Genomic DNA, 72,089 nt, shown 5'->3' on the forward strand with positions numbered 1-72,089 from the left:
TTCCCTTCCTGAGATGAGAAGAATGCTGCTGGACCTCGGTATCCTGAGCTTCGTCTGCCTCTTTTTCTTCCCCCATACGCTCTGTGGGGGTATTAGAGTTGGCCACCTGATCTTGATCATTCCGGCCTCGCTCTCCCTGGCGGCCCGTTCCCAATGAACGAAGCTTTCTCACTGGGTTATGGGCTCTCCCCAGAGGTCGCTTGACGGGCGAACCGGTTGGTGGGGTATGGCTTGCCATGGCCTGGAAGACTTATGCAACACTCTGAAGTTGTTCTGGGGTGAACATATGCTGCAGAGTATGAAAAATGTTCTCTTGAGGAGTCTCAGGAGTTTTCCTCCCTTTGTCGGTAGGCGGCTGACCTTGTCTTGCGGCCGGCAGCGGAGTTGAGAATCCTGGGGGAGTTTTCTCAACAGGTACATTTTTTTCATCAGTTTCCGGCAACCCAAATTGTTGATTAGGATCCATGAGGGTTACTTTATTTGCAAGAAATGGCTTAGACTACAAGGTATTGTTCGCCCCTCCTTTTAGCGCCAATTGTTCCGGTATGGGACAAGTTTTGGGGTACGAACCGGTATGTCTTCAGTCAATTAAGCCGGTTCCAATTCCTGCAAGAGAGAACACGTAAACTAGCCTCGGGGGTTGATCCGAGAAACGCCCCTCCGATGCCTAAGTCAGTACTGGGTAAACCGGTAGCTCTCAAGTATGGTATCTTGGGATTTTTGAACGTACCTTATGACTCAGATCACCGGGGTATTTATAGGGAACCGGGATAGGCCCGTATACAGGTTGGGCACGTATGCACAGGGGATATTCTATGTATATTCCCTTAGGATATACTTTTATCTCGTAAGCAGTATTTATTTTTAGGCCCGTAGGCGCTGGTGAATGAAACTGGATCAGGCCCAAGCCCTTGGCAGAGAGCCCGAAAATAGATGTCGGCTAAGCATCATAATGGAACCGGTATGACAAATTAAAGTCAACAGTTCTGTAGTAAGCTTGTGTGACCACAGCAATGTGCATCGGTCTAGTTAGACCGGTATGGAACTTAGTCAGTCCCCATACACATAGAATTAATAACTTAAGAAAAAGAAACAATATGTCGCCAGATCATGAGCCCGGGATTTCAAAAATAATTTCTTCCTTCCAACTAGCATTGGTGGAGTGTTGATCCGGATTGTTGGACCAAGTAGAGGAATCATAGTTGCGGTTCTTTATCCGAATTATAACAAGCTTTGTGGAATTCACGCTTCAAAGGTCAATCTAATTATTATGTGATACTTGATTGTATATGTATGTGATCCTGTTTTAAGTGCTTATGAATTTTATTCATGAAATTCCGCTTATAGTACTTAAAATCCTCTTACACAATAAGGTTTGGTAAGTTCAAATAAGTTCAGATTATGTGTAATAAGGATTAATAAGCTCTAATAAGTTTAGATAAGTTTATATATAAGTAAAGATATGTTAAAAAATGGGGCTTAGTTTGTACAATTTGATAGAGGTGGTACCAAGACTTGAGGTCAAATCACATCTATATCAATACGCGTACTCGCTCTATAACTCCAAAATAAAAATTAATAGCAGTACAATTAACAATTGGTGATTATTTAATGGACGAGAACAATTAGCTGCCCATGATGATTCAAAAATTTAAAACTGTTGAGATAAAAAGTTAAGTCCACCGACATGGATTTCCACTTGACATGCATTTAATAAATGTTGGAAAATTTTCTCCCATCCGCCTCATTTGTTAAACTTATGCAAATGTATACGATAAACATTTTTCCTATAAATACCGTCATTCTAAGAAGTGATTTTGCGCATTCAAGTATAACACATGCTACTGATGTATTTCTATCAATATCTTATCTCTATTATATATTTCTCATAACACGTTATCAACACGAGCTTGATACAAAAAAAAATAAAGGTATCTTTAAAATTATTGTATCCATTATGTCTCAAGTTCTAATTTTTTTCAACCCCGACCCTTTACCGTCTGCACATGGATCAACAAAGTAACGTAATCAACATTGTTTTACACAATATTTTTGTCTCGGGTATCTATTTTTGGATAGAGCGAAATAATAATGTACCTTTTACTACCAAACGAGTGAGTTGTAAATCAGTGCCTACACAATAACCTACATGATGGTACAAATGCCCGTAGTGGCGAAAATCCACAAATCCTTGTTCTTAACTCCAACAACAATGCTCTAGTCCACGCAACTAAAAATCAACCCTTGCCAAATAAAAGAAATAGGGATGAGCAAGAAGGACCTAGTAGCAAATGACATCATGCCACTAGCCCATAATTTTTTCTTTTTATAATAACGCGACCTTCTTGTAGGATAAGGATATTTATTTTATGTTATTTTTTCTTTGCTTTTGAACCACCTATATGGACAGGTAAACTTTTGAACTTGTTGCCTAAATGAACGGCCTAGTAAATTGGTAAAAGTATTATATTTTACGGTTTTTTCACCATATACTGTGACAATTTTTTTTTTGCACCGTATACCCTTTCAACTTTTCAAATTCACCATATACCCTTCACTTTTCAAAAAATACATCAACTTGCCCTTTTGACTAACGGTGTGAAATTTCCATTAGTCATCAACCCCTAATCTCCCCTTAAATCGTAATTAATTATCCTAAACCTAACTAATCAAAAAACTTAACCCTAAAATCCCACTAGCCCCTACCTACCCCCAGCCCACTACCCCATCCCCAACCCACATCCCACCACCCATCACCCTCCTAACCCACAGTCCACCACCCTCTTAACACACCCTAACCCTAACCAGCACCACCACCTGACCCCCACCCCCACCACCGAATCTTCGCACCCACCCACCCCTCCCCGGATTTTCGCACCTGTGACCCCCCCCCACCGGATTTTTAGACCTCCACCCTTCTGCCATCCCCCACCACGCAGCCCCTCTCCCCCATTCCGCCATCCCCCACCATGCAGCCCCTCTCCCCCCTTCCGCCATCCCCCACCACGCAGCACCCCTCCTCTTCCCAGTCCTCGCAGCTCCCCCTCTCCTTCTCCCGATTTCAGTCGGCACTCCGGCAGCCATCGACTGCGATGTTGCGGGAGTTCGCGATGTTGCGCGATTCTACAGTGTTGTGCGAAGGGGGAGGTTGGTTGCGGCGCTGCGGGTGGCGGAAGGGGGAAGGGGTCCGGGGGTGGTGGGGAGGGGAACTGTAGTAGTGGGGGTAGGAGTTGGGGTGGGGGGAGGTGGGGGTTAGGGCTAGGGCTAGGGTATAGGGTTAAGGTATTAAGGTTAGGGTATTAGGGTTAGAGATAGGGTTAGCTTTAGGTTACTTAATATGGGTTAGAGGGTGATTAGGGGTTAATGACTAACGGAGTTTATCGTCGTTAATCATTAAGGGTAACTTGATGTATTTTTTGAAAATTGAAGGGTATATGGTGAATTTGAAAAGTTGAAAAGGTATACGGTGCAAAAAAAATTTATCAGGGGTATATGAAAAAACCCTATATTTTATATGTTCAATAATACTATATATATGCATGAAACAAGCATTCAGAGCACTATCATATACTACCTCTGTTTGAAATTAATCTACATGCTTTGCTTTTTGGTTTATTTCTTTTTAATCTATACATTGTTGCTTTTTCTATTTTGGTAACATGTTACATCTACTTTCTCCTCTTTTTTCACCCACGTCATCTACTTTTTAATATTTTACGCGAGTTTGGCTAATACGACACGGTGTTTACGCGAGTGGAGCTCGAAAACATTTAGGGAGTTTGCAAAGGAGGTGAGACAATGCCAGGTACAAATGACGAGGCTAATGGAGGAGGATCAAACCACGGAGGTGATTGAGCAAATGAAAGCAATTGATAGGCGCATGGATGAGCTTGAATCGAGAGGAGATTTACTGGAAACAACGAAGCCGACAAGAGTGGCTCCAACATGGGGACCAAAATACAAAATTTTTCCATGAAAAAACGAAGCAACGGAGGGTGCAAAACTCTATCTCGACAATAAAGGACGCAAGTGGCCAGGAATATTTCGAGGAGACTGAGATATCAGAAGTTTTTGTGCAACACTTTAATGAGCTCTTTAGTGCAAATGGAGATGTTGATATGGAGCCGGTCATTGGGAAAGTTCAAGAAAAGCTACCTCCTACATTGCAACAAATGTTAGCTGAGCCGTATAAAAGGGATGAAATCACCGCTGCTCTTAAACAAATGCACCCAACCAAAGCCCCGGGCCCTGACGGTATGTGTGCACTTTTTTACCAGAAATATTGGAACATTGTTGGGGGTGATGTGGAAGGAAAAATTATAGACATTTTGAATAATGGAGATGATATAGGGTCTTTAAATCAGACTTACATTGCGTTGATTCCGAAAAAGAAAATTTGTGAGTCCCCTATTGATTTTAGACCTATAAGTCTGTGCAATGTTTTGAATGAAATTGTGTCAAAGGTGCTTGCTAATAGATTGAAACAAGTCCTCCCTATTATCATTGATGAATCTCAGAGTGGCTTTATTCCGAGGCGTTTAATTACTAGATAACATTTTGGTGGCATATGAATGTTTTCATTATTTGAGAAAGAAGAAACGGGGGAAAGAAAGGTATATATGTCTCAAATTGGATATGAGTAAAGCTTATGATAGGGTAGAGTGGAGCTTTCTGGAACAAATGATGATCAAGTTAGGTTTTCCGAGGGTGTATGTGGAGTTAATTCTCAAATGTGTTAAATCTACGTCGTTTTCCATCATGATTAATGGTCAACCATCCAGACAGTTCATTCCTTCTCGAGGTTTGTGGCAAGGGGATCCCCTATCCCCTTTCCTATTTATTATGTGTGCGGAAGGCTTATCGTCCCTGTTGCGTGATGCTGAAGCTAAAAAAGAAATCCATGGCTTGAAAATTGGGAAGAAAGTTGATGCCATATCCCGCTTGTGGTTTTGCAGATGATAGCTTATTGTTTACCAGAGCAAATGAGATGGAAGTCGAAAAAGTGCTGGAAATTCTATCAACCTATGAAGCTGCTTCGGGTCAGATGTTGAATATGGAGAAATCGGAGGTGTCCTTTAGCCGAAACATTGAGCAAGAAAAGCAAAATATCCTTCAGATGAAGTTAAATTTTAAGGCTGTAAATGAACACGATAAATATCTTGGACTCCCAACTTTTGTGGGGGGTTCGAAAAAGCGTGTTTTTCAAAGTATTCAAGGTCGGATCCTGAAAAAGTTAAAAGGGTGGAAAGAAGGTTTTTTGTCTCAAGCAGGGCGAGAAGTTTTACTCAAAGCTATTGCCCAAGCTATCCCAACCTATGCGATGCAGTGTTTCAACATCCCTGTGAGTATTTTAAATGATATTGAAAAAATGTGTAGAGCTTTTTTTTGGGGGCAAAAAAAGGATGAGAGAAAGATGGTGTGGGTAGCATGGGAAAAAATGTATGCGTCAAAGAAGGCAGGGGGATTAGGGATGCGAAATTTGGTGGTGTTTAACAAGGCAATGCTTGCAAAACAAGCCTGGCGAATATTGAAATACCCGAATTCTCTAATGGCAAAAGTGCTCAAAAACAAATATTTCCCGAAGAAATCTTTCATGAAGGTTCAAGTTAGCCCCTTGGCAAGCTATACGGGGAAATCTATTCTCTCATCAAGACCTCTATCTTCTAGAAAAAGGTTTGAAGAAAGTGGTTGGCAACGGGAATGACACATTAATATGGGAAGACCCATGGATTCCATCTTTGCCACGGTTTCGAGCACTACAAGATGAGCGTGGTTCTAATGCGTTGAAGATGGTCCATGAGCTGCTGCGGGATGGAGGGTGGAATAAGGAGAAGATTGTGAAGTGGTTATCACCGTGGGAGAGCAAGGCAGTTTTACGATACCCATTCCCATGAGACCATGTGAAGATAAATGGGCATGGCACTTCACAAAGAATGGCCACTTTTCAGTACGAAGTGCGTATTACATGGAGTTAAATGGAAAGAAGGGGGCGATGGCTTCGACCTCAGTGGATAGGACTCAAAGGGTATGGAAATCTCTGTCGAAGGCGAGGGTGCCAACTAAAATTCGGAATTTTGGGTGGCGAGCTCTCCATCAAGGCCTGCCTATGAGGGAGAATTTATTTCGAAGAGGTTGTGCGGTTGAACGGGTGTGTCCGATGTGTGGTGAAGCACCAGAGACGAGCCTCCACTCGCTAGCTTTGTGTCATGAAGTAAGGCAGATATGGCGAGCCTCCCCATTGAGACTTGAAGTTCGGGCAAGGGAAGATGAGACAGTGATGGACTGGGTGCTGAAGATACGACTCGACAATGATAACGAGGAATGGTGGGACATTTTTTGGAGTATATTGTGGGGTGTATGGCTGCGTAGAAATTCATGGATTTTTGAGTTCAAAAAGGTGGGCATCATGGAATTCATCCAGCGGGCAGTGGGATTAGTCGGGGAATTTGCAAAAGCCCAGGAAGCTCGTACCATAGAGAATATGACAAATCAAGGAGGAAGCAAGGTGTGGAAACCACCAGTGGAAGGGCTCTATAAAGTCAACTCGGATGCGGCCATGTATAAAGATCGCACGGTGGGGCTAGGAGGCGTCATGAGGGACGCGAAGGGGGATATTATGGGGGCAACGTGTATGCATCTGAAGCTGGACTTGGAGGTGCATGAAGCTGAAGCGTGTGCTGCTCGTCACGCATTGAGGATTGCTATGGAGGCGGGTTTCCGCGACATTGTCTTGGAGTGTGACTGCCTAAAATTGATCGTTCATCTAAAGCAGAAAAAGCGAGATGATACAAGCTTTGGCAATATAGTAGATGATATTTTATGGTTAGGAGGATTTTGTTCTAGTATCTCTTTCAACCATGTTCGGAGAGAAGGAAATAAAGTAGCTCACATTCTTGCTAAACATAGTAAGGAGTGTGATTGTATGCGTGTATGGCTCGAAGAAGTGCCACCTAAGGCTGCTGCCTATGTACTCTCGGATTTGGAATTAATGAATGCTTAAGATCGTTTTTCTCGTCAAAAAAAGAAGTGATTTTGTGCATTCAAATATAGCATATTCTACCGATGTATTTTTATCAGTATCTTCTCTCTATGCCTCTATTATACTACCTCTGCTTTTATTTAGTTGCAATATTTTCTACTTTTAGGTGTTTTTTATTAGTTGCAACATTTCCCTTTTTAGGAAAGCTTTTGGGATAATTTGACTATATTACCCTTACTTCACCTACTTTCCCCATTTAATTATAATACTAGTAGCAAGGATAAGTGGGTCAATTATACTCTCTTTTCTCATTTCTTAAAGTTTGTGCAAAAAGGTGAATGTTGGAACTAAATAGAAACAAAGGTAGTATATTTTGCACAACAAAAACAAATAATAGGGATCTAATTGTTTTGTTTAGATTTGACTTAACTTGACTTTTGCAAGTCTTCTACTGCTGATCTGCTACAGGAAACTCTTATTTTCATCCACCAAGTACTTATTGCTGATCCCATATCCATCTCTATAAATTATCCCAGCCATTATCAAGTTTCCTACCAAAACCATATATTCTCTTCTTTCAAAATGGCTGCCACAAATAGTCAGAGATCAAATAGTTTCCTTCTGTAGCGGGCGCCACCAATCATTATGATGCGGTGTTGGTGCGTAATTGCGCTGCTACTAACAGTGGCGTGCTCATGTGCTCGAGCTCAAAACACCACCCGCGCCAATGTCACCACTGATCCTGCTGAAGGTTAGCTCTCCTTCACTTCTCTATTATTTCATTTCTCTTCATACTAAATAAGATACTTGTCATTTTATATTACATAATCCCTCTTGTTATTTCTCTGATTTATATTATATTTTCGACTAGGGTACTGATTATTATTTTTAGATTAAGAAAGGAGTATGAGCTACTGAGTTTAGAAAAGGGTCATTATTTGTGAATTTTCTTACATTTATGATACCTGCCTCGCTTTTAACCACACGCGTACTTCTGGAGTTTTCGGGGTGGCGCGATAAGCCAAAAAAAATTGAGGTTACTTTGCAGTTTGCACCCATAAAAAAAAAATTGAGGTTACTAAAGCTAAAAGGAATGAGATTCTACAACAAGTATTGTGCCATTTTCTTCTTTAACTATCAATAAATAACCACCTGTACTATAGATTAGGTTTCACTGTAACGTACATCTAGAGTATTGTAATTGTATGAAAAAATAGATTATACAATTGGTTTTAAAAAAAAGTTCATTGAAATGGTGATTTTTCCTATCTCCTCTAACAATGTCTAGAGTTCGGTTCTTATTACTTGCTATGAATCATGTGCAATAGTAGTACTTGTTTAATTAACCAAAAAAAAATCTATGTAATACTCAAATAATGCTCGCTTTCCAATATGTTCATTTATTGAAAATTTGATATAACTATATATGTATATAGTTGTGCCTATGCAAAACTTTCAAAATAAAGTCTTTAAACTCTCTAATTGAAAGTATAGAGATTTCATGGTTGCATTCCAAAAAAAATACAATTTGTAAACTATCATAGTTGCTAAATTATCTACACTTTGCTTCTTATTATAATCAAGGCAAAGTGAAAAAGTAGGAGAGGAGAGGAAATATAAATAGTAGGGACTGGGGAGTAAGAAGTACAAAGTAAATAAAAATAGAGGAGAGAGAAAAGTGGATAGGTAGGGGTTTTAAATGGATTAATTTATTTGGTGAGTAACCACATGGGATGGGGGACAAAGTGGCGAATAATGATTGAGTATTTTACCTTACGTAGATGAAGTTAATCTTAAAAAATAAACGGGCCGAAAAGAAAAGTTTGTAAATTAAAAAGGAATGAAGGTAGTAATTAAGAGCATGACCTTGACACTAGTTGTTTTTTCTATTCTTTATTTTTAGGAAAAATTGACAATAGAGGTATGAACTTTGGGTGATGATTTTTAAAAGGTCTGAACTATTGATTAACCTGTATAGGTCCCAACTTTAGGGGGTCTTAACTTTTAGCAGGCCTTAGTGACTTAAAACTGGCTTAATAGGTCATCACTTGTAAAACTTGGGTCACATCAGAAGGGTTAATTGAGGGAGGGATGTAGGAACTAGGTGAGTTTTAAAAAATCTTCAGTTTTAAGTCGTTGAGGCCCGCTAAAAGTTAAGACCCTCTAAAGTTGGGACCTACACAGGTTAATCAATAGTTCAGACCTTTTAAAAATTATCACCCAAAGTTCAGACCTCTATTGTCAAATTTTCCTTATTTTTATTATATTGATTTCACTAGTAAGGGTACTACCTAGATACAATAACACATATAGATTCAGTTCAGGCGTTCAGCCTAATGGTGATACATGTGATTAATGAAAAAAAAATGATCGCTATGTTAAAAACTATTAGATATAAAATATGAGCAACTATAAGTTGTAAAGGGTGGCCAAATGAGGAAGAGGGTTACTATGTTTTAAGGGGTAATTTAATTATGTTAAATTTATGTAAGAATGAGTAACTGTATGAAAAATAATTCACTATGTTAATAAATAACACTCCCTCCATCTTATAATGTAGTGCACACTTCTCATTTTTTATTGGAATTAAGGAAAATGAAAGAAGTAGTCAGATTTACTTAAAAAGTGTATTTAAGAAAGTGCTTTTTTGGTATTTCTATTTTGGAACTTATTTTTCATATTTTTTTCCTTTTAAAAATATTTAAAAAAGAATGTATATGTGTTTCTTGCAATGGCATAATTAAAACAATAAATAGGGACGTATATTTTGAAAAAAAATGTAGGTTATTTTGAAAATTTTATAAAGAAATTAAGAGTAATTTAGTCCAAGCAAATTAATAAAAAGTAAAAAGACATAACATTTTGAAAAATTCCAAAAGGAATTCGGATACTATCTTATGGGACAAAAAAGGTAATATATAAGAATAGCTATTCATTGTAATAGGTAATTATATAGAAAAAGGTCCTTATGACATATATTTGATATTAATGTGGACCAAGTCCACACGAAACTTACCGGCCTAGATAGATGTATATAACGATGCATGACCTTGTCAAACAAAAAAAAAACGATGCATGAAGATGAGACGCCATTATCAGTACTACACTGTCATTATGACCCTTACATGTCACGAAGTAAACGATGAGTAGCCTGGAATTATAAAATATGTGGACCTAATTGATAGTTTTAATTCACACATTTTCCTATTTGGTCCATCTCTATTTGATATACACCAAGTCGCTTTTTCTATTCTTTGTAATATACTCCATCTACTTTGTCCTCCTTTCCACCTATATCATCCAATTTTTTATATTTTAACCCATTTTTTATTTCTTATACTTTTGTATTTAATCTGTAAGGCTTCATTTGATAGGATGTAAAACATTTCCTGTAAAACTGTTTTCCTCTATTTTCAATTTTACATTGCTTGGTTTGTGAAGGAGTGTAAAACTATTTTCGCTTGGAGTAAAATTGATTTCTCAATAATGGAAAACCATATTCCTTTCAAAATGAAGAGAAAATTATTCTCCTTCTCTTTTTTATACACTCCTTTTACTATCTCCTTACTTTTCCATTTATTTTCCTCTCATTTTATCATTTTTCTTACATGAAACCAAACAATAGAAAACTAATTTTAAAATTGTGTTTTCCATTATAAATTGTTTTCCATGAAAAATCCTTTAAACTGAAAATATTTTACGTCCAACTAAATGAAGCCCAAATCACTCCAAAGTACAATGAATAATTAAAAAGAAACGAATGGAGATGGAGTGCTTCATTTAAGAGAGGAACTTGAGTGGCTCTTAATATTAATTGGGTCCATTGGGACAAGTTGATTAATGTACATCTCTACTCTCGTATATTAAGTTTTTCAAAATAAGCTAAAAAACAAGTTAAGACTCGACTTGAAGGTCACCCTACAGTAATCCGGGCATAATGCTTAGCTGGTAGAGCAGTATTTAGCTAATAAATATCTATATGGAGTATGTCAGTATCATGTATCATTCCAATTTATAGTTAGGTCCCAGATACGACCACTTGCAAAATAATTTAGCAAGTAGCCAAGTACTTTCTCCAATTTTTATTAATTTACTTTTTTTTTCACAGAATTTTAGGAGAAATACTGTTGTGGATCAGAATGAAAGAGAAACTATTATTTTATATTAAAGTTGAATTCATATGTGATTTCATTCCAAAAATAGAAACAAAACAAAGGAGTAAACTAATAAGGGATATCTCCAAAAAAAAAAAAAATACGGGTAAACTAATAAAGAGTGGATGAAGTAATAATTAGTCCAATTTTTTTTTTAAGAATCTTGACGTCTTTGGTTTGAATTTTGATAATTGTAACAATAGAGATCTCTTATCCTTCCATTTACTTTCAAACACCCGACTCGCAAATACCAAACTGAAAAAATGTGGGATGGAAGTTTTGAACAGATCCTTTCACTTTAGTCTTTAGCACGTCCTTACTCCTTACCAATAAAAGAAAAGGATTTTTTTTATTTTTATTTTTGCAAAACAACTTGAGTATAATTCTGTCATCTTCCTTTAACCTTTCCTACTACTCAGTACTCAGTGCTCGGACAGTCAACTCATGCGCGCAAATATACCGACGCCTTCCGTCCTTCTAGTCTTCTCCTAGCTCCACATTCTTGCGCTGATGGATATCGTACGGTACTGCATCTTCATCGATCACTTCATGTTACTGCTTTGCTCATTTGTTAGAGCTCAACCACTCAACACAACGCTTCCCAGGTCACCCCGCGCACCACCATCGGCCGTACCGACAGCCCTGGCCTCTCCCCTTTATCTCTTCTTACCTTCTTGGCAAGTTTAAGGTGTCTTGCAATTTCATATTCCCTCTCTTTGTGTTTGTAAATAACTGACTGAAAATATTGGCCTTTTCCCATATAGGGTTGTCAATTAGGGTTAGGGTGTGTGCAAACTTATAAAGTTATTTATGAGTTGGGCAAAAAACGACTCAACCTACCAACTCAACCAACTCCCAAACCCAACAATAATGGATTGGGTTATGATATTCAACTCGTCTAATTTTATGCGTCAACGCAATCCAACTAATTTAATGGAGTGAATCTAGATGAAAATTATAACCTGAATTCAACCATCTAACCTATTCACTTAGATGTATTAGGTTTGGATCGAGGTGACCCATTAACACGTTTATTATTCCATTCAAAAAAGATATACAATTTAAATGAACAATAAAAGGGTTGAATTGCATTTGGACTTGTCTTCGTGTTATGTATAGACTATTTGTACTTCGAAGTTCATAGAATATGAGGTACTTAAGTAATTACTAATTAGGTTGTCGTAAATGAAAATGAAAAAATGCTTTAAATTGGGTTAGTGGGTCGATTTCAAGTCGACCCATTTGTTATCAAATTGGGCTGGGTTGAGAATCACAACCCGTTTAACTAGACAGGTTAGGTTGCATTGAGAATCTCAACCTATTTAAATAAACGAGTCAACATGAACCCAATTACCTAGGTCGATCTTCAGCTAATACTTAGACCAAACCCAATTTATTAGGATTTGAACAACAGTTTTCAACTTAAAACTTAAAATGACCTGAATCCAATGGACCAGAAAAGTTTGGGGTTAAAGTTAAGGTTGAACTTGACTTGCCCAACAGACTTGAAATTCTAATTAAATTTTCAAAGAAAAGCATATTTTAAATATAAATTATAATATTACCAATTATATAACTAATAAATAAACAAACATATTATGTATTTATCTGATATATAAATGCTTACTTTCATATCTATTTCAAAATCTTTGATTTGTAATGATATAGAACATCGTGTATAATACCGTGTTGATCTAAATTTTACCAATTTTGTTGGTTTATATTATATATATATACTTTAATATGATACTAATTAATACAATATATGTATCATAATCGAAAAATACTCATTTTATATGCAATATATAGAAAAGTACAAAAACGTTGACGATAAGGTGTCATTGACAGTATAACTCGACACATATTCGAACCAGTCCAAGAATATACTAGGGATGGCAATAATGTGTCGGACTTGGACCGCATTATGCATAATTCGACTCCGACCCTACAAGAAGTCGTATTTTAAATCTGAGTCTGACTCCGACATCTGACTCCGGACATCCGACTCCGACCCGACTTAAAATGCGGACATCCGAGTCCGAATAAGATTCGACTTAAAATTTGAATCCGGCTTAAAATCCGAACATTCGACCCCGAATCCGATCCGACTTATTTTTTGCCATTTTTTATAATAAGATAGTCTTCTATAATACAATAATCTAATTATTACAATTAATTCTAATAATCATATGGAAATCTTATATAGTACAAATAATCTAAATATTACTATTATTTTTAACAACCATTTCTTTAATGGGAAACTCATATATAATATAATTGGCTGAAAGTCGAAGTCAGTTTACGCATAAATAATATATTAACATAAATAAGAAAAAAGGATTGATTGACTCAAAGTCGAAGTCGGATTCGGATGTCAGATTATTTTATGAGATCCGACTCCGGCCCTCCTCCGACTTGGAGTCGACTTTTCAAATGGAGTCGGAGTCGGATTACTTTTTTGTCGAAATCGACTCGAATTTTTCTTTCGGTTCGGAACGGACTAGGGTCAGATGCGGATTGGGTTGTCATCCTCGAATATAGCCGACAGTACACTACACCTAAGTCGTAGTTGACTCAACCATAATTACCAAACTCTAGACCCGTTCACTCCACCTGTGAACTAGAGGTGATCATGCGTCGGGCCGCGACCAAAAAAAATTACCCATTGGTCGGGCCGGGCCGGGCCATGCCTAAATTCGGGCCGAATTTTTGTGTCCAAAGCCCGTTATTTCGGGCCTAAATTAGCGGGTTTTGCGGGCCAAAACGGGTCAAACCAAAAAATAGACTAAAAAGTCGTTTTTGGCCGCGAGTCGAAAAATTCTGCCCAAAACCCGGCCCAAAAACGTGCTGTGCCGGGCCAAATGTGGACATGTCTAGTTGGGTGGATTCACATCAAGCCAATTTTTGATAGGTCTACCTACTTCCAATACTATGAGATTAAATTTTTATCAATACGCGATTAAGAATATAAGTAAGAAAGAGAGTCGTCTTTTAAACAATTCAAACAACCCTATAGTAATTAATCAAATCTTGATCCCTGCATTTACGGAAGTATATACAAATTTACCTATATATATTAAGATAAAAGTTTATCAAATAAAGCACCTAAATTGTAAAAAAGATAAACAATGTGTCAAATAAAATAATAATTTTTCAAATTTTTGGGCTTTATGAAATCTAGGTTATGTGTTGTGGTCCAATTATTTGAACAATTTAATATGATTTCATATACACTAGGGAAAAATACACTTAAATTTGTTATATTTAAGGGAAATTTCAAATGATAAGGTACCTTTGAAGTTTGACGTAATTTTCAAATTATCTTTTATATTTGGGGAATTCCTCAGATTCCCCTGAACTTTGGGTCTGTTCTTTTCGGCATAAAACAACTGAAAAGAACTGATTGGAGTTGAACTGAACTGAACTAAACTGATTGGACCTGAACTGAACTGAATCGAACTGAAGTGAACTGAATTGAATTAAATTGAATGTAATAAATATATAAATAATATTTAAACAATAATAATATGAATATTAAATAATAATTATAATGATAAGTAATAATAATGAATAATAATAATAATAGTATTTTGGATATTTTTAAATGATAGTTATTAATATATAATATTAATAATCATAAATTAATAATAATAATTAATGATAATAATGATAATTAATAATTATTATTTTATATTATTTTTATTAATATATTAATACTTGATGATGATATATAATAACAATAATATCTAAGAAGTAAATTAATATTACTATTTTAATAATTAAATTTAATAATATAATAATATTTAGTAATAAAAATAATGGTTGGGTTGGACCGCGAAAATTACATCATAAACCGTTTTGACGCGATTTGATTGGTTTATGGGCTAAAAAACGTGGGTTTATTTGTGCTTTAACCTAAACCATGTTCCTCCTAATAATGACTAAAGCTATAATAAACAACAATAATATATAAAAACAACAACAACAACAACAATAATAATAATAATAATAATAATGATGATATAAAAATAAATAAATAAATAATAATAATAATAATAATAATACTAATAATAAGAGGAATTAGTAAAATAAATTATACCAACATAATAATAATATTTAACAAAATGGTTATAAAAGAATGGAGCTGAACTGAACTGAACTAAACTGAATTGATTGGAGTTGAACTGAACTGAACTGATTGGAGCTGAACTGAACTGAAAATAAGCTGGGGAGAATAGGCCTTTTGTGTTTCGGCTCAAAATACTCTTATCATACACCGAAATTCAAGTGCATTAATTTCCTAAATTACCCTTGAAACTTAAACTTTGAACTTCAAAATTCAATAAAGGTATTTTGAGAATTAAGCAAAATTTCAAAGATATACTTCAGAAAATTTCCCTATATTTAATCTTAATAAACAATCCTACAAGTACTTATTTTATTTATTTGCAAAACGAGATGTAGTATGGTGTGTCAAGTATTGAGTTATGGACCTCTTCGAATGTTTCGTTTGCAATACATTTTTTTTTTTGAATAGTAAAATTAATTCATTAATAAAAAGTCATACGACATCTACATAAGCAATCGAATCAAACAAATACATAAGTTGAATCAAACAAAAATTTCCTTCATAAAAACTACGATCGTCAAACAAATCTTGCAATGTGGAACATCTCCCGCTTATATCGCTGGAAAATACAGCCTTGTTGGAGAGACAATCTAACGATCCCTTGTAGTCGTGAGGATGATTTCCGTCGGAGTCATCTGACCGTATTCGAAAAATTGATAACCTTTGTGATCCCGCATAATTCTTCACCAACAAAATAATTTCACGGCAATCCATTAGATCTAGTATCCCGGATTGTAACCTGTAGAAGTTTCCCCTCTAAAAGAGGAGAAAAACCCTGTATTTCGAAGGAGGTCGAAAAACCTTGTCTTTCGAAGGAGATCGAAAAACCTTTTCTTACGAAGGAGATCGAAAACCCTTTCTTTCGAGGGAGAAATCGTTATTGGAAACCTAAAAAACAAATAAAAAAACAAAGGTGGGGGCTTTCCAACGGTAAAAACCGATGGAAGCCCCTCTAAAAATCAACAATGGAGGCTAGGGTTTTTGAAAGTAGAGAGGAGAGAGGGGAGAGAGAAAAAAAAAAAAGGGATGAATCAGGTTGACTTAACGAACTTAATTTTCGTTTGCAATACATCGGCTAACTTATATGGCAATGTATCCTCATAACCCCTAAAAAAGTATAGAATCAAATCTTTATCATATATTTGATTGATTTGTGAGTAACTGATAGGTCCAAATAGAATTTACAACATTTCTGTATGATGTTTTCAGTTACTTTATAATGATCATTATCTATCTAAATATGTTTCAATAAATTAAGCAAGTATCCTTTTAACAAAAAGTCTTGGGTGTAAGTGTTACACTATAAGTAATGGTGTAACCGGTAACGACCCATTTACAGCCCAAACCTCCCTCCTTTTTTCTCTCTCCTCGACCACTTTCTCCGGCCACAACAAGTTGGCGACAAAGCTTTCGACTTCGATATCGGCGAGTTTTTGCCCTAGATTTCCGATCTTTATTGTTGGAGATTTAGAGTATTAGATGTATTAGTTTCATGTCACATTGTTTTGAGTCGCAATGGTTATGGTGTCATGACTCGAATCAACATCAGTTCTAGAGATTATTAATGTATTTATTACATCGATGAAGGAGCGTTCGAGGTTAGAGTGAGCGATCATAATTGGCAGGGATTTTACGGAATGCGAAAACTAACAGAAGTGCTGAAGGAGCGCTCGCTCTTGCGTGGAGCCCTCGCCCCCCCCCCCCCTTTTGCACTGTGTTATTTTCGCATCTCTTCGGTTGGTTTGTGACGGTTATTTGTCATATAATACCGGATGTTCTTGTGTTTAAACTTATTCCTACATTATTTTGTAGATGTTTATGAAAGCAACAAGAGAAAACTCTCTCTTGAAAAGCACAAAGTCATTGTTCATCACATCAAAATCATTCACAAACTTATTCTCATTTGACGATTATCTAGTGAGCGTGATCATTGTTATTTTTTCTTTGTATCTCGAGAGTGAATTTCATGTAACTCGTACTCGAAGTAAGAGTCGGAACATTGCTTTTGGGAAAGTGAATCGCGCCTAAAAGATTGTTCATTGAATTCATGATCCTTATAACTTGTTTGTAACATTTATAACAATCCGAAAGCAATATCAATCGAAGATGACTACGGTTCGCGAGATGACAGCGAATTTCACAAACTAGACAAGTTTGAAAGCGCGAGTTTTCGTAGATGGCAAAAGAAGATGCATTTCCTCCTTACTTCTCTAAGTGTAGCATATATCCTAAGCACTCCCAAACCCGATGAAGTGGAAAATGAAACTATTGAAGCAATTAAGAAGAGAAACAAATGGTATAACTTAGATATGTCGTGATCACATCCTTAACGGTATGCATGTCTGATACTTTGTTTGATGTTTATCAATTTGTTGAATCTGCCAAGATTCTTTGGGATGATCTAGAAAGTAAGTATATGGCCGAGGATACTTCTAGCAAGAAATTTCTTATTAATAATTTCAATAACTTTAAAATAATTGGTTCAAGGCCTAATATGGAACAATTTCATGAAATTTGAATAATCTTAGGGAGTTTTAAGCAACACAACATTGTAATGGATGAGACTTCTGTTATTTCTTCTGATCTATAATTGACAAATTGCCACCTAGTTGGAAGGATGTTAGAAATTCCTTAAAGCATAAGAAAGATGATATGAATGTTGAACAATTGGGTGCTCATCTTCGGATTGAAGAGGGCATTCGGGTCCAAAATAGATAAAAGGATGTCAACCGATTTCTTCCACCGTTAACATGGTGGAGGATGGTAAATCCATAGAGTCTTCTAATCCTAATTAGAAGAGGGCTAAAAATTTCACCAAGGGCAACAATGGGAAGAAACTTAAGTTTGGTGGAGGTGCTCAACTAAGTTGTTGGAAATGTGGAAAGCCCATTCACTTCGAAAAGGATTGCACCATTTGGAAGAAGAAAATGAACAAAAAGAATGGTGGGAATGGCGAGTCTAGCCAAACCCACGCCAAACAAAGTATGTGTACACAGGTTTCACTTAATTCAAATCTAAATTTTGTGTGTATTTCAGAAAGCTTTTGTGTATAGGATGATTGTTCATGGTTGTAACACCCCCAAATTTTTTTCTCTTTTGGAAAACATATTTTGATATAAAACTCCTTGAGAAACTTTAGAGTATTACTACCATGTGATAACGTTAAATGCTTTAATACTAACTGCTAACTGAACTTTACTTAATGCAGCGGAATAACTGAACTAACTTCTCTTTATTGAAATAAATTTATTGTACAACTATATAACAATGGAAATAAAGAGAATAAAATAACGACTCATTGACTAATTATGATTCCTCACTAGCTCCCCATATGAAGTATGCATAATATCAACCTATACATTCTGCTCGCCAAAGTAGGGTCATTACAGGGACAAAATTAAACCCTAAAACAAAATAAAAAGCGTGTCACTAAAAATACTGAGTGCATGTATATGGGAAATATTAAACACTTTATTAAATTAAACATTTGAAATATTTAATTTCAAAAAACCGTTTTGGCCGGATACTTGATAATACTTGTATAATATAAAGTATATAACCTTGATAAAAATTTATTTTTCTTGCCTAGGTATATTTCCTAAAGTGTGTATACCCCCAAGTTTATTAGTATTCCTTACTGAATTTATTACAAGGGGTTACTACCTTGTCCACATGACTTATACAAAAAGTATATGGGTAAATAATATAATAGCTACCATTCTTACTAATTAATAGCAAGTCGTTGCTTCTTTAATAATTGCGATCATAAAAGATCATGCATCTAATAAAAATCCTTCGAAAATAATCCTCCTTTAAAAAGAATAATAATTCTTATAAACTAAGCCATATAAAGGCATAAATAAAATAACTCGCTCCAGGAATAACCTTTGAAAAATAATAATAGTTCAAAAACGACACTCCTTTTTATATATTTAAACATGCATTTAAATATCAAACTCCTTGTAAATTATATGAATATAGATTCAATAATCAAACTTATAATAATGTTGAACTAAAGGCATGATTCAATTCCATAATAAAATTAATAAGATTCAATCATGTTCATACAAAACACATGTAGTTTATAATAAAACTTATAAAAACATGGAGCTCAATACAACATATTTTTCAGAAAACATGATACTATGGTTGCAAAATAATTATTAAAGATCTACATATACACGCACCTTGAAAATTAATAACTATTAAGGGAAAAGAGATCGGGTAGGCTAAGGGTCTGTTCTCTTCGGCATAAAACAGCTGAACTGATCTGAACTGAACTGAACTGAATTGAATTGAATTAAATTAAATTAAATTGAATGTAATAAATATATAAATAATATTTAAATAATAATAATAATATGAATATTAAATAATAATTATAATGATAAGTAATAATAATAATGAATAATAATAATAATAATAATAATAGTATTTTGGATATTTTTAAATGATAGTTATAAATAAATAATATTAATAATCATAAATTAACAATAATAATAATTAATGATAATAATGATAATTAATAATAATTATTTTATATTATTTGTATTAATATATTAATACTTCATGATGATATATAATAACAATAATATCTAACAAGTAAATTAATATTACTATTTTAATAATTAGATTTAATAATATAATAATATTTAGTAATAAAAATAATGATTGGGTTGGACTGCGAAAATTATATCATAAACCGTTTTGACGCGATTTGATTGGTTTATGGGCTAAAAAACGTGGTTTTATTTGTGCTTTGACCTAAACCATGCTCCTCCTAATAATAATAGTAATAATAATGAGTAAAGCTATAATAAACAAAATAATATATAGAAACAACAACAACAACAACAACAACAACAACAACAACAACAACAACAACAACAATAATAATAATAATAATAATAATAATAATAATACTTAATAGTACTGATATAAAAATAAATAATAACAACAACAACAACAACAACAATAATAATAATAATAATAAGAGTAATTAGTAAAATAAATTATACCAACATAATAATAATATTTAACAAAATGGTTATAAAAGAATGGAGCTGAACTGAACTGAATTGATTGGAGCTGAATTGAACTGAACTGTACTAAACTGAATTGATTGGAGTTGAACTGAACTGAACTCAAAATAAGCTGGGGAAAACAGGCCCTAAGAAAGAGATAGTTTAAACTTGAGAAAAGATATTTATTTCTCAAATTTGGTGTGAAGAATATGATGGGTGGAGACCCCTATTTATACTAGTCGGATAGGTAGAATCGAAATAGGATTAGGAAACTAAAAGATGAATGTAGAAAAAAAGATAAACTAATATAGCTAATATTTCCGATTATCCAACTAATATAAGATTAGGAAAAGATATAAATTATCCCATAAAACATAATTATAGAAGGTAAAATAACTAAAAGAAAAGCAAAAAGGAAAAGGAACAACCTTATCAAACACTGTGCGCCGAATTTTTTTTTCTGTTTTTTTTTCTTTTTCTTTTTATAGATCTTTTATTAAAATTTCTTTAAATCTTTTTCCTTTTTTTGTAAATCTTTTCTGATCTTCTTTTAAGAAATGTCTTCAACTACTAAACTAACTACTTGGATTATAATTTGTAAACTTAGGCCCAATATTTAGTTTAGGCTAGAGTCTATTTGAAAAACCCATAATATATTATAAAAGCCTATTTAAAACTTTTATAATTAATAATAAACTTTTTGAATAAATAAAACTCTTTTATAAATTATAATTAATAACTTACTAAAAATACCGAGTATTACATACCGCCCCTCTTAAAAGAAGTTTCGTCCTCGAAACTTAAAGCAACTAAGAAAAAATAAAGCATGTAATTCACATATACCACAAACTTTCTATAAAAATAAGTTGGGTCACATAATAACTCATAAACATGTCAAGAATAGGTTAAAAATAAGGTTCTAAGTCAAAGCGTGAAACTCTATCGCATTCAACCCCCCTTAAAAGGAGTTACGCCTCGGAACTAGCTAAGGTCTAAAACTTGACTTAAAATTATTTACCAACTTTGTAATACAACAATATAAGATTCACTGTTGGAAATGTAATAATATAAAATCACTAGAGTGATGATAACAATTTCAAAAATAACTTTTAAGCTTTAAAGAAAAAGTAACCTCTATTTCAAGGTAATAATAATAGAAATAATTGCCTTCAATTATAGATCAACATAATAAAGAAAGTATTTGACTAAGTACAAAAGGGTATAGTTTATGACAAATTAAATTTTTTCTAAACCTTGAGTTAGAAAATTTTCCAAATTCTAGAATAATAAAGAGTTACAAATTGATACTAAATGCAGGAGTAGCAGGAAAAAAAGAGGCAAATTTAAATATATTATGAAAATGCTATAATATAGTGAGAACAAAAGAATTTTATAAAACCTTTCGTAAGCTTTACTCGAAAATACAATATTCAAACAACTTTTTCCTTTTGTTTGTAACATAAGTTTGCTTTCTCCTTAAAATTTAATCAGCTTCACAGAACTCATAAAGGTCTCACAATGAATATCATAAAAAAATTACCCTCGATCATTTTTTATTACAAATCAGAATCAAATCAATTCATCATCATTCACAAGCAAAACTTGTTAGTATATATATACTTGAAGAAACATAGACTTCCTTACTTAGGTCCTTAAAACTAAAACTCCTCGAAATTCATCTTCAAATTTTTTTTTAAAGTACCATAATTAATATTCTCGCAAAAATAGACAATAGTCAACTAGGACTAGAGATAGTAAATAAACAATCTTTTGCTGAAAATTCATACAATCTTCATTTCAATAAAATTAACTCTTTCACATAATATAAACTCAATGCTTAAATTCATAATATAAAAATACGACTATTCTTTCCAAAATTAATTACCTTAATTAACTAGTTTCTTCCCTTTTTTTTCTCTCTTATTAAGCTCCACATTTCTCCCAAAATAATATATTTCTTCTATTATTATAGTCACTTATTTATTTTCATAAGTGTTATACCCAATCCTTATAATCGCTATATCTTTCATATTGCCAAAACAACAATTAGACATTATCATCCAAGCAAAAGTTTAAGACTACTCCCAAAAATAATACTCTTCTTGACACTTACTAATCCCCAAAACCAACTTAGAATACATTTAGAGAATTTTAGTATCTTACTCCCTCCGTTTCCTAAAGATCTTCCCTCTTTTCGTTTAAGTGCGTTTCCAAAAGATATTCCCTCTTTTACTTCATTCCTTATTTGGAATTTGTTTTCCCCTTTTTACCCTCTCATGTCCCTATCATATGGTCCACCATTACATTATTAATTCAATTTTACTCCCTTTCTCTCTCCTACTTTAACCCCTTTTTATTTGTTTATTATCTTAACCCCTCCCTCTCTCCTACTTTACCCACCCCACATCCCACACAAATAGATCCTCTTTGGTATCTGCAGGAACAGTAACAAGGAAGATCTTTAGGAAACGGATGGAGTACTTCACCTTTTAAAACAAATATGATCTAAAAGAACCTACTAAAATTTTAAATATGGTCTTACTTCGTACTTATTTTACTTTTTTTTAAGGGGTCGTACTTTCTTTACTTAAATATAACAACGATAACTCCTTTTAAAATATTTGTCATTCAGCATGGGGAAAAAATTCCTTAACTAAATCCAGCTTCGTATATGCTATCTCATATATCTATAAAGTTCTCATAATATTCCTTATTTTGTCACCTTTTAAAGGTTATAACTTATATCTATATCATTACTAAGATGGTGTTGGCTATATCTATAAATATAATATATAACTCATCTAGATCTTGATAATTTATCCAAGCTGGTATAAATCATTGACCACCTACTTGTTTCCACAAATTATGAAATTTCTCTTTCTTACTCATGTCATTAAACATTAAAGATCATCCAACTACATAAAACTTCAAATGACTAATTTCAGAATTCTTAACACATAATATAATGTATTATCTTCTTCATTCCTACTAAAAAAATAACTACTAAACTTCTTTCCTTCAGAGAAATAAACTAGAACAATCTTCATCTTTAATGAATTTAATAATAGTCAATTAGGCTTATTTTGAAGTCATAGGTTCTCCTAACACTTATAGGTCAACAAAATAAACATATCGATACTTTACACAATGTATATAAATCACTTTGCATGAATTGGATTATATGCATATATGTCATATAGGACAATAAATAACCAAGTTCATTTCATAGAAAATATACATGCCAAAAAAAATATGTCTTAAGAGATAGTTTGTCACAACTTGCAAGTAGCTTCTTAATAACATGTCATGACAGACCGAATAATAACTCAATTCTTATAATAAACAATAAACTCTTTCTTTTTCTTATGAAAAATGCAAATATTTTCTTATTGACTTGACAATAAGTCACACTTCCTTAAAATATATTCAAAATAATCATATTACAAATAGAAAAATAAACAGTTAAACACTAAACAATTCTTTAAAAAATCAATACTTTATAATTTCAATAAATGTATATAGATTTATGAGTAAAATAAGGATTGCATGTTGACATAATAGTCAAAATAAAAATAACATTTGAACTATAATTTGAAATGAATCGAAGAAATATTTGAATTTTCTAAAAAGAAAAATTGTTTGATATTTTTGAAAAATACATACATACATATATATATATATATATATATATATATATATATATATATATATATATATATATATATATATATATATATATATATATATATATTATATATATATATATATATATATATATATCTGACAAAAGAGTTATTTATCTGAGTACTAGGTTCATAGTGTAGGAATAATTAGTCAAGTGAGTTCCCAGAATAGAGAGGTGCGGCACAAACGGCCAACTTAAGTATCAAGTCTTTCCTTAGCCAGAACTTTCCTCTGAAAAATAGATCTACATACTTATTTCGTTCTTCAAAATATAAATCAGGAAATATTTATACTTGAAAATATAAGTATTTGCTTCAAAAGAAGAAGTATTTTTTCACATAACATCAAATGTAAAAAAAAATATGCAAATAGAATACGGAACTCTAGCTTATATGTTCTTCCTAGATCTACACATACTCTTATTGACTGTTTATTTTACTTTCAAACTCTGGAAAATTGATACCACTTTGTAACACCCCCAAATTTCTCTCTTTTGGAAAATTTATTTTAATATAAAACTCCTTGAGAAACTTGAGAGTATTAGCACCACGTGATAACATTAAAGGCTTTATTACTCACTCAGGGGGTAACCTTTGAAAAATAATAATAGTTCAAAAACACTCGTTTTTTAAATATTTAAACATGCATCTAAATATCAAACTCTTTGTAAATTATATGAATATAGATTCAATAATCAAACTTTATAATAATATTGAACTAAAGGCATGATTCAAGTGCATGATAAAATTAATAAATATTCAAGCATGTTCATACAGAACACATATAATCCATGATAAAACTTATAAAAATATGGACTTCAATCCAAAATATTTTCCTAAAAACATGATACTATGGTTGCAAAATAATTGTTAAAGATCTACTTATACACGCACCTTGAGAATTAATAGCTACTAAGGGAGAAGAGAAAGCGTAGGCTAAGAAAGAGAGAGTTTAAACTTGAGAAAAGAGATTCATTTCTCGAATTTGGTGTGAAGAATATGATGGATGGAGACCCCTATTTATACTAGTCGGATAGGTAGAATCGGAATAGTAATAGGAAACTAAATATGAATTTAGGGGAAAAGATAAAACTAATATAGCTAAGATATAGCTAATATTTCCTATTATTCAACTATAATTAAGAAAAAATATAAATTATCCCATAATACATAATTATAGAAGGTAAAATAACTAAAAGATAAACAAAAAGGAAAAGTAACTAACCTTGTCAAACACACTTAAACTCTTAGACGTGCTCGAATTTTTTTTCCTTTTTCTTTTTATAAATCTTTTTTTTAAAATTTCTTTTATCTTTTTCCTTTTTTTTGTAAGGGCCTGTTGAACTGAACTGAACTGAATTGAACTGATCTGAACTGAACTGAATTGAACTGAACTGAAATGAATAGTGATATGTGAGAGTAAAAGTATTGTCAAGAGCTGAACTGAACTGAACTGATCTGAACTGAATTGAACTGAACTGAACTGAAAATAAGCTGGGGAGAACAGGCCCTAAATCTTTTCTGATATTCTTTTAAAAAATATCTTTAAATACTAAACTAACTATTTGGATTATAATTTGTAAATTTAGGCCCAATATTTAGTTTGGGCTAGAGTCTATTTGAAAAATCCATAATATATTATAAAAGCCTATTTTAAACCTTCATAATTAATAATAAACCTTTTGAATAAATAAAAACCTTTTAAAAATTATAATTAATAACTTACTAAAAATACGGAGTATTACAAGGGTGGATCGATTCGGGAGCATCAAGACATGTATGCAAGGAGCGGTCTCTATTCAAGACCTTCAAAGAGGTTGACAATGGAGAAATTCTTTACATGGGAAATGATTCTACGACTAAGGTTCTAGGCATAGGACAAGTAGAATTAGTTTTTAGTTCCGAAAAGTCTCTTATTCTAAGAGATGTATTATATGCTCCGGAACTTAGAAGAAATTTAGTCTCCAGTGCTATCCTGAATCAATTAGGTTTTAAAATGGTGTTTGAAGCTGATAAATTTATATTATCTAAGGAAGGTACATTTGCAGGACTTGGTTATCTTTGTAATAGTATGTTGAAACTAAGTATTTCGAATGCTTTGAAAGATACTTGCTTTGTTGTTAATGACGATTCTTCTCTACGGCATAATAGACTTGGTCATGTTAACTATAAAAAGTTATATTCCATGTCTAACCATGATTAAGTATAGAGAAGTGTAGAACATGCATATTAAAAAAGATAACTAGAAAATCTTTTCCAAATAATTTAAAAAAGGATACTTCATTGCTTGATTTGGTGCATAATGATTTATGTGATTTCTATAGCACTCCTTCCTTAAGGAACAAGAAATACATGATAACTTTTATTGATGATTATTCTCGGTTTTGTAATATATACTTGTTGTTTACTAAAGATGAAGCCCTTGATAAAGTTAAGATCTATAAAAATGAAGTTGAATTGCAACTAAATGACAAAGTTAGGTTTATAACCGATAAAGGTGGTGAATTCTACGACCCAAGTTAATTATCTCAATCTACGAGAATTATACATGAAAAGATCGCAGCTTATACACCACAATAAAGTGGTATAGTGGAAAGAAAGAATATAACTTTGCAAGAAATGGTAAATTCTATGTTATCCTATTCGGGTTTAAATGATGGTTTTTAGGGAGAAGTTATTTTAACAGCTTGTCATTTTTTAAACCGAGTTCAAATGAAAAAGAACGAGGCTACCCATATGAATTTTGGTATAAAAGAAAACCAAACTTCAGTTATCTCAAAGTTTGGGGATGTAGGCAATTGTAAAAATGCCGAAACCTAAATGTAAAAAGTTGGGTGAAAGGGGAGTTGAGTGCATATTTATAGGGTATGCTCTTCATAGAAAATCCTATAGATTCTATGTAATAGAACAAAATGACAATTGGTCAATTCACAATATTGTGGAGTCAAGAGATGCAATTTTTTTTTATGAAAATAGATATTCATCAATTCCTAGACCAAAAGATATTACTCCTAATACCAACGTTCAAGAAATTTACCAAACCAACATTGATCAAGAAGTTGATGAGCAAACTCTTGATAAGAATGTTGCTAAACCATCATCACAACCTAGGAGAAGTAAAAGAGTGAGAAAAGAGAAATCTTTCGGTCTGGATTTCATGTATATTTGGTTGAAGGATCAAGGAGTTTTTTATAACTAAGTTTTCATATATATTTAATGTGGAAGAGGATCATTTAACATTAATGAGGCCATGAGGTCTCAAGATGTCGCGTTTTGGAAAGAGGCAATTGATGATGAGAAGGATTCCATCATCAGAAATCACACTTGGGTTCTAGCTGATTTACATCCTAAGTGTAAACCAATTGGGTGTAAGTTGATTTTCAAAAATAAAATGAAAGTAGATGGAACTATTGATAAGTTCAAAGCCTGTCTAGTGGCAAAAAAGTTTCTCACAAATACCGGGTATTGATTATTTCGATACATATGCAGCCCTTGCCAGGATCTCCATCATAAGGTTATTGATAGCTCTTGCAGCTATTCATAAGCTTGTAATTCATCAAATGGACGTCAAGACGATGTTCTTGAATGGAGAACTAGAGGAAGAGGTTTACATGCGACAACCGGAAGGATTTGTCGTGAAAGGTCAAGAGGATACAATAGGCAAGTTGATTAGATCTTTGTATGGGCTAAAACAAGCACCAAAACAATGACATATAAATTTTCATGAGGTTGTGTTGTCTAATGGTTTCAAATTGAACGATTCCGACAAGTGTGTATACAACAAATTTGATGACAACGATAATTGTGTCATGATTTGTCTGTATGTAAATGGCATGTTGATTTTTCTCCGTTTTTCGTACTTGAAATGTTTCCTATTTCACTAAGTATTACTAGCCACATTTACATTTTTTGGCAATATATTATCTTTTTATCTAACCTCGCAGTCTAGCACATGGGTTTGTTTTTTTAGTCTTTTATCTCTCTCCTCTAATATAATATTGTGTTATATCTCATTATTGCACGTTAAAAATATTATCTCAGATAACCCTGACACATAACTTTTTTTCCCCCAAATAGCCTCCACATTATCCCCTCTATCGCGAATAATCCTAAATTTGTAATTTGCCTTTAGATATGATGTAATTACAAACGACCTTAACGTGGTTTGGCTTTGGATGTGTTTTGCGCCATTTAAGAAGGTGGTTGAGGGCTATTCAAAAGGATGTTTATTAGTTTTGATGCGTAATTTAAGGGTTTTATTGCTGGCAGCAGACAATTAATAGGGCGCCAAACCAACTTCTTCACATTTAATGCCATTAATCATCTTTTTAAATGACGTCAAACCCGTCAAAGTCAAACCAAGTTAACGTTGTTTGTAATTCCGTCAAATTTAATAACAAATTACAAATTTAGAATTACCCTCCACAAAGGTGATAATGCAATATTATTTAGAAAAATTGTTATAAAATCGAGAGGATTATAGGGTATTGAGAAGAAAGATGATGGAGAGAGTTATATTATTCACCTCATGGGGTACACATATATATATACACAATAATGGGAGAAGTTACGTAATGCGAAAAGTCACGAGGGGATGTCAAAGGTTAGGTAATGCAAAAGGTTGGACATCCACCTATAATTATTCCATACATAATTATTACATAACACTCCCCCTTGGATGTCCAACATATAAATATGTCTTACAATGCGCATAAGATGATGCTGCCTCATTAAAAACCTTACCAGGAAAAACCCAGTGGGAAAAAAACCATGGTTAAGGAAAAAAGAGTACAGCGCGCATTAACTCCCCCTCATAAAAATATCAGTGAAGTTCTTTGAGAGAACGCATTCCAATTTGTCGAACCAGCCTCTTAAAAGTAGCGGTTGGAAGTGCCTTAGTAAATAGATCTGCCAAATTTTCACTTGAACGAACTTGTTGAACATCAATATCGCACTTTTCTGTAGTTCATGAGTGAAGAAGAATTTTGGTAGATATGTTTTGTCCTATCGCCCTTGATGTATCCTTCCGAGAGCTGTGCAATACATGCTGCATTGTCCTCATACAAAACTGTTGGAGTCAACCTCTCAGATGATAGACCACAATCTTCTTGTATATGCTGGATTAGAGATCTTAACCACACACTTCACGACTAGCCTCATGAATTGCTAGAATTTCTGCATGGTTGGAAGAAGTAGCTACAATGGTTTGCTTCATTGAGCGCCAGGAGATGGCAGTACCACCATGTGTAAACACATATCCAGTTTGTGATCGAGCATTGTGAGGATCAGATAAATACCCTGCATCTGCAAAACCAATCATTGCTTCTTTCGATAGGTTAGAAAAGAATAAGCCCTTATCCTTTGTACCTTGGAGGTAACGAAATATGTGCTTAATTCCATTCCAATGCCTTCGGGTAGGGCATGAGCTAAACCTTGCTAATAAATTAACAGAAAATGATATGTCAGGCCGTGTATGACTAGCAAGGTACATCAATGCTCCTATTGCACTTAGATATGGTATTTCAGGACCAAGGATGTCCTCATTACTTTCCCAGGACGAAATGGATCATTATTTACATCAAGTGATCTAACTACCATCGACTGGTCAACGGATGTGCTTTTTCCATATAAAATCTCTCAAGCACCTTGTCTGTGTATGATGTTTGGCACAAGGATTCCATCTTTCAGGTGCTCAATTTGCAGTCCTAGACAAAATTTTGTTTTTCCAAGGTCTTTCATCTCAAATTCCCTCTTCAAGTATTCTATTGTCACCAAAATCTCTTCAGGAGTTCCGATGATATTTAGATCGTCAACATATACAGCAACAATGACAAAACCTGACCCAAATCTCTTTATAAAAATCATGGGCTAATAGGGTCATTCTTATAATTTTCTTTCAACAAATATTCACTAAGGCGATTGTACCACATGCGCCCAGATTGTTTCAATCCATACAGGGATCTATTCAATTTAATAGAATATTGTCCTCGAGATCCTGAACTTGCTGCTTCTGGCAGCCTAAATCCTTCCGGAAGTCTCATATATATCTCATTATCCAGTGGGCCATACAAATAAGCTGTGACTACATCTAATAAGCGTAAATCAAGTCCTTCTCTTACTGCCAGACTGATCAAGAATCTAAAAGTAGTCGCATCCACCACAGGGGAGTAGGTCTCCTCATAATCAATCCCAGGTCTTTGTGAAAATCCTTGTGCAACTAAACGTGCTTTATATCTTACAATTTCGCCCTTTTCATTTCTCTTGCGCACAAAGACCCATTTATATCCCACTGGTTTAAACCTTGCAGGTGTGCGGACTACTGGTCCAAACACTTCTCTCTTTGCCAGAGATTTTAATTCTGCATCAATTGCTTCTTTCCATTTTGGCCAATCATCTCTTTGTCTACACTGATCCATGGATCTTGGTTCTTGATCCTCTTTATTCATGACATCAAGTGCTATATTATATGCAAAAATATTATCGACGTCGACTCTATTTCGGTTCCATGTTATTCCAGACATGACATAATTTGTTGAGATCTCTTCATTTTCAGGTACCTGAATTTCTTCTGGAATAATATTCTTTGTCATGTCCACGATCTCTTCTGGAGATCCACCAGAATGTGTCAGATCCTCAAATTGGCCATTGTCAATTGTTGCTCCTTTTCTTTTTCGAGGATTCTTATCTTTGGAACCAACTGGTCTACCACGTTTTAAGCGTGGTTTTGAATCATTAGCAACTTGATGTTGTCCTTCTGGGACATCAATTTTTATAGGAGCATTCACAGCTGGTATATGTGACTTAGTCACTCATTTGGGTCAGAAAATGCATCTGGCAGTTTGCAATTTTGCTAAGTTCTGTAAATGAATTATCTTTTGAACTTCTATTTCACATTGTCTAGTACGAGGATCAAGATGAGATAATGATAATTCATTCCAACTGATTTCCTTTACCAGCTGTTTGTTTTCTCCCCCTAATATTGGGAAAACCGACTCGTTAAAGTGACAATCTGCAAAACGACCGTGAACAATCCCCTGTTGTCGGCTCTAAATATTTGATTATTGATGGGGATTTATACCCAACATATATTCCTAACCTCCTTTGAGGACCCATCTTAGTAGCTGTGGTGGAGCAATTGGAACATATACAGCACATCCAAAAATTCGTAGATGGGAGATATTTGGTTCCTGACCCAAAACCAATTGTGATGGGGAGAACTTATGATGACTTGTTGGCCTCATGCGAATGAGTGCTGCTGCATGTAATATGGCATGTCCCCAAGCAGAAATGGGAAGTTTAGATTTCATGAGCAATGGTCTAGCAATGAACTGAAGTCGCTTAATAATGACTCTGCAAGACCATTTTGTGTGTGAACATGCGCTACAGGATGTTCAACACTTATTCCAATTGACATGCAATAATTATAAAAGGCCTCAGAAGTAAATTCACCAGCATTGTCAAGACGAATAGTCTTGATGGGATAATCTGGAAAATGTGCCCGTAATCTGATCAATTGGGCAAGTAGTCTCGCAAACGCCAGGTTACGAGTTGATAACAATGATACATGTGACCATCTAGTGATGCATCAATTAAAACCATAAAATATCTAAATGGTCCACATGGTGGGTGTATTGGCCCACAAATATCTCCTTGTATACGCTCTAAGAAATTAATAGATTCATAATTTATCTTGGCTGGTGATGGCCGAATAATTAACTTGCCTTGTGAGCAAGCAGCACAAGAATGACTTTGAAGAATCTGTGGTCTTCAAAGAATGTCCACATGAATTTTCAATGATTTTTCGCATCATCACAGAACCGGGATGGCCTAACCGGTCATGCCAAATTGTAAAGTCATCAGTAAACTTCTGGTTTAGTATAGAATGTGCTTCAATTGCACTTATCTTTGTGTAGTACAAACCAGTAGAGAATGCAGGCAATTTCTCTAAAACATTTTTGGTGCCTTGGGATATGCTTGTGATTTGAAGATATTCATCATTCCCTTCATTTATTGTCTCAATATGATATCCGTTATGACGGATGTCTTTAAAGCTCAATAAATTCCTTTGAGACTTAGGGGAGTATAAGCATCAACAATTTCAAATTTTGTTCCCATAGGCATTAATATATTTGCTCTTCCGGAGCCTTCAATAATTTTTGTACTACCAGATATAGTACTCACACTTATGCTTTTCATTATCAATTGAGAAAAATATCTCTTGCTTTTAAGTATAGTATGAGTAGTGGCACTGTCTGCTAAGCACACATCTTCACCTCTTAATGCTAATTGAGCTTGAGTACTCATGATCTTCAAAGAAATTAAAATAAGATAAAATCACAAACTAATAATAATAATGAAAAAAAAACTTATTGAGAAGTTTAAACCAAACAAAGTCCATAAAGTCATAAATTGATGTCAAAAGATGATAGTAAAGTCCATAATGCAAATAGATTAATAAACGTAAACTATTAGAGTTCTATTCATAAAAGATCAAAGTTCATGTCTCTCAAATCTCAATTATTCCCTTCGGGGTGGTGAAGAAATCAGCAACTTCCAAGGTGTGCATTGTCATGAGCAAAATCACCTTCACCGTCCTCGAACACAAGATTTGTCTCTACCTTCTTTCCTTTTTGCTTCAATGATTGCTGGTAGAGATCAATAAGATGCTTTGGGGTACGACATACACGAGACCAGTGACCATTTCCTCCACAACGGTAGCACACACTGGTCGCATTATCCTTCTCGTGTTTGGTACCATTGTTATTGTCCCACTTCTGGTGAGAATAGGAGTTCTTGGAGTAACCACCTCGACCTCTACTAGGTCCATAACCACCTCGACCTCCACTAGGTCCATAACCACCTCGACCTCTAGTAGGTTTATATCCTCTTCCACGGCCACGACCTCTACCACGGCCTCGACCCCTGCTACTGGCATGGTCTTTATTATTTATTGTCTTTCCATCATGGGATGCAGCATTCGCTTCAGGGAATGGTCAAACCAGTAGGTCGTAACTCGTGGTTTTTTAATAATAGCTCGTCATTTTGTTCAGCCACAAGTAAACAAGATATGAGTTCAGAGTATTTCTTGAAACCCTTTTCACGATATTATTTCACGATATTTTTTGTGAAAGGTGGTGTAAGTCTTTTCCAACATCTCATCATCAGTTATTTTTTCCCCACATAGTTTCAGTTTAGGTTATTCTGAACATGGCTGAGTTGTATCACTGATAGATTTATAATCTTGCAGTCTTAAATTTAGCCATTCATAACGAGCTGAGGGAAGTATCACAGTTTTCTGGTGGTCATATCTTTCCTTTAAATTACTCCAAAGCACCTCTGGGTCTTTAACAGTTAAATATTCATTCTTTAGAGCCTCATGAAGGTGATGGCGAAGGAATATCATAGCTTTGGCCTTATCTTGATCCGATTCATTATTTCCAGGCTTGATAGTATTACCAAGACCCTTTGCAGCCAGATGAATTTCAGCATCAAGTATCCAAGATAAATAATTCTTCCCGGTAATATCAAGGGCCACAAACTCAAGTTTTGTAATATTAGACATTTTTCACTAAAAAAAACATTGCAAGATAAGATTAAAGTGTATCCAATAAACTAATAATTTTTTTTTTATCATGTACGAGTCTGTGATAATACATATAAAAGTATAAAACTAAATAACACATGGACATAAGCAGATTAAGGTATCCCAATAAGCTATATAGTATTTTGATGTTCGGACAGATTAACAATTCGACAACAAATAAAGATATAATCCTAATTAGAGTCAAAGGATAATCACATGATATGATAGTCAGACACGAAAAACAGTAAACTAATGTTGGTACAATAAGAATGCAAGGGTGAGTGAATTCTTGTGTAAAAAAAAAATTGTATAAAAGAAATGTAAACAAACTACTGTATTAGTTTACGAAAATCAGTAAGCAAATGTTGGCCTAACTTTATATGACAATATGTCTAAAGCAATCTGTAGTCATTTCATGCAAAACCAAAAGGGAGAAATTATAGACTTTCACTTTATGACATGAAATGAACCTACCGTTTTAAAAGTCTAGGATTCTAAAATTAAAGATAATTTTGTAACTTCCGAAGAAATATATCAATATCATCAAACACTAATAAGAGAATACTCAAACACTAGTCATATCATGAATGGCATATAGCAGATCCATAATTTTCATAATTTTGATAACTCCATGTTTTTAAAGTAAGTAGTGGAATAAAATTGGTCGCATAAAACACAGAAAATGAACAAAACTTTAGTGGAATAGTATGTATCGTTGCGTACCTCGGTAGATCTCGATCGAATGAAACTAATAGATATAGTTAGAGAATCGTGCTGATAACGTGTTATAAAATTGAGAGGATTATAGGGTATTGAGAAGAAAGATGATGGAGAGAGTTATATTATTCACCTCATGGGGTACACATATATATATACACAATAATGAGAGAAGTTACGTAATGTGAAAAGTCACGAGGGGATGTCAAAGGTTAGGTAATGCAAAAGGTTGGACATCACCTATAATTATTCCATACATAATTATTACGTAACAAAAATAACTATATGTCATGGTTATATGATATAAAATCCCTTAAAAAAAAAAAGAAAAAGGGAGTACGTACTACCTCTAACAGTCTAACTACTTAAACTCTAACCAGTGTGTACTTACCCCATAAAACTTTCACTTTCCATTAGTTTCCAGTAATGCAAAAAGAGAAGAGAGAGAAATTTTAGAAATGAATTCTTTGCAATATAATCGTATTTGTATTTGTAGCAAGGGCATTGAATTCAATTCTACAACAATGGGAGAGGCCTGCAAACACGGAACAGTGGAATACAACTGGAGATCCATGCTCTGGGGCGGCCATTGATACTTCTATTACAATCGATGCTGATGCTTATAACCCCTTCATCAAATGCGATTGTACTTCCATCTGTCATATTACTGCTTTGTAAGCTGCTTGCTGCTTCTAATTTTTGTTCCTAACCTGCTTCTTGCCGTATTTATACACCTATATTAATTGTTCTCTCTCTTTATTTTCATTTTTTTAATGAAATTCTATTGTTTCTGACCCTTTTTATATATCTAAATCATTTTTTTTTATATTTCAGTATCATACATACATGATATACTAATATATCTGATTCAAAATTTGACAGGAAGGTCTATGCACTCGATGTAGTAGGCGTAATACCAGATGAACTCTGGGAATTGGTTCACCTTACTAATCTGTACGTTTTCCTATATACTCTCACAATTTCATTTCTGTTTTGGTTCAATTCTAAAGATGTGCAGCAACTCATTGTATTAACAAAGATAGGACTAAGAGAATTCTGATTTCATTAAAGTTTGTGTGTAATCTCAAATGTGAAATCTTCTTGCTGTGTAGGAGGTTGGGGATAAATTACTTGACTGGCCCTATTTCTTCAGGCATCGGAAACCTAACTCGCTTGCAGTATCTGTATGTATTATCAAATTATTTTCATATTGTGCGTTTTACAAGTACCCTTTCGTTTTCTTAAGTTTTACACACTTACTAAGTTGCTATAGCTCCAATAACCAAAAAAGCAGGAAAAAGGGAGCTGTGAGTTACTTTTAAAGCAATAACATAGGAGTGGATCACATATTGCAGGGTGTTAGAGGATAAAGGAGGAAAAAAGTTTGCCAAATAAGAAATAAAGCAAAAATGAATAGAAATTGAAAAAATGGATGTGAACGGAAAGTGAGTAAAATTTAGAAAACGGAGGGAATGATAGTTTAGATAGTGTTCCGTTGAATTGTTCTTTCTTTAATCTTTTCTAATTCCATTTTGAATTAATTCAAGGGATATTGGTATCAATGCATTTTCTGGACGCCTTCCGGGAGAACTTGGTCTACTAACTGATTTGCGATCACTGTGAGTTTTCTTCATTTGTCAAATGTCTTTTTATTTGTTAGTTCTTTAATCATATTCTGAAGACTTGCCTATAAAAGATTTTTCCATGTTTGGTTAGAAAGATCTAGATGAAAAAGAAAGAAAAACATTTAAGTAACTGTCTCATGTTTGATTCTAAACTTCTAATATGCATATGGGTTTCCATAGGATTAAGAGGTAAGGGATGGAAAAGATTCGAATAAAATCTTCAATTTCATTTCCTCACAAAGTTGGTAGAATATGGGGGAAAAAGATATTCAAAAACTGTCAATATTGTTTTTACTTTCCTTTTATCTTTTTTGTGTTAATTAAAGCTCAAACACTAAGTTCCATTCAGATCCTTTCTTCAAAGTTCAAACCAACCAATGAAAATAAAAACTTTATTTTCTCTTCCCTTCCCATTTCTCTCTTTCCTTTATTAAGAAAATACCAAACAATGATTTAGTCCCTTTTGAGTGTTCTTAGTTTCTTTCTCCAAAGAGATTATTGCCTTTCTCACGTCTCTTGTCCCGTGGAGCATATTGATGGGGAATGTCTCAAATCTTTTGATTTCAACTTATTCCTTGCTTCGAGAAAACTAACATAGCAAATAGGGGGTATTAGCCTTGAAAATGTGGAGAGTAAGGATTAAGGAAACGATCCAATTGCTTAATAAAACTTCCAAATTCATCTCTTAGTCACCTGATCTTAATGTACTACTCCATCTTTTAAGATTATTTCTAGCCTGAAAAAGTAACCCTAAAATAAACTTCAGAGAGGAAATATTCCAAATAATATACTCCAAAACAAGTAACGTCAAATAAAGTATATCTGATATTGTCTTGCGTCTCCTTGCCATCCACATAGAGACTTCATGTATCAGTGTCTATAGATTTCACAAACATTTAAGTATTACGGGATTACCTTATACTCCTTCCATCCATAAATAATGGCCACGTTTGATTATGAGTCATTGTAAAGAACCTTTACTTTGAGCACCTCAATTATTCCTAACTATCTTGATATTCAGATCTCTACCATACAAATGTAATGATTCTCTTAAATTATTATAGTTTTGAATTCATTATTTTGGCACAAGAGGTAGTTACATGTACAGCAAATGAGCAAAGTACATAAAGTAAATTGGATCTTGACACAAGGTGTGCTACTTCTGCAGGGGTTTTGGTGCAAACAATTTCTTTGGTCCCCTGCCATCAGAGATAGGAAACCTAAGAAGATTGGAGCAACTGTGAGTTCTTATTTGCCCAATAATTTTGCAATTTTGTCTATAAAGTGATGCACAAATGAGGCTCTTTGTGGTGGAGTAGCTGTGGATTGCTTCTTTACTGCATAATCTTCCAATATCTTTAAGACATTGAATCTAAAGAACTTGATGTCTCCAACCAATCCTTGCACATATCTTTAAGACAATTTTTCCACGTGTCTTTTTTATTATTAGCTTGACTTTGTAATTATGAAACAGAGTAGTGACCCTTTGTCCCTTTCCTTTGTGCTCCCCCCCCCCCTTTTTTTCCCCCTATTTCTAGTCTTTACTTCTCATTCAAAACAGCCCTAGGTAAGTAGGTAATATTGTAGTTTTCTGAACATATACACAGTGTTGGAATCGGGATTTTCAAATCTGAGGTACTATGACTAAGCAAATAAGATCGGGCTATTTCGCCTTTGATCTTTTTGATCTAGGTGTTATTTGTTGTTGAAGTATGATTATCAGTTAATTTTGTTAGTTAACTATTAGAATATTATAAATAGTTTAGGATGCCTTCTACTTTCATTTTGTAACAGACATTAGAATGTAAATCTAACAGACATTAGAATGTAAATCTAATCATCAATAAACTCCTCTCTCTCCCTCTCTTTGTACTGCCTTCTTCACTAAACTCCATTAATGGAGTTGAACCACATATTCTAACAATTTCTATGTCCACTACACAAATAAACTAACTACAATCTACTAAATACTCCATATAAAATCAAATCAATAACCAACAATCAATTCATCATACAAATTAACCAATTCAAACAAGTTCAATTTTTCATTCATAATTATTATTAAATTGTTATTAGTGTGTATATTATAAATTTGACAACTAAACATTGAATAGAGTCATAATTATTATTAATTTGTTATTAGGGTGACAACTAATTATTGTTCAATCTACTGCACGGAAGTTTGCCATTTTGAGCTCTTGGGAATTGGGACTCCAAACTAATATTTGACATCTAATGTCTTTTACTTTACTTTTAGTGGTTTAGTTTTTAAAAATTGAGAGAGAAAAGTTGGGAAGCAAAGAGAGTAAGAAAAAGAAAAAAGTTTGACAATGACAACTCATTGGTGCTTTTCCTTCTTTTATTTTGCAACTAACCACTCTCACTAATCACTAAGAAAAAGCAAGGAGGGAAAAAATAAGTGAGCGCAGGAAAGCCATGCCCCTTCCTGGTCATGAAATCCGCAGCCCGATTTGCATCCGTCCGGATATGCCGCATTTGGTACTTAGACAACTCCACTTCAACATCTGCGATGATGGAAACGATGGTCTAATGAACATGAGACAAATCCTTAAATAGGTTGAATGTTATCCCCTTCAATAATGATATTAGGCACACTATGACTCAGCGCACATCGAACTCCATCTCTAGCAGCCAAAGATTCAGCTTGCAAAACACTAGAGTTAAGGTTCAGAGTATGCACACCAGCACATAAGACAACGCCCGCATGATCATGGATAACAAACCCAATAACACCATCCCTATTAGGAAGTTTCGACCATCAATAATCTTAACAAACAGGGAAGGGAGGGGGACCAGGGATGGGGAGCAGTAATAGGCTTACTAGAGAAGGAAGAAGGGAGGGGAGGGACAGGGAGACACCTCAAGACACCGATCGAGCTCAGAGGCTCGGGACCAATCCTGAAAATAATTTAAAATAAGCTTACGTACCGCCCTTGCTGATAGAGAGGCGTCTTGAAATACTACCTCATTCCGAACATACCAACTAATAAGATTCAGACTCTCACACGAACAACTTTATTCCAAAAGAACTGTCGGTAAGCTCTATGGCGGGAGTTAATGACGGGAGAAGAAAGCTTTTCATTTGAAAATTTGCTTTGGTGGCCAAATTAGACTTGATGAGGACACTATGGCCAGCTTGAGAAAAAGTATTGGCTCTCTATCTAGCAAATTGGTTACTTACAGCTATTGAGACCTTAGCAAAAGTCTCGTGGTTGACCCAATCAATAATGGGACAACCAAGATAGTCAACCAAATAATCTTTCTCCTCCATTTGGAAAAATGGACGGGAAAAGTTACATAGAACAACATTTATCAAGGATCTCTTAATAATGGTGCAATTAGAGGCCGTGGCTTTGGCAAATATCATTGTATCATCCGCAAAGGGAATTAGCTATATAAATATAGGAGATTAGTGAGTGAAAGAGGTACAAAAGAAAATATCGGAGAATTTATTAGTTGTTAGCTTTGGGATTGTGTAAAGTCACTCCAAAACTTGATATCTATCTTTACCTTTCTGTAATTTCCATAGTTATCTATCAAAATTATATTTATCTCCCTTGAATTAACTGCCTAAATTTCCAGTTCATTACAAATTTACGACTAGTGTAATGCATTGGGGTATAAGGGAGGCGTAATGTGCAATAAAATTTCTGAATGTCATTTTGCATATGCAACTGATATATACATCAGGCAAGCACATTAGTAACCCATAATCACTCAGGCAGGAATGTTTTCATCTACATGATACATGCTTGTCCATAGTAAATGAAGTACAGTGATTCACTATCTTGTAAGGCCAAAAATGGATGCACATGACATCACCTTTGAAGAATTTTTACTTTGAACATGCACTAATGTTCATATACATCAACTCTGTGACATGCAAGGAGAAGATAATGACTTTTAGGTACCAAGCAGCTATACTGGCTGCTTTCAGGATTTGGTCCTAAAGTAGAGGAGTTGGAAAATTTAGCCTGTCTATATTGTTTGGATAAGGTAAATTGATAGTTGAAGTTTCTTGGCATGCACATCATAGAGAACCTTTCATTGTCACAATAAACAGGCCCCCACACGCGTTTTATTTGGACCATGATTCTAGAAAACTTTAACGGCAACAATCTGGAAAGAAATGATTTCGTCAGTTCTTTTACATACTTGAATTATCTACAAATAATACTTTGTAGTAATAGAAATTGGAAGCAATGTGCTTAATTGCAGAGTGACCCATGGCCAAAATGCTTTTACAATAATATTGATAAAATGTTAATGTTAGGAATTTCTATAACAAGTTTTGCAATATTAACTTACAACCTTAGTAGTTAGCAAAGTGCATTAGCTGGATAGCATCAAGGTTTTCTATTATGTTTTGTTTCTTGTCAGAAGATTATAAATGTGGTTTACCTTGACAGGTACATTGACAGTTCTGGAGTTAGTGGTACAATCCCTTCAACATTTGCTAATTTGCGAAACCTATTGACAGTGTAAGAGCTTAACATAACTACCACATCATACACTGTTTTGTGAAAAAAAAATCCTAAGAACGTTCAGAGTCTAACTATTTACAGAAGTATATGGTTTAAGCTCCTCGTCTTGTCATTTTCAATCATTTAGGTGGGCATCAGATACGGAACTTACAGGTGTAATACCCGAATTCATAGGGAACTGGAGCCAACTTCAAGACCTGTGAGAAATTCATTTCTTAAATTGTTGTTCATTCTGTATCTTCCCGAGTTCCTCCTTGTCTCCTTTGTTATTTTAATTGTTTACTAATGGATGCTTTGGTAAAAGAGCCAGTGTAATCTAACAGATGAGCCATGCTCTTATAATATAATTTAATTAACATCCTACACTTTGCAATCCAAACTGTCCCATGTAGGAGGCTTGAAGGAAATTCATTTATCGGACCAATACCATTGTCCTTTTCCAATTTAAATTCCTTACAGAATTTGTGAGTTGCTTCAGTAGCTACTTCTCCATCTGTCTTTTTCTCTATGTTTGTGTATATGACCCATGATTATGAGGGTGCATTTCACGGACCTTCTCACTTGTATGTGAAATGCAGGAGGATAAGTGGTTTGTCAAATAGCAGCTCTTCTTTGGAATTCATAACTGGTCTTACATCCTTACATATCTTGTAAGGCCACCTGATTCTAGACTACAAATGAGCTTCTTTACTATGCCTCATAATTCTGTATTGACCTCATGGAAACTTTTGTGATTACTTGTAGAATTCTGAAGAACAACAACATTACTGGTTCCATACCCCGTCGTATCGGAGAACTGCAAAATTTGACTCAAATGTAAGTCGTTTGCTAATGATCAGTGTGGAATATATGCCCTTGCTAGATAAGGCTAATTCGTGAATATTGTGTTACTATATTACTTCATATGGTCTTGATGAAGGAGATATCTTTCTATAAATTGTGTCATGGGCAGATGGTTTAGAATACCTCTTGAACAAGCTGAAGTTTAATTTAATCTAAAAGGAAATCTTGTCAAAAAAGACCTTATTTGTTACAGGGTTGGGATCCGGTGAGAATAGGTCCCTATGTGAGAACACTTTTTTATGTGAGAATGAATCTCATCCGTAGGTTACCAAGAGAATCAAGAAAATGACATTGAGCAAATAAGCCTCCAAAACTATGAGAAAATATCATAATGACCATGTGTTGTATCATAATAACCCATCTATCACATGTTTAAAGAAATTAGTCAAGAAAAAAAATAATATTTACTATTTCCATATCATGGTGACCCTCTGCTATATCATAGTGACCCTCTGCTGTATCAAGCAACTTTTTCCCTCTCTCACGCGTTGACCTTGTTCTTTGAAAATCACAACATTCTAGGATTACATGAAAAACTATATTTGAAGGGCGACTATATATGTATAACGGTCACTATATGTCATGTCGAGCTGTTTTTTTTGTCCATTAAAGCTAAAATTGAGAAAATTAACAAGAGAATCAAGAAAATGACATTGATTAACTAAGCTTGCAAAACTATGAGAAAATATCATAGTTACCATGTGTTATATCATAATAACCCATCTATCACATGTTTAAAGAAATTAGTCAAGAAAAAATAATATTTACTATTTTCATATCATGGTGACCCTCTGGGCCTATGCTATATCATAGTGACCCTCTGCTGTATCATAGATAGTAACCAACACAACCCTCTGCTATATCATAGTGACCTTCTGTTGTATCATAGTAACCAACACAACTCTCTGCTATATATCATATTGATCTTCTGCTGTATCATAGTAACCAACACAACCCTCTGTTATATATCATAGTGACCCTGTGTTGTATCATAGTAACCAACACAATTTCTAGAAAAAATAGTGTGGAATCCGCAAATAATCGAACTAAAACTTTGAAGAACTAAAACTCCATGAACGACGATACAGAGGAGAGAGAAAGAGAAGATAGAGAGAGAAAAAAGGTAGCGTGAAAGGGGTGGGGGAAGAAGTGGGTAAGGGTTAAACTAAATTACGAAAATGCCATTACTCATAAGTGTATTTAGGATGGTTAGATTAGATTAGATCCAAAGGTCCAGATTTGTTCTCACATAAAAAAGTGTTCTCACATAGAGGAGGTGTTCTCACAAGAGCCTCCTCTATATATATATATATATATATATATATATATATATATATATATATTATAGACGACACCTTTTATCAAAATGTCTATCTTCTCGTTAGATTCTTGACAATAAGTCAAACTTCCTTGGTTCTCCCTTTTCTCCTCCCTTTGTATGTGGAAGTCACTTAAATCTACATAAATGTTTTTAGCTTAATTTTGATGCCTAAAGAGGGAGGAAAAAAAAAGGAGAGTCAAAGACCAGAAGTTCTTTTCATCGGGATATGAAGACAAGGTGGGTATATCCATAATAAGCGTCATATAAGGTTTGTACTAAAAAAAGGTGGTTTTTCATGAAATTATAACTTATAAGGTTTGTTTTGATAAAATTTCAAAGTAACAATAATAAACAAGTAAAGAAGGTTCTTGCTGGAGTTTAGAGTTTGGTTTGTATGGTTTGCTGCAAGGAGGCACTTTATAATTGGTTTGCTGTACAAATTTGCAATCAGTATTAGGTTTTCATATGCTATCTAGTATCTACACGGCCGGATAAAGATATATCTTCTCAAAACTATGTTTGAATGATATACGCTCTCATGTAAGGCTGCTTGATTTAGCGAACAAATGGGGGCTATGCTTTATTGTCAGGTTCATTATCATTATAGTTATATTTGTAGAGGAACTCTATTTGATCAAGTTAGATTCTGTTTTGTTTTACTTTAATATCGATTGCAGATGCCGCATGGCTTTCTATTGATGAAGTGTACCTTTTCCCTTAAAAAATAAAATAGCAAAGAAGGTTCTTGTTAGGGGCAGAGCTACCTTTATGATAGTGGGGTTGATTGACTTCATTTGAATTTGAAATTTTTTATGAGAATTTCCTAATAAAAATTGGGATTTTTGAAAATTCTTTTGCAAAAATGTATATAAATATATTAAAAGGCGTGCCTAAGGAAGTGTATGTGCCACATGGTACTCTCTCATTCATCTATACTCCCCAATTATAAGGATATAAATACTGTGTAGGTATCAAACACGTGACCTTTGAAATGAAAAGTAAGTGTTTAACCATCAATACACTATGACATTATTGTCTAATGTTTCAAATAAAATATGATAAAGTCTTGTAATAATTATACTTTACTAAAAAGACTTAAACAAGTACATACATCTCTAAAACTCTTATATGTAATTAACAAGAGATTGTTAATGTCATATTCTCTTACTACAATTACTTTTAAGCTACTATTTTCAAACTCAAACCTTTCAGATTTTTTTACTTATAACGTCATGATGTTAATTTTTCAATTTCTTAATGGACAAAAAATAGGAAAAGTTGCAAAAAGATTATGAAATTTAATAATAATAATAATAATAATAATATAGTTGATTATTGTAACTAACCCGAGGCATCCCCGAGGCCAAAATACTAGTTAATAACTTAAATTCTGTAAAATCTGAAGCATTTTATTTTGAGCCCACTAGATATTTTTATCCGGATACACCACTTCTTGTTATATAGAGTTTAGAAGCAGATCATTTGAAGCTGGTCCAAAAGCTAAACTTTAACTTCTCATCGGATATGATCATAAGAACTGAAATTAGTATTGCTATTTAGTGGTATGCTGACATAGAGATGAGATGCATCATCATAAGCTAGTATCAGAATACGTATTGGTTTTCTGCTGTTAACTGCAATCACTAATTTTGCAACCCAAGGAAATGACAGGGACGTCATAAATCAACCCATTTATTTTTGTGCACAAGCCTTTTACAGCTTTCACTTTTTGTTTGGTCTGTCATTCTGATATAGTAACAGTAAATAGCTGTTGAGAATGTTCTTCAGCTAGTGTGTGCTGTCCTAGCCTCCTAGGTGATATACTCCTAGGTCTGGTGATTTGATGTAAGGGTTTACGCTGGTAGTCGCACTATATAAAGTGCAAAGAGAATAGGTTGTAATCAGATTGATGAATGAATGAAACGATGGCAACCTTTCTCTATCTCTAAGCTGAAAAAATTCCTCAAGATCATTGCTTTACTTCTGCTTTTGTAAAGTAATAAGCTTAAAAATGATCAAAGTGTTTGCAACACTGTACGCCAACAATTTGGATCAGAGACTTTCTTTTATTTGTGTGTTTTTTCAGTCCTTCCACGTTTACTGTTCCATTTGTTTCTGTACTGATGAAAGTTAACATGCAACAGGGACCTTAGCTTCAATGCCTTAACTGGACAAATTCCAAACTCAGTTTTTAATCTTCTCTCTCTTTCTCACTTGTGAGTAATCATGCCTTCTTTGCTCATCTGCAAGCGACATAAATGTTTCAGATTGTACTTCCTTTCTGTTATTAGTCTTATTACCCTAAGCATGCAGTTGAGGAATTTACTGAGGATGATTCTTCCTTTGTTCTTAGGTTTCTTGGAAACAATAGGCTTACTGGTCCTCTACCTGCTCAGAAAAGTCCATCTCTGGCTAATATGTAAGTTATACAAGCATGCTTTTATGCTGAACTATATATTTTTTTCCATATGCTTACTGAAAACTCAAAACGTGCGCTTACCGAGAATTATGTATGATTTTTAATTTTTAATTGAGCTTGTGTATAACTTAGCGATTTGAGGTTCTTGTCTTGAATGCTACGGTATAAAAACACAAAATTCTAGTACTACGATATCACAAGCTGTTATGTGTATCTATTAATCTCGTCTCCAGTCTCTACTGACTAGATGATATTTACACATAAGTTTCCAAGCAATGCTAGCATGAAGGGTCATTTAGACCTATGCATGTAATGGTATTGGAATAGTACAAATTACCAAACGAGAAAACATGTCCATACACGCGCCACGAGTGTTATTCTTATTAATAGAGGTTAGCATTGTGTACTAATTTTGAAGAGAACCTGTTTGGGAAGACATAATAATTTGTGAAACATTCATCAGAGAAACTAATGTGTTTGGTTAGCAGGAAATGAGCAATACACTACGACGAAATCTTTCTTAGGAAGTTGTTGAAACCCATTGAAAGTCCACTTGTAAGTGTCTAACATTGGAGAAAGAGGAGAGATTGTTACACTTTATAAGCTTAGGAGTTACTCCTCCTATCACCAATTGGTTTTAGGATGGAACCTCCTAGCTTGTAAGTGGGCTAAACTCTCCTCCTCCTTATTGGGTTACCTAGGCCCATTTTCAAATAATCTAAAAAATTAACATGGTATCAGAGCCCAGGTTGCGGGTCTCGTCTAAACTAGGTATTTGATCGCTAGTTAGCTCTGAATTTCTAAGGACACTCACAAGTGAGGGGGTGTGTTGAAACCCATTGAAAGTCCACTTGTAAGTGTCCCACATTGGAGAAAGAGGAGAGATTGTTACACTTTATAAGCTTAGGAGCTACTCCTCCTATCACCAATTGGTTTTAGGATGGAACCTCCTAGCTTGTAAGTGGGCTAAACTCTCCTCCTCCTTATTAGGTTACCCAGGCCTATTTTCAAATAATCTAAAAAATTAAACAGAAGTTCAACTTGATTCATGCTCCTTCATGTTTTAGATTCTCTCCGTAGCTGTTAGTCTTAGCTTGTACTTGACTGCTCCACATATTTCCATCAGGCCAAGAAAATCCAAGATAAGTAGCCAAAAGATTTAAGACCCGTGAACGTGTTTTAGATACTTTCCATGAAGTTGACAACATAAGTCAAAGTTCAGAAGAAGTGACTTCCATTGTCGACTTCCCGGAGAACTTGATTTGCTAGAACACAAACATACACCTCTGTCATACTAATTTACCCCAGCCTTATGTCTACTTTCTAAAATAAATAGTCACTTGTGAATATTAAAGAAGCATAAGAACTTTCTTAATAGTATAACATTTCTGTTTTCAGATCCTTAAATTTTTCTTTTGCTTTGGTACTCCGATAGATAGGTGTTTTTTTTGGAGTTTGTCACTAAAATTCCTTATATTTTGATTTCTATGTAACAGGAACTTATTTTTTCTTTCTTGCATGCAGAGATGTATCCTACAACCGATTATCTGGGAGCTTGCCTTCTTGGGTCAGCCAACCGAATCTGCAACTGTATGCTGATATGCTCTATCTCTTAAGAGTTTTTGTAAAGTTTCCCTTTTGCTATCTTCTCTCACTAGTCACTAGTGCAAAATTATGATTTCGCCATTTGTGATATCATGTTTCGTACTTTACATATTCTTCTATTCTATTGCCTGTTTTCTTATCATAGTTCTCTGTGAATACAGGAACTTCGTTGCGAATAATTTCACCATATCGAGCTCAAACAGCAGGTTATGATCCATTCCTTGAACCAATACATGTTCTAGATGGTTACTTAAATGATGAGTGAACTGAATGATTATTACATGCCACATCAGATTGAGCCTATTAAATACAGCTTCTTTGAGTCTTAATAAATTATATCTAGTTTGTTGGAGTACTATAAGAACAAGTAAACAACCCTTTTTATTCAAAGGGGGAATTGTGATAGAGGCAAATCAATCAAAAGTTTAAATTAACAGTAGAAGGCCAAATGTTTAAGTTTATTATCCAACATTTCCTTCTTTGTTAATGCTCATTGGCCTTGAAGTGTATATGATGCACAAGCACTCTTCATAGTTCATACACTTAATTGACATCAGCCATTTTGTTAAAGAACAGCCGTGCAGTAATGTATATTGAGTTGATGTTTCGAGTAATACCGTGTAAGATTTCCAACTTCAAAACTTTTTGAAAGCAGTTGAAGCATATACAATGTTACTAGCATACATTACACATAATTCGGAAATGCAACTATACTCCTGAAACCTCAAAAAAAAAAGGAGTATACCAGATTGAAAACCCATACATGTGAAGTTGTTCAAAAAAATTCATGCCACTCTAGCATCAATACGTGGCATCAAATCTGCTATGCAAAACGCAACTGACTATGACCGTGAATTTTTTTCCTGATTGAAATATTCCACAATTTAGAATAAGTTTTGAGCTCAGACCTCCTAATATCCTGGTCCTTCTTTCTCTAGTAGGTATAACTTAGTATTATATGATAAGAAAACGTTGTGGGATCCTTTAGTTTAAGACTCTGACCAAAGATGGTTGTTGACAATTTGACATAGTCTTGAACTTCACCTATTCATTCTAACTTGCCAGCACTCTAGTTTATGTTTATTGTTTACTGTTATAATCAAGTGTTTAAAAACGTTGCCGACTTTACCCACTGCTTCTAGTGAGGATCACACCTAATGCAAGATGAATACTACCTTAAATATGCAAGTCAAAAAGCTGTTATTATATAATAAGATACGTTTATGTAATCTAAAATTCAAAGAGACACCACTCCTTCCTTTGGATAGTAGCTTGCTAATTTGACTGCATCATCTAAGCACTGCATTTTGGTTACAGATCTTTGCTATCAGGTTTAAACTGTTTGCAGAACGGATTCCCTTGCAATGCTGGTTCGGGACGTTGTAAGTATATATTCCTTTCATCTATGTTTGGTGAGACTCACATTTTATATGAAGTATACATGTGGGAGGGATTAGAGCTTATTAGACATATTATGCTCGATGGACTTTTATTCTCATGGTGTGTTTATTCATCCTCTAGTTGTGACTGGTCTCTAACAGAAGCACCCATTACTCATATTGTAGACCACGCCCTTCTCTAGAGAAAATTTATTGTCAATCTTCCTAGAGAGATTCAGTGCAGCGTTTTGAGTTGCTCTGCTTGTTAATGAATGAGAAAGACAGCTGCTCTTTGTAATTATCTCTATGGTTATCCTACGAAAATAGGTTTCTGATATATGAACCTATTATGAAGCTGGCATAATGTAAAGTCTTAAATACTGTAATAGTTGAGACAGTGAGTGAGAGGACTAAAAGCTGCAGGCTGCTTGAAAATAATTATATTAGTAGTGGAAAGCAGACACGCTTCAGTACCTAAGCTTCAATGGCTTAATATTATATAGTGTAATATGTCAACTAAATGAATTGGTCAGATGCTGAGAGCACTAAAAGATGCTTAAACCAAAAATTATCAATGGTTTAGTAGAAGGATAAACTGTGTTGGACTGTTGGCTATAGCAAATAGGATCGGGGTTTCAATGTAGCAATGGAACTCTGAATAGGAAACCTAAATTGTTCTGTAATAAGTTTGCTTGTCTTACAACGGAATGTCTGTATACGAGATAATTTATGCAGTATGATGTTCAACTCACGTTGTATCCCATCTTTCAACTTATTTGAACTTATCTAGTTACCTGCCCTTACCTGAGCTTATGAAACATAATTTTGTTGTACAAATGAACTTGGTACTTGGTATCCCATATTATAACTTATTGACCCTTAGCAGAACTCATTTTATCATAGTGGCCTGCTTTTAAACATATTTTCCCTAGCATCAATTTTCAGGAGAAAAGAACAAGTGTTATATAAAAAACAAAAATGTGCACCATATTCCATGAAAGCTACCCAACCGCGTATATGCTACATGCTATTGGGTACAATCGATTATATAAAAGGCCAATCGTATCTGAACTTGTAACATAATGAACATCACTGGTTTTCAATTTTCATGATTCAACATGAAATCAGACACTCTAACTAAAGAGGTTATATAAAAGGCAAATTGTATCTAAGCTTGTAACATAATGAACATCATTGGTTTTCATGATTCACCATGAAATCAGACACTCTAACTTAAGAGGTTTCTTCAATGATCTCCTCACTAGATAAATTTGGAAGACTATTAAAAATTTCTTTTTCTCCACACGTATGTCACCCTTTCAATATTACCAACCATCTGTTTGTTATGAAATTTATGGAGCATAGAGGATAGAGGAAACATTTGGAATACAACCGGTGACGTAGCCTTGTCATGATGTACATTTTAATGATGCCACTTACCACCACAAAAGATAAAACATCACTAATGGTTGTTTTCATATTTGGAGATCCTAAAGAGTGAAACCTATTGAACCCATTATTGACTTCTTCTTTCATGGAGGTGTTGGAAACTATTAGTAGTAATAAATTATAAGAAGTTTTCTATAGAAGAATTATTTATTGTGGCCCTCTCATGTTATATAAAATGGGGAGGATTTTATGCGTTTACAATAATAGGTAAGTCGAGCAGGTCTTTGTCTAGAGTATTTTTCTTAATTGGCAGTTGTAGTGGAATTTTGAGACTTAATCTGATAATGCAGGCTGCTGCTACTTTGTTGCCTTGGGATAAAATATGTATTTTCAGCTTCTGACATTTATGAACGTTTTGAGATGTCATGATCATATCAGTTTTTCCAAGGGTTGGCCTTGGCTCATGTATACCTATTGATCATTAAACTAAACCTTTGTCAGAAGAGAGAACAAGAAAGCACTTGGCTGTATGTATGTGACATTATCTTTCTGTGTGTTATTACTTATTAAGCATTAAGAATTGAAGTCAAGTGATGGACATCCATATTTAACATGGACAGGACCAGATTGTGACTGGTTGTTTAATAATTTTATAGTTGTGGAAGCATCTGCTATCAGAATCCCTTTTTGATATATTACTGATTGCCTACTTAGGCTGTTTTGTTAAAACTTTGTTCTAATAGTGCTTTATCCTTATGTTAGAAGAAATTAAGATTTTATATAATTTGCTTGTGTATTTTTCCGATTCTTTAGTTTTCAAATGACAAGTAGTGTTAAGCTTCGAGATGAATTCTGAAATTCCAGAAGCTAGATACATTTGAAAATTTTGAGTATAATCATATCTCTGCTTGCAATAATCCGTCTGATGAACTATCATGCAGATTCTGACTTTGCAGTCAAGTGTGGTGGTCCGCAGATTAGAGCATCCAATCAAGTTGTATATCAAAGTGATAGTGAGGCTCTCGGTCCTGCCAATTACTTTGTGACAGGCAATGATCAGTGGGCTGTCAGTAATGTTGGATTGCCTTCCTCAAACAACAATGTGTCTTATACATTTAACTCTCCTCGCCAGTTTGTTGATTTAGACTCTGAACTATTCCAAACAGCAAGATTGTCAGCCGGATCCTTGAGATACTATGGGCTAGGCCTTCAAAATGGTAATTACAGTGTGCTCCTACGATTTGCAGAGATACAAATTGAAAATGGTAGAACTTGGAGAAGTCTTGGAAGGCGCGTGTTTGATATTCTTATCCAGGTAAAAATCAAATCTTTTTACAATTTATAAAATTTCATGTCTTTTTGCTAGGTTAAATTCTATGAAACATAATTATTTATAAAAGTTGATTGGTTAAAGTGGAAGAGTGCCATGGGGTCTCCATGTGATCCTGACATGCCGTAAAAATTGAATGGAAAATTCTACTGCATGACAATTAGACATGCTGTTATATGATACGAAATGTTGGGCAGCGAAATAGAGTCATGTTCATAAGGTGAAATGTGGCTGAGATGCGTATGCAGTATGCACCTTGGAGGCTTGGACGTGTCGACATACAAGAAAGGATCGATTGAGGAATGAGATAATTTGACAGAAAATATGGTGTTAAATAGGGCTCGAAAGAGAAATTTTATGCTGAGAATACCCCTTGTGTTCTGTAAACATTTCTCGTTATAGCACTTCTATTGATTCTTCTTAAATATCCAACCTTTCCTTTTGTTTTTGCTCACATTTGTGTTTCTCTCTGTTAAACCTCTTATATAGAACTTTTCTTAATTTTATATCTATATGTTTTGTCCTTTTCTTTTACACCTCATTCAGCTGGTTGGTATTTATGTTTTTCTTTGGTTTTACTTCTCTCACTTTCAAGTTTCACCTCTACTTTTTCTTTGTTTTAATCTCTTTCACTTATTCCCTCTTTTTATTGTTTCATTTGTCCCATAAAACAATTATTATGACCGTTCATGTTACTTGACCCCAAATTATTTTGGGACTAAAGCTTTGTCGTTGTGTTAACTTGACACATATGTGGAGTAATGTGTTCTACATCTTCTGTGCTTGACAATTAATCAAATTTGGTCAGCATAATTCTAATAGAGATTTTCTTTCGATGAATAATGAAATTATTGTTTCCTTTGCTGCAATAAATGATTGGGTGCATGATCTAAACATCCCAATTGGTCCAGAAGCACTTCTTTAAGTTGTTCTGATAAGTTAGTTAGTACCTCCTTTGCCTCATCGTTAGTTACATTTAGTATTAAGTTATGGTCAAAAAAGAAAAAAACTTGTACGCTTGCCACTATTTCTAGTCAAGAAACAGAATAGGCCATAAGTTCAGCTTTTGAAGTCATATTTAATGAATCTGAAACTGTCTTCCTCTTTTACAATTACGTTGCTGTCATTTTTTGCTGTTTATTCCTACTTCTTTTTACCTTTTTTTTCTTGAAAAAAGGGAAATCGGGTGGAACGAGATTTTGACATACGGAGGGAGGCAGGCAATCAGTCATATAGACCAGTTCAGAGAAACTATACTATTGAGGTGACCGCAAACTACCTAGAAATACATCTCTTCTGGGCTGGAAAAGGAACATGCTGCATACCTGTCCAGGGAGCATATGGACCTTCTATATCAGCTCTCAGTGTTGCCCCATGTAATTTATTGTTCGATCACTTAATTAGATAATGCTTTTATTAGGAGGTGGTTTTCATGTTCATGACGTAACCAATTATTTGCTGTTATATAGTGTTTGATGCCAGGCCTGTAAGTTCAACAACAAACAATCATACTGCTGTAATTGTTGGAATCCTTGTTCCTGTTGGAGTTATTGCCCTCCTTGCTTTGGGAGTATGTTGGTTTGTTCAAAGAAGGAAGAGATTGCGTGAAACAGAAGACGGTATGCCTAATAAAATATGAATTTTATCCGACTTGCATTCATCATCTTGTTTAAGCATTGTACTTTTATCTGCTCTAATGGAGCCTAGAAGCTCATTATTATTGGTCTCTTCATAATCTGTTTTAACTTGCAGAGTTCTTGGGCATCGATGCTAAACCATACACTTACAGTTATGCTGAACTGAAGTCTGCTACTGGAGATTTTGAGCCATCAAACAAGCTTGGTGAAGGTGGCTTTGGAAGTGTCTACAAGGTAATTTCATATGCAATTTTATTCTCTATCAATTGTCAACTGTTATACATGATTATTTAACTATTGATAATAGCTATTGAAGAACTAATTCATGACCAGAAGTGCAATCTTTTTCTGAAATTTGTGAATTTAGCGTGAGCATATGTAATTTGAGAACAATAACTTGCAATTTCTCTAAAATTTCTTAAATTCTCTAACCATTTTGCTGGAGTAGGAGAACTAACAGATCTCACTTTACTATTACAATATTAAAAGCAATATGGCTGGTACCTTGTCATCATAATCACCTCTTTCCTATAACCAATAATCTGTTTTCCCCTTCACATTTTTCCACTTCAATAAACCTGAGAAAAAATAGGAAATCATTTTCTTTAGATTCTTAATGTTAGTTTCTTCCCTCTTGAGAAGTCTAGTCGTCAGCTCAAATCTGGTTATGGTTTGCTCTATTACCCACTCAATGAACTTGTAAGAAGCTCCAACATTAACCCAACCCATATAACAAATGAGTAGCCTGCTTAAACTATTTACTCCAGAGAATAACTCTAAACCGTGGTGCTTTTAAGGGCAGTTCGACTTTTCATTAATTCAATTGTAGGGTTAATATGAACTTATTTATCATTAATTGTTGAGTATATACCATGACAAAGTTGCATGTTGTTGTATGATGTCCCCTGCCCCCCACTAGAAAAAAATTGAGAACTCTAATTTGTAAATTTTGTCAGCGGAAAATAGATTTGATAGACAAATTCAGACTTCATGATGTTACTTTCTCGGTAGTCTTCCAATGTAAAACTATTTGTTTCCTCAAACACGTGAGAAATTCCCTAAAATCTCCCCTCACATGTTTTATGTTCCTTTTCGAATATGCTACTTTGCTTGAGAACTCTAATTTGCAAATTTTATCAGTTGAAAGTACATTTTATAGACAAATTCAGACTTCATGTGAAAAGCCACTCCATGGTTGTGCTGAATTCTAAACACTTTCATGATGTTACCTTGTCAGTATTCTTCCACTATAAAACTATTTGTTTCCACAAACACGTGAGAAATTCCGTAAAATCTCCCCTTCACATGTTTTTTGTTCCTTTTCAATTATGGTACTTTGCTCTGAAGTCAAGTGGTCTACACAAAATTTGACATGCTCTCTAGCGAGTCCAACACAAGCAGACCTGCAAGTTGAAACTTCTAAATTTCACATGTTCTCTAGTGAGTCCAACACAAGCAGACCTGGAAATTGAAACTTCTATCACCATATCATGCTTTATCTAATGTATTGTGTCTGTGGAGGATATGGCTTGGATCAGTGGATCCTCCCAGTCTTCCACCCATTTGGCTGGAACCGCTCCGTGGGATTCAAGTATTCAACTCCCCTGCCCACATGTTTGCCTTAGAAAATAATGGACCATGTTTTCTAGCGTCCTTTCTTGCATGTATGGATTCGTTAGATTTTTAAACCACCTTTCAAGAATCATACTTAAGGTATCATACTATGTCTCCAAAGCTTTGCACCCTATATGACTGAGTTACACTATTTTGCCAAGGTATATTTGTGTTCAGCTCTACATTCATATGTTGCAACAACAATTTATTTTATAGAGTTACCCATTGTTTGCATTCTTACCGAAAACCATTGGCTTTGTCCGTTCATTGCGAAGCCGCTTCAAGAGGAGAGATTTAACCATATAAGTTAATGAGGTTTTATTCAAAAAGCAAATGGCAACCAGGAGTACTAGTTACTTTCCATACTGTTCTTCTAGTGCGGACAATTCTTTTTCCGCATGCAAGGAAAATGGTAATATTCAAGTAGGAGATAAGTTATCAATAAATATTAGAAGGAAGAACTCAATAACTTGATCTTAAATGGCAAGCTTTTTTTGTTTAGGCATGATATATATGGGTATACTTTCCAAAGAGAGGATATGAAAAAATTAAGAAGCAAAGAGATAAACCACATGCAATATAAATATATATATATATGGAAAAATTCACAACAATAATCTCAACTATGACCACTCTTCCAATATTAATCCGAACTACATGTTATTCTACGAACTACATGTTATTCTAGTATAATCCAAACTATAGGATGTATCTTCTCAAAATGATCTCACTTGACTATTAACCTACTCAACACGTAAATTTTCTAATTTATCTTTTTTTATATTTCATCCTTACTCCCTCTCGTCTCTTCCTCTCTATTTTCCCTTAGCCACCCAGCCACCACCTTTTCCCGCCTACATTTCTTCAAGAATCTTCTGCTGCAAGATTGCAACAAATTCAACTCCTCAAGCCTTCAAACTCACTCATCAATGGTCCAACTCCATTATCTTTCTCCTCCTCTCTCTCTCATCCGCCATTTCTGACGAAACCATTAAGAACGCCGCCGCCGAAGTCCTTTCAAACTCTGGCTATCGTTCCATGTTTCTCACTCTCTCTCTCAGGTCCCAACTTCTCATCTCCACCTTCACATTCGTCACCCTCTTTTTCGTGCAAACTTCATTGGCATGCCCAGATTCCAGAAACGATTATATAATAATCAACTGTTTCTGATGGTTTCAACATCTTAATGCCTCACAATATAGAAAACAACCTTCCAGCTAATGGTGCTTGACATTCAATTATTCCCATGCATCATTGAATGCCGTGTCTGACAACGGTGTAATGACGGCTGTTTGGGTTCAAGCATTTTTCATCTCAAAATGACATCGGGTTTCAAATGTCATGCAATTTTGATATTATATTTTTATCAAATAGTTGTGGTTACTATTTTTTGGTTCTCTGTTGTGTAATTATTGTTGGCTAAGTGACTTCTTTTAGTTCAGACATTTGAAATATACATGAAGTTATTTTTAGGTTAATTCCAACTAAATTTCAAGTGTATGGATGTGACTAGGGGTTGGGGGTGGTTTTCGAGGGTGTGTGATAGTTTCCAGGTTGGTGGTGGTGATTTTCGGGGTGGGTGAGGTCGTTTTAGGGGGTTAAAAGTACTGGTGTTTCAATAGCGGAGGTAATAGCCAATGAGAGAAAAGGAAGAGAGAAAGAAATAATTTATTATAAAAAAATATCCACGAATAGGTTATAACAGGTAATGGATCAATTTGGGAAGACAACTCATATAATTTGGATTATACATGAATAACATGTAGTTAGGATTAATATGGGAAGAGTGGTCATAGTTGGGATTATTGTTGTGAATTTTTCATATATATATACTTCTTCCGTTCCATAATAAGTGAAACATAATAATTAGGCACAAAATTTAATAAACATCACTTTCAAAAGCCAAAAAGTCATAAAATACCCTTTACATCATCGAAAGGAGGAGCGAGAAAAGCAAACCACACAAGTTTGTGATGGGTACTCTTGTCATTTTGTCACTTTTTTTTTTCCATTTAAGGGTTGTTTCACTTATTTTCAAACGTTCTAAAATAGTAAGTGTTTTACTTATTATGGAACGGATGAAGTATGTATAAAGCCTTCCTTGTCTCGTGGTGATTGTGAAAGACTAGTATTTTATGAAAGGAAGAGAGCTAATAGATGCCTTTATGGCTAAGAAATGTAGGAAGCTGCTAGGAATCATTTGATGTGAAATTTATACAACTTAAACCATCACATTGACAACTTGAGCAACTCTCGTGATAGAAGTGCATACCAAAGTGAAGTACGCATACATACTCTTTTATTATAGGCTTAAAATGTGGTGCATTAAAAAAATTCATCATTTTACCCATCTTTTCTCAACATTATGCCTGGTGTTATGTCTAAAATTGCAGGGAACCTTAAGCGACGGCAAACTTATCGCAGTTAAACAACTTGCTGTAGCATCTAATCAAGGGAAGAATCAATTTATAACAGAAATAGCGACTATATCTGCAGTACAACATCGCAACCTCGTAAAGTTGTATGGATGTTGCATTGATAATCAAAAGCGTTTGCTTGTTTACGAGTACCTAGAGAACAAGAGTCTTGATAAAGCATTGTTTGGTACAAGCCTTTTTCTTTATGTGTAACGTGAAGAACATAATAGAAAGCTTTTTGTTTTGTAAAATTAGCTTTCTTTAATTTTCTATTACAGGAGACACCAAATTGGAACTTAACTGGGCAAAACGTTTTGAAATCTGTTTGGGAGTGGCAAGAGGCTTGCTCTATCTTCATCAAGAGTCACGGCTTCGAATTGTGCACAGAGATGTTAAATCCAGTAATATTCTGCTCGATTCTGATCTAAATCCCAAAATTTCAGATTTTGGTCTGGCCAAACTATATGATGAAAAAAAGACTCACATGAGCACTGGTGTTGCTGGGACAGTGTAAGATTTATATACCTTGCCAAATGTTGATTTTCCTTGATTATTCTGTAGTTCATATTCTTAATACAACAAAAACAACGATGTCTTTTTTGTACTTTGTCCTCTTTTTCCCTCTTAATGTTTTCATATATAATCATTACAGCGGCTACCTCGCCCCAGAATATGCCATGCGTGGCCATCTTACAGAAAAAGTCGATGTGTTTGCTTTTGGCGTAGTTCTTCTAGAAATTGTTAGCGGAAGGTCCAATTGCGACTCCGCATTAGGGAGGGAAGAGATGTATCTTCTTGATTGGGTATCATGGAACTTTTTTTTTTTTTTTTTTTTTTTTTTTTTTTTCTGTTTTTCTCATCAGTTTATTACCTACAATCAGACTTTTCTAGAATTATAAGACTATTATTTCTATGAACTCTACAGCTTTCATATCTAACATTTTTTTATCGACCTTGCTAATGTAGGCGTGGAGTCTATATGAAAATAGTCTAGTTGTGAAACTTGTGGACAAGAGATTGGTTGATTTCAACGAGGATGAGGTAAAAAGAGTGATTACAATAGCATTTTTGTGCACTCAAACATCACCAGCACATCGTCCAACGATATCTCGGGTGTTGGCAATGCTATCTGGGGACGTTGAAGTGGGAACGGTACCTTCAAAACCAACGTATTTGACAGACTGGGCGTTTGATGACTCGAGCTTTATGACCAGCGAAGCTTCTGAGTACTCAAAAACTGGTTATTCTTCAACGGCTACTGAGTATTCAAATACTGCTCATGGCCTAAAGTCACCTAAAGATGATGTCAGCCTTATTCTTCAGTGATTACTGATAAAAACTAGTGTATCAAATTATTTTATGTCTTGTTGAGTTGATAATCAATGCAGACTGTTGTTGGATGATGATTAATGTATCTTGTTAAACGCGTCATCCTAGGTAAGTTGTTGGTTAGCAAAAATTTTATAAAAATCCCAAATTTGGACCATCTTTCATCATATTTTTTTTTATTTTAGTGCTTTTTTGGTTGACATTGTTTAGCATAGGAAGTCAAAATCTTTAGGAATTGAAATTTTTTGATGTTTGGTTGACAAATTCACATAAAGTAGTTCCTAGTAAGTTTTACTTTCCACAAAATGGAGGAAATTACTTACATAGGGAAACCTAAATAAGTGGAAATTTTATGAGAATTTTTATTTTACATAAATAACCAAATAACATTAAGCAATTCATAGAAAATATCATTGCATGGTAAAATAAAGTTCCAAGGAATTTCAAGTTATACAATTGTCTTCCTTTATTGGTTCCATTCATTCCTTTAGTGACTTGCTCAACAGGTTAAAAAGTTTGAGGTCCTACTTTTTCTATAATGTTTTAATTAATGTCTCTCTTTGATTGATTTGAGTTATTTACAATCTAAATGTAAAATTTAAAACACTTCTTTTTCTTACCTTCCCCACCACCCATTTTCTTTATAGTTCATATGACAAGTAGGGAACTTTTTATATTTCATACGTTGCTTTATATTTAAGTGGATTTGCATGTTTTATAATATTGTGTGAAGCATGTTGTCTATTGTGAATATTACATGTTTGTATGGTTGATTTATGCAAACATGTGGGTTGGGAAAGTTTATTTTTATTAATTCACATAAGCGATTAATGAATGTATTGTTTATTGGATCATGAGATGTATCACGTTGTTCCCTTGGATTTATTATATTATTTACTTTATAAGAACCGTGTGTCAAGTTAAATTAAAATTGGATATTTACCTATTGGCATGTTGGTTGATTGTTGATTTAAGTAAGCAAATAAAGGTTAGTTGGTTATTGATCTTAGTCAATATGTAAATGAGATTATTTCTGGGTCAACAAAGTTGTAAAATCACAATATATAATCCTCAGATAAAAATTGGAGTCTTTGTATATTCATGTTATTTGTGTTGGTTGTCTTATTGTTGTGAATCTCAACATCAATTAAAATATTAATACCTAAAGTGAAAAGTGAATAACAATAAGCTTTAGACTTGTGCACGTCTGAAGTATTAGACTATTATGAGTTGGAGTATATGGTGGTAGCCCATGACTTTTATCGGGGTCGGATTGATCATCATGTACTATTTTATTTAATTAGTACCTCAATATCGTTGGTCACGAAAGTACGGAATCGCGCCTATACTTCATTTTTCAAATTGAAGACAATGTTTAGTTGGACAACTCTATCCACTGACTATTCAAATTATTAATAAATTAGTCTATTGGTTTTGTGGAGTCAAATTTAGTTTAGTGAGTCTGATACTTTATTATGTTATCATTTAATCCCTGATTTAATGCTTATTAGTATCATCTTAGGTTATGTGTTTTATTTATTATGTAAGGATTTGACTTTGCTAGATTACGTGTTTTTCTGTGTGTTGATCAGGGTTGTGCCTTATTGATCCGATAATGACTCATTTGGTGAGCAGTCCTTAATCAATTAAGCATCGACTATTTCAGGTTTGAAGACGATACATCCATTGGGTTTTTGGGAGACAAGTTGGAGAGCTTATGTTTTGGCTCCTTTTTATATTCTTCATACTTTTGGTTTTATGCTTCAATAGTTTTATTTTTGTGTTTGGTTTGACTTTAGTTTGATTTTGGAGTTAACTTTGTGGATGACTTAGTTTGAGAATATTATGGTTCTTAGACATAATCTTTTAAGTTTAATTATTGATTTCAAGAACTTTATTTATTTTCCACCGCAAAATTCTGAGTAAGCCAATACGTTATCATACGGGCGATAATACTTTGGTGATTTTCTAAGTTTTACGTGAAAAAGGTATTTTATAAAATAGAGAATTGCCGGGGTGTTACAAAGTGGAATCTTGGAACTTAAGTTTTATTGGCCTCTCGTGGTAATCAATTTTTTCTTTTTTGTCAGACGCCTAGATATTTAAAAAGAATTTCCAAAGAAAATAATCTCCTACTTATTCATTGTTCTTAAATCACTTTTGATGGATTCGAAACATTTTTTTAAAAAGGGTTCAAATTTTTTTGTCGAAATTTTTATTTTATTTTCGATTTTCTTTCTTCTCGGAAGTTTATTAATTCCGAAAATTTCATTAGTACATCCGAATTCTTTTCGGCATTATGCTTTAGTTTTTTTTTGAAATATTTGTGCTGCAAAAAATTATTTTTGAATTTAGTTTTTATCTTATTTACTTTATTAATATTTTTTGATAGATGACTAGAATAGAAAGGGCATATAAGATAGAAATATTATATGTGTACATTTAAATGTTTTGTTCAGTATGTCCTGTGTCTGCAAGTCTGTGTTATTTTTAGTCTGAATATATGTTTAGTGCCTACTCGTCTAAAGTGTCGTTTAATGCTTATTTGAATGAATACAAGTTCAGTGTTTTCTTCCCTGCTTAACTGTTCGATGTTATTCTTGACTTTATATTTGTACAATCATGATGAAACTTAGAAGGTACATGTGATATCATTATTTGAACATAACGATCCTAAGATCCTGGAGGAGGTATGACCAAGACGAGCATGTTAAACTGCACCCAATTCCTTAGCGGCTAGAAAAGTAGGAACTGTCGACTTAGGAGTGACAACAATGGGTTGAATAGGGTAGACATTACTGGATCCCCAAAGCAGAATCGCCCACGTCGTCTGGTCGTTAACAGAAACAAAATTTTTATCAAAACTCACAACACAATCGTTTTCTTGACACAACTTGTTAACTGATAATAAATTATGTTTCAAGTTAGGAACATGACAGACAGAAGACAATGTGAGAGGACGACTTGTAGTTTTTAAGGTCAAATTACCAGTACTTTTAATGGGAAGTAATGTACCATTACCAACTACAACAGCATTAGACCCACTATAAGGAGTTTTAGCAGAAAACTTACCATCCTAAGGGGTCATGTGAGAGGCAGCTCCCGAATCCGGATACCAGGCTGAATCATTAGCTTCACCACCAACAGACAGTGCAGCTAAGGCTCGAGTGACACTTTCAAATGAAGAGGGAACAAAGCTGGAATTGAATTTTTGAGGGCAATAGGCAGTTTGATGACCTGGAAACAAACAGAGACCACAAGTATCGGAAGTAAGGGTAGAGTTCAAATTGCTACTAAACGAATTACTCCGTGCTGAAGACAAATCATTAGTAATATAGTCTAGGCAAGGCATACTATAGGATGACAAGTTAAAATATTTACTCATACTATTTGGGCGTCCCTGATTAGCATGGTTGTTGTTGTTATTTCCAGAACCACGAGAATTGTTGTTGTTATTGTTACCACCATTACCCCGAATATTTTGATTTCGACCATTATCTACCCCTTCGATTTCTGTTATTTCTCCCTCTATTTCTGCCACCAGAATTATTCTTGGAGGGGGAACCAAAACTAGAAGACTGAACAACCACCAAGGCATGATGCGAAGAAGAATCAGAACCATCCTTTGAATTTTTTAGGCATTGTTGATGAAGCAGAAGTTTAGGACGCAAATCATAAAAACTAAGAGGAAACTAGTAATGCAACAAAGTAGTGATAATATGATTGTACTCAGAATCACGATCCAAACCAAACAACGTATGCTGAACTAAATCCTGATTAGAGACAGGACACTGAATAGCAGCTAAGGAATCAGCAAAAACCTTAATCTCACACAATTAACCATCCATAGTATGAGAATCACTTTCTTAATACGAGTAAGACGTCCTTTCAATTCCATAGAGCGAGCCATACTAGCATGCATAAATCTATATTGTAAACGATTCCAAATTTAAAGTTGTTGGAATTTATTTGGATTATTGATTATAAATTCTATTGGTTGTTTTACGAGAAGATTTCTATGTACGCGACTTCTAAAGTTGTTAAAAGTGGCCTATCAATTTGTCTACACAAGGTATGTATATACCTGTGTGTTGTTTGATGTAGTATTATGATTTTAGGAAGGAAAGTTATGTAGTATCATATATAGGAACTTTATGAGTTCATATATAATTGCTATTATGTTGGATTTTACATGTTTTATGCCTGTGTACGAGCATGTTAAGTATGAAGATTTTATTATCAGATCTATATCATGTTTGTATGGAATATTTATGCAAGCATGTTGGTTGGGAGCTTTATTTATTTGTTAATTCATATGGGGAAATTAATATATTTATAAGTTGGATCATGATTGAATCGTGTATTATCTTATATTATTATTTTCACTATTCTATAAGGACTTTGGGCCTTATTTGTGTTATTTCCCTAGGAACACTACAAGAGGGGGGGGGGGGGTGAATTGTAGGTGTAGAAATAAACGTAACTTTTTGCGGAAATTAAAACTTAAACGAATAAACAAGCTAAAGGAACACAAGGGATTTTTACGAGGAAAAACTTCTTGGGCCCAACAAGAAGAAACAACCTCGACCACTAGGGATTTTAAACTCAACACTTTCACTAATTAGGCCAAACAACTCTGTTACAACCTAATTCTAACTCGAGCCACACCTTGAGTTCCTAAACTCAAGTTCCTGAGCCACTGTTCCCTTAACAGCAGTTCCTCTCAACTTCACTCGAAGTTTTCTCACACATACAAGCTTCACTCAAAGCCTTCTCTTACAGAACTTCACTCAAAGTTCCCTTACCCCAAAAACCAAAATACAATTGATCGAAATAAGCTTAGTGGAATTAGAGTAAGAAGGCAAAGAACAAATGGCTATTATGAGAGAATGAAGGCACTGACACTTAATAAGTTAAACTCACTTAATTACTTAGTCAGACACAATTTGGAACTTATCTAGACTTCTATATTTATAGTGTTAATCATGAAGAACGTGGGATTAAATAGAGAACATGTTTAGTCCATTAACCCATGATGTTCCTTCCCCTAAGGAACACGTTTCACATATGTCCCATGATCCCATGAACTAAAATGAACGTGGATAAATTCAGCCATTACTCCTAAGTAATAGGAGTTCCTTGAGCTTTATCCGAAAATCAGTTTTATAAAACTCTTTTTATCTTTAAACTGAATTTTTAATCTTTAAGAAAATAATATCTTTAAATAAAATCTTTCTAACAACCGGATATTTATTTTCTTATTTTCCGAAAAATAAAATCTTTTTCTAAACAGATTTTCTTTTTAAAACTGATTTTATCATTTGAAATTAGAATATAACTAATTTCCTATAATTTAGGCATGACTTACTCAATATCTTTTAACCGTTACATATATTACACGCCTAAGTCTAGTTCCTTTATTATAGTTCCTTTAACATATTCGTTAGTGCCACTTAGTTTGTTCCTTACAAAGGAACAAACTCTCATTCTCAAAATACTGCCACAGTTCCTTACCATTCTTTCTTTGTTCCTTTACATTGGAACTAGAAAATAAAACGCCTAGCTTCTATTCTTCTTGATCCAATGCTTGCTCCAGTATCAACATAGAAACTTCTTTACTTAGCCTTTGAAATCCTCTCTTGACTTCTTCATTGACTTGTATTCTCCCAGTTCCTTGCATTGATACCTTAAATACCATACACTTAAATAATCATTAGTTCACTACTTAGTTTGTTCCTTTGTTTCTTTGTCATTATCAAAACTAGGGTTCAACAATTTCCCCCTTTTTGATGATGACAACAAAGGTACAAACTAAGGAAAATAACAAATAATATAAGTGAATGAAATAAAAACATAAAGAAGAAAGAAAATAAAACACAATTATGTAAGTAACTGAATTTTGATTTTTCATTTACCTTAACCTATTTTTGATTTTTCATTTACCTTATCCATTTTTTAATTTTTTAATTTCCATGTTTTTCAAGTTTATGTACAGTTTGTTCCTTAAATCTTTTCCCCCTTTGTCATCCTCAAAAAGAATAGACTCTGCATGAATTGATGAATTGATTTAACACCACCTTAAGACCAATATACAAGCACCATTGGTGGTTAAGTTAGAAAATCAAAGAGTAAACTTGCTCAAACATCAATCACATAATACTAGCCATTCCAAGGAAGAAATTATGCAAATATTTAGAAACATAGACAATATGCAAAAGTCATATTATATAGCACTTGTTCCATAACAAAACAAAGAAGAAAAGAAAAAAAGTAAACAAAAGTTGTGTTCCTTTGATTAAAGAAACAGGAACAACAAAATAACAAAAAAAACTAAGAAAGGGAAGGGGAATGGTGTTCCTCTACAACTTCTTCTTCAACCACATCCTCAATTTTTCATCACCACCCCATGATTGAGTCAACTGTTCCTTCAGTCCTCCAAGGCATGGGCCATAGAGTCCATCTTCTTTTGCTGCGCAACCACGGTATCACTCAAGCTCTTCATAAGACTTATCATAGTATCAGTTTTGGCAACTAAAGTCCAATGAAGATGATTATAAAATTTTATCATATGTTGTGCAGAAAGGCAAACATCATTAACCCAGTTAGCATCATCGGAGTATCCTGTTCCTTACCCTTGGAACTTGAGGCAGATGGTGGATTTTGTGAAGGAACTGGAGGGGGTTGAGTGGAAGGCTCATCTGTTCCAGGAATGGAAACAGAAGGTGAAGGGTGATAAATGGGAGGAGGAATGGTGGTGTGGGTGGAAGAGTTGTGGAGGTGGAAGCAAAAGGATTTGGGCCTTTTATTTCATCCTTCAACTGCTCAAAACTGGAAGGAACAGAGAAGGATGAAGGTGAAATGGAGGGTAATTTTGTGAAAGGAACAGAGAGTTTGGGAGATGGTGTGGAGTAGGTTCCTTGAGAGTTAGGGTCCTGTTCCTCATTATCCGAAAGGACTAAGGAGAGTCCTCTTGGAAGGAACAGAAACTGAGCAATTTTTCACGAGTGCTCTTCCTCACTCTCGAGGAACAGAAGGTTTAGGCTTATGGCAATGTGTTTGCGCCTCTTAGGTTTCGGTTCCTCTGGTTTAGGAACAGGATCATCCAAGATTACGTCATTATCTTCTTCTAAGTCAAGTTTGGGCAGTTTTCTTTTTCCTGAAGAACTTGAAGCCATTCTCCTTGAATGAGAACACCTTCTTGGACAGACAAGCCAAGTCCATTTAGGGTCTTCTCATTCAAGATGTTCCCTTGTTTGACTCCTATGTGGTCCAACCCGTAAGTCTTACTTCAAAGTGATGAAGTAAAGTGTTTCAAGGCACCGTACCCAATTACACAATTGTTCTCAATACAGTGGGTTAAATGTTGAATGAAGAGGGAAGGGAAATTGATTTGTATATGGTGGTCTAAGCAAAACATGTAACACATATCCAAGAGACCCACTTCATTCCTCTTTTCAGTTCGAGGAATGAGTGCTCTCCAAACTAAATTAAATAGCACTTTGTGAAGGGGAGAGAGTAGGTTATAGTTAAGTTTGTTTTGGCCAGCTGTTCCTCCAAAATATTCTAAGATTTTGTCTTGAGGAAAATTCGGAAAGGAGACAGTTCCTTTCCGTTTAAAATACAAATCAGTTCCTTTGCAAGGAACTTCCCATACTTTGCTTAAGTGGCTTGATTAAACCTTATTTTCTTTCCTCTAACTAGTTGTGCAAGTTCCATTAGTATTAACAAAGTTTGCACAAACTCATCCATAGCTAGAGGAACAAGAGCATTATTAAAGGCGAATTCAAACAAGAATTCCATGCCTTGTTCCTTTAGAATGGAGTTAATTCTGAAATTCTATTTTATTACCCATTCTAAATCGACGCAAAAACCCAAACATACCTAGATTCACTTCGTTCGACCCGTTTTCTTGGAAGACGAAGAAACAGTTCCTTTGGAAGGAACAGGTGCATTTCTTCTTCTTCCCCCTGAGATTGTTCCGGGGTTTCTTCTTCATCGTCTTCCCCAATCAATTTCTTCTACGCATCTCCTTCTAGGAGATTCTAATTGCTGTTCCTCTATGGGGTTTTCTTGAATTATTCGGTTTCAAGGGTTTTGGTTGGAGATGAAGAAATTTCCATTTTTGAAGTGTCGGTTGTTTTTGATGTTGGAAAAGAGAGTTTCTTGAAGTTTTTGCCATGATTTGTGAAGGTTTGGAGGTTTTAATGGAGTATCAAAGGGTGTGATGAGGTTTCGCTATGGTGAAGATGAAGAGATTGAGAGGAACACGGTTTCTTAGGATGAATTAAGAAGGAAGTTTTGTAATAGTAATTATGACACGCGGGAAAGAAATGAAGCAAAAATAAAAATAAAAAGGAAGAAAACGAAAAGATAATAAGAACCAAGATTTAATTAAAACTGGTTCCCCTTATTTTTTTGGATTTTTCGGATTTTTCGGATTTTTATGAATTTTAATTTTTGAAAGAAAATAAATGCTAAGGAACTTGTGCTATAGGAACAACTAATGCTACATTTCAATGTCCTTCATATCATGCATGTTTCGACCTTAGGAACAGTAAGGGAGTATTATGTGACATTTGTGAGTTGTTTAATTTCTTTGAATCTCATGTTTATGTTTTGCAACATTCCAATTTGCAATGGTCTTAGGCAATTAAACACAATTATTTTTAGCACACAAAGTCACTCAAATTGATTCAAACATGGGGGAATGAATAGGAACAATCACTTAATTTTTATTAACCCTAACTCAAGCCTTAATTTTCATATCTATCCTTTGCAAAGGCTTAGTTAGATATCAGCAATCTGATAATCAGTTTGACAAAACTCAAGTTTAATCAAACCTTTTTCAACATTTTCTCTTAAAAAGTGATGTCTTATATGTATATGCTTTACTCTAGAATGATGCACTGGATCTTTAGATATACTAATAGCACTTGTATTGTCACAATAAATAGGAACAAATTCAAAGTTTATTCCATAGTCACTAAGTTGTTGTTTTATCCAAAGCATTTGAGAGCAACATGCAGCAGCTGCTACATATTCTGCTTCAGCAGTGGATAAAGCAACTGTGTTTTGTTTCTTGGTACTCCAAGAAACTAAACTATGACCAAGGAATTGTGCCATACCTGAGGTGCTTTTCCTATTTACAAGATCTCCAGCATAATCTGCATCTGCATATCCTTTTAGTTCGAATGTATCACTTCTTGGATAGTAGAGTCCAAGATCATCTGTTCCTTTAAGATATCTAAGAATTCTCTTCACAGCAGTGAGGTGAGACTCCTTTGGATTTGCTTGAAATCTAGCACACAAACCAACACTGAAAGCTATGTCTGGACGACTAGCAGTTAGATACAAAAGTGAACCAATCATTCCTCTATATTTTGTTTGATCAACACTTGTTCCTATGGAGTCTTCATCTAATCTAGTTGAAGTTCCCATAGGAGTGTGATTTATCTTTGAATTTTCGAGGCCATATTTCTTTAATAGTTCCTTTATGTATTTTTGTTGGTGAACAATTATACCTTTTCAGTTTGTTTGATTTGTAGTCCAAGAAAGAAATTTAACTCACCCATCATACTCATTTCAAATTCATTGCTCATGAGACTTGAGAATTCCTTGCACAATGTTTCATTAGTAGCTCCGAATATGATGTCATCAACATATATTTGAACAAGCAAAATATCAACTTAACCTTGAAGTTCGATTTCACTTCTACCAGTGTCTTAAGAGAAGGGTCAGCGCAAGACGATTCCACATATCGAGGTCGGAATGGGATCGGGTGTTTTCACGTCTCACCATAGTGCCCGGTTTGTCTGCCTTTAGATTTTAGGAACAAGGTTTTATCAACCTTTCCTCTTTTAAAATTGTTTTCTAAAAGGAACTTTGATAATCTCTCATACCATGATCTAGGTGCTTGTTTTAACCCATAAAGAGCTTTATCAAGCTTGTAGACATGATTTGGGAGATTATTATTTTCAAACCAGGGGGTTGTTCAACATATACATCTTCGTTTAGATAGCCATTTAAAAATGCACACTTAACATCCATTTGATATAATTTGAAATCCCATGTAAGCAGCAAATGCAATTAAAATTCTAATGGCTTCTAATCTAGCTACAGGAGCAAAGGTTTCTTCATAATCAATTCCTTCTTGTTGTTATAACCTTTTACTACAAGTCTAGCTTTGTTTCTTACAATGGTTCCATATTCATCTAGTTTTTTCTAAACACCCATTTTAAGCCAATTACTTTTTGTTGTTTAGATGAAGGAACTAGATGCCATACCTTGTTTCTTTCAAACTCATTTAATTCAGCTTGCATTGCAGTAATCCAATCAGAGTCAGTTAAGGCTTCTTCATGATTTCTTGGTTCCATCATTGATAGGAACGCATGAAATGCACAAAAGTTCCTTAACTGAGATCTAGTTTGCGTACCTTTGGATATGTCGCTGATTATGAGTTCCACAGGATGTGACTTTTGTAATCTCCAAGGTTTTGGTTGAAACTCTCTTATAGGAACATGTTGTTCCTCATGAGTTCCTTGAGTAGATGAGGAACTCTGCTCAGTTGTTCCTCTGTTAGCCTCGTGGACTCAGTTCCTTCATTTAGAGGAACAGGAGCATCTTCTCCTCCTTGAGGAACAGGAAATCATTGATTTTCATTTTTCAATTCCTCGTTCCTTTCCTCTTTCACTTCTTCTTCTTCTTGTGAATCTGGTTCCTTGTACTGTGTTTGCTAACCCTATCTCATAGTCATCAACCTGTATGCTTGGATTATGTTTGTCAGATTCATCAAAGATTACATGAATGCTTTCTTCAACACACATAGTTCTCTTGTTATATACTCTATAAGCTTTACTATGTGAGGAGTATCCTAAAAATGTTGCTTCATCACTCCTTGCATCAAATTTTCCAAGATTATCTTTTCCATTATTATGCACATAACATTTGCACCAAATGTTCTAAAATAGGTGATGTTTGGTTTCTTTCCAAAGTAAAGTTCATAAGGAGTTTTATTAATGATAGGTCTCATCATGGCACGATTAATTATGTGACAAGCAGTATTAACAGCTTCAGCCCAAAAGTTCCTTGGAAGTTCACTAGCAATTAACATGGTTCTAGACATTTCCTCCAAAGTTCTATTTTTCCTTTCTACAACACCATTTTGTTGTGGTGTTCTAGGGGCAGAAAAATTATGATCTAGGCCATTATCTCTGCTTAGAGTCATCAAATTTATAATTTTCGAATTCTTTGCCATGATCTGATCTAATGTGCATTATTTTATGCCACTTAGTTTTGAACTCTTTTAGCAAAGACAAGGAACTCATCATAAGTTTCATCTTTACTAGAAGAAAAATAACCCAAGTGTACCTAGAGTAGTCATCTACAATCACAAGTACATACCTCTTTCCACTTCTGCTTTGAATTCTCATGGGTCCACATAAGTCCATATGAATTAACTCTAATGGTTTAGTGGTACTTACAATCGTTTTAGATTTGAAAGAGGATCTTACTTGTTTACCTCGTGCACATGCATCACAAACTTGATCAATATGAAATTTTATGGATGGTAATCCTAAAACAAGGTCTTTTGATCTAAGTTTCTCAAGTAATGAAAAGCTAGCATGTCCTAGACGCTTGTGCCATAGAAGTGAATCATCTTCAATAACACTAAGACAAGTTAAATTGATTTGAGGAACAAGGTCTAGATCCACAATGTATGTGTTCCCTTTCCTTGTTCCTTCCAAGATAACCTTCTTAGTTTTAATGTTGATGATAAGCATTTTTCCTTATTAAATTTTACAGTATTTCCTTTGTCACAGAATTGAGAAATGCTTAATAGATTATGTTTTAGACCTTCAACTAAAAATACATTTTCAATGGAGTGTAATGGTGACTTACCGACCTTACCCATAGCAACATGTTACCTTTCTTATTATCACCAAATGTTACACTCCACCTTCATAGGTTGTGAGTGAGAGAAATTCGTTTTGTCTCCTGTCATGTGCTTGGAACAACCACTATCGAGATACCATGTGTTGTTCCCCCTCACTCCAACCTGCAAAAATCAACTAAGTGTTAGTTGTAGGAACCCCATCTTTCGTGGGTTCCTGTTCTTGACTAGGATTTGTTTTGACAACCCATTTTTTCTTACTTATTGTCACATTTTTCCCAATCATTCAGATTTTAATTGACATTGATTTATGTAATGACCTACCTTGCCACAATACATACAAACTTATCACTAGGTAGATCAACATATTTCTTTGTCTTGTTCCTTTTCTTGTAGTTTTCAAAACCAAGACCTTCCTTCCTTTTGGTCTGTGGTTTCTCAATCCACTTAGGAACTTTCATGATTTTGCCTCTGTTCCTTGCGCAACACCAGTTCCTTTTTAAGATTACAGATCTGTTCCTTTAAAATATTTTCTCTTTATTCATTTTTTCAATCTCAGATCTGTATCCTTTCAAAGGGGTTGATCTTATATCAAAGGAACTCAGAACAGGGACACATTCCTTCAAGTGTGAAATCTCTAAATTAATTAGATAATTTTCATTTTTCAAACTCTCATAAATTCTTTGATTTTAGTTTTTATCAAATAAATCAAGAATCTTGTTTCAACATCTGTTCTCATTTTCTTAAGCCATTCTATATGTTCCTTGCAAACTTTAAGGCTTGTTCCGTTTGTTCACGTTTTTCACGTTCATCTCTACATTCAAGAATTGCATCATAAAGAAGATCATATATTTCAGTCCTAGTTTTACCATCTAGTTCTGACTCAAGTCCATGTTGACTTACCTCAATTTTTCTTCATCTTCTTTTTCGTCAGTGTTTGCCATGAGGCAAAGGTTGTTCCTCTTCTTCTTCCGTCTCTGAATCTCCCCAAGCAGCTATCATAGCTTTGCGCACATTTGCCTTAGAGAAAGGTGCTTTTGATTCTTTGTTCCTTTCAGCAAAGCGTTCCTTGTTCCTTTCTTTGGTTTTGTCATTTTCCCAAAGAGGACATTCCTTGATGAAGTGATCTGTACTTCCACATTTATGACAAGCAGCTTTGTTAGAAAATTTCTTAGTTTTACCTTTGAAGTTTCCATTCTTCATGTTCCTGTACATCTTTCGAAATTTTCGAACCATGAGGGCTGCTTCTTCTTCTTCGAGTCCGAATCATCTTCATCATCTGCTTTGAGAGCAATTGATTTTGATTTGGAGCTTTCACCATATTCAGTATCAAGGTGAAGCTCATGAGTCATAAGTGACCCTGCCAGCTGTTCTAAGTTGAACTTAGTGAAGTCTTTTGTTTCTTGAAGAGCAGTGACTTTAGCCATCCATCTGTCCTTAGGAAGACTCCTAAGAACCTTTCGAACCTGTTCCTCAGATGAAATAAACTTTCCAAGAGAAGCCAACTCATTTATAATGTTAGTAAAACGAGTAAACATGTCTCGGATGCTTTCTTTGGATTTCATGCAGAACAGTTCATATTGATTCATAAGTAAATCAATTTTCGATCTTTTAACTTCATTAGTTCCTTCGTGGGTTACTTCTAGTAAATCCCATATTTGCTTTGCGGATTTGCATCCCATGATCCTATTATGTTCATGGGGTCCAAGTCCACAATGCAATAATTTAATAGCCATGGCATTTACTTCCATTTTTTCAAAATCAGATTTGTCATAATCAGAGAGGGGTTTAAAGTTACCTCATTTTTGTCATTTGTAGTTGTGACTTCGAAATCACCAACTTCAATGACTCTCCATACCTGATAGTTTTCAGCTTTGATGAATATCTCCATGCGGTTCTTCCAATAGTTGTAGTACTTCCCATTGAACATAGGAGGCCTTTGAGTGGAATAACCTTCTTCAAGTTTCTCGGTGGTATTCATTGTTCCTTGGATCTTTTTCTCAATAGGGTTTCCTATCTTACGTGAGTTCTAGCTCTGATACCAATTGTTATTTCCTAGGAACACTACAAGAGGGGGGGTGAATTGTAGGTGTAGAAATAAACGTAACTTTTTGCGGAAATTAAAACTTAAACGAATAAACAAGCTAAAGGAACACAAGGGATTTTTACGAGGAAAAACTTCTTGGGCCCAACAAGAAGAAACAACCTCGACCACTAGGGATTTTAAACTCAACACTTTCACTAATTAGGCCAAACAACTCTGTTACAACCTAATTCTAACTCGAGCCACACCTTGAGTTCCTAAACTCAAGTTCCTGAGCCACTGTTCCCTTAACAGCAGTTCCTCTCAACTTCACTCGAAGTTTTCTCACACATACAAGCTTCACTCAAAGCCTCTCTCTTACAGAACTTCACTCAAAGTTCCCTTACCCCAAAAACCAAAATACAATTGATCGAAATAAGCTTAGTGGAATTAGAGTAAGAAGGCAAAGAACAAATGGCTATTATGAGAGAATG

At 34.4% G+C, this 72,089-nt stretch overlaps 1 protein-coding gene across 2 annotated transcripts; it reads left to right on the forward strand.

The window, feature by feature from the left end:
* Nucleotides 1–7,481: 7,481 nt before the first annotated feature.
* Nucleotides 7,482–57,839, forward strand: LOC104899429 (probable LRR receptor-like serine/threonine-protein kinase At1g56140). Of its 2 annotated transcripts, XM_048648118.2 has the most exons (24): nucleotides 7,494–7,730; nucleotides 34,766–34,943; nucleotides 35,152–35,223; nucleotides 35,382–35,453; nucleotides 35,817–35,888; nucleotides 37,063–37,134; nucleotides 40,325–40,396; nucleotides 40,527–40,598; nucleotides 40,792–40,863; nucleotides 40,978–41,049; nucleotides 41,144–41,215; nucleotides 44,708–44,779; nucleotides 44,917–44,982; nucleotides 46,507–46,572; nucleotides 46,749–46,793; nucleotides 47,905–47,969; nucleotides 50,297–50,670; nucleotides 51,863–52,061; nucleotides 52,155–52,304; nucleotides 52,438–52,556; nucleotides 56,330–56,540; nucleotides 56,632–56,863; nucleotides 57,006–57,156; nucleotides 57,320–57,839. In XM_048648118.2, the coding sequence occupies exons 1-24, from the start codon at nucleotides 7,625–7,627 to the stop codon at nucleotides 57,677–57,679; spliced, it is 3,042 nt and encodes a 1,013-aa protein (XP_048504075.1). In that variant the 5' UTR covers nucleotides 7,494–7,624; the 3' UTR covers nucleotides 57,680–57,839. The 2 variants fall into 2 exon arrangements, 1 of the variants encoding a protein (XP_048504075.1); XR_008967129.1 differs by lacking the exons at nucleotides 56,330–56,540; nucleotides 57,320–57,839 and having other exon boundaries at nucleotides 7,482–7,730; nucleotides 57,006–57,148.
* Nucleotides 57,840–72,089: the final 14,250 nt, after the last annotated feature.

The sequence above is a fragment of the Beta vulgaris genome, chromosome 7, assembly GCF_026745355.1.
Source record: "Beta vulgaris subsp. vulgaris cultivar EL10 chromosome 7, EL10.2, whole genome shotgun sequence".
In the NCBI taxonomy this organism is placed as follows: Eukaryota; Viridiplantae; Streptophyta; class Magnoliopsida; order Caryophyllales; family Amaranthaceae; genus Beta; species Beta vulgaris.

Coding starts and splice junctions, on each gene's coding strand:
- LOC104899429 (XM_048648118.2), top strand. CDS start 7,625: ATGATGCGGTGTTGGTGCGTAATTGCGCTGCTACTAACAGTGGCGTGC. Junction 35,889..37,062: donor CTAACTGATTTGCGATCACT/GTGAGTTTTCTT, acceptor CTACTTCTGCAG/GGGTTTTGGTGCAAACAATT. Junction 50,671..51,862: donor TGTTTGATATTCTTATCCAG/GTAAAAATCAAA, acceptor TCTTGAAAAAAG/GGAAATCGGGTGGAACGAGA.